The sequence below is a fragment of the Scyliorhinus canicula genome, chromosome 13 (assembly GCF_902713615.1).
Source record: "Scyliorhinus canicula chromosome 13, sScyCan1.1, whole genome shotgun sequence".
Lineage (NCBI taxonomy): Eukaryota > Metazoa > Chordata > Chondrichthyes > Carcharhiniformes > Scyliorhinidae > Scyliorhinus > Scyliorhinus canicula.
The window spans coordinates 1,214,496-1,276,395 of NC_052158.1; the positions used below are offsets into that span (position 1 = coordinate 1,214,496).

General features: G+C 51.6%; 2 protein-coding genes across 6 annotated transcripts; one reads left to right on the plus strand and one right to left on the minus strand.

The window, feature by feature from the left end:
- The first annotated feature begins 12,296 nt into the window (after positions 1-12,296).
- LOC119975875 (uncharacterized protein C11orf98 homolog) lies at positions 12,297-45,686 on the plus strand. Of its 3 annotated transcripts, none has more exons than XM_038815770.1 (5): positions 12,297-12,468; positions 16,497-16,621; positions 17,998-18,095; positions 37,045-37,102; positions 45,505-45,686. In XM_038815770.1, the coding sequence occupies exons 1-5, from the start codon at positions 12,433-12,435 to the stop codon at positions 45,506-45,508; spliced, it is 321 nt and encodes a 106-aa protein (XP_038671698.1). In that variant the 5' UTR covers positions 12,297-12,432; the 3' UTR covers positions 45,509-45,686. The 3 variants fall into 3 exon arrangements, with proteins under 3 accessions (XP_038671698.1, XP_038671697.1, XP_038671696.1); XM_038815769.1 differs by lacking the exon at positions 45,505-45,686 and adding an exon at positions 40,299-40,685; XM_038815768.1 differs by lacking the exons at positions 37,045-37,102; positions 45,505-45,686 and adding an exon at positions 23,616-23,927 and having other exon boundaries at positions 12,298-12,468.
- On the minus strand, positions 32,244-60,630 carry kifc1 (kinesin family member C1). 3 transcript variants are annotated; one of them, XM_038815765.1, is made up of 18 exons: positions 60,596-60,630; positions 58,704-58,827; positions 57,082-57,216; positions 56,045-56,129; positions 54,899-54,973; positions 52,577-52,633; positions 51,650-51,863; positions 48,844-48,928; positions 46,302-46,469; positions 45,486-45,614; positions 44,890-45,006; positions 43,818-43,991; positions 42,078-42,245; positions 40,679-40,817; positions 37,182-37,321; positions 35,090-35,163; positions 34,199-34,274; positions 32,244-33,194 (listed from the first exon to the last, which is right to left on the minus strand). In XM_038815765.1, exons 1-18 carry the CDS (start codon positions 60,613-60,615, stop codon positions 33,150-33,152), a joined length of 2,025 nt encoding a protein of 674 aa, XP_038671693.1. In that variant the 5' UTR covers positions 60,616-60,630; the 3' UTR covers positions 32,244-33,149. The 3 variants fall into 3 exon arrangements, with proteins under 3 accessions (XP_038671693.1, XP_038671692.1, XP_038671695.1); XM_038815764.1 differs by having other exon boundaries at positions 48,730-48,928; XM_038815767.1 differs by lacking the exon at positions 57,082-57,216 and having other exon boundaries at positions 48,730-48,928.
- Between the last annotated feature and the right edge of the window lie 1,270 nt (positions 60,631-61,900).

Consider the following 61,900-nt stretch of genomic DNA (forward strand, 5'->3'; position numbering starts at 1 on the left):
TAGATAGGATGCAGAGCTGGGCTGAGAAGTAGCAGATGGAGTTTAACCCTGACAAGTGTGAGGTTGTCCATTTTGGAAGGACAAATATGAATGCGGAATACAGGGTTAACGGTAGGGTTCTTGGCAATGTAGAGGAGCAGAGAGATCTTGGGTCTATGTTCATAGATCTTTGAAAGTTGCCACTCAAGTGGATAGAGCTGTGAAGAAGGCCTATGGTGTGCTAGCATTCATTCGCAGAGGGATTGAATTTAAGAGCCGTGAGGTAATGATGCAGCTGTACAAAACCTTGGTAAGGCCACATTTGGAGTGCAGTTCTGGTCACCTCATTTTAGGAAGGATGTGGAAGCTTTGGAAAAGGTGCAAAGGAGATTTACCAAGATGTTGCCTGGAATGGAGAGTAGGTCTTACGAGGAAAGGTTGAGGGTGTTGGCCTTTTCTCATTAGAACGGAGAAGGATGAGGGGCGACTTGATCGAGGTTTATAAGATGATCAGGGGAATAGATAGACACTCAGAGACTTTTTCCCCAGGTGGAACAAACCATTACAAGGGGACATAAATTTAAGGTAAATGGTGGAAGATATAGGGGGGATGTCAGAGGTCGGTTCTTTACCCAGATAGTGGGGGCATGGAATGCACTGCCTGTGGAAGTAGTTGAGTCGGGAACATTAGGGACCTTCAAGCGACTATTGGATAGGTACATGGGTTAGGGTAGAATAATGGAGTGTAGATTAATTTGTTCTTAAGGGCAGCACGGTAGCATTGTGGATAGCACAATTGCTTCACAGCTCCAGGGTCCCAGGTTCAATTCCGGCTTGGGTCACTGTCTGTGTGGAGTCTGCACATCCTCCCCGTGTGTGCGTGGGTTTCCTCCGGGTGCTCCGGTTTCCTCCCACATTCCAAAGATGTGCAGGTTGGGTGGATTGGCCATGATAAATTGCCCTTAGTGTCCAAAATTCTATGATCTATGATTAACCAAGGACAAAAGTTCGGCACAACATCGTGGGCCGAAGTGCCTGTTCTGTGCTGTATTTCTCTATTTTCTATGTTCTCTATGATACATTGATGACTATTTTGGTGCTGCTTCATGCTCTCGCCCGGACCTGGAAAAATTCACCAACTTCGCTTCCAGTTTCCACCCCTCCATCACTTTCACCTGGACTATCTCAGACCCTTCCTTGATCTTTCTGTCTCCATTTCCGGGAATATCTACGAATATCCACTCCAAGCCCACTGACTCCCACAGCTATCAAGACTAAAGCTCTTCCCACCCTACACCCTGTAAGGACTCCATCCCTTTCTTTCGCCTCCATCGCATTTGTTCCGATGATGTCACTTTCCAAAATGGTGCTTCGAAAATGTGTTCCTTCTTCCTCAACTGTGTGCGGTCCATCTCCTGCGTCACTGGTGGCATCCAGCGTGATGCCACCACCAAACACATCTTTCCTTGACTCCCTCTGTCAGCATTCCGCAGAGACCGTTCCCTCTGAGACAATCTAGTCCACTCCTCCACCATACCCAGTACCTCTCCCATTACCATGGCACCTTCCCATGCAATCACAGAAGGTGTAACACCCGCCCCTTTTACTCTTCCATGCTTAACATCCCAGCCCAAAACACTCATTCCAGGTTAAGCAGCGTTTCACTTGCATCTCTTCCAATTTGGTCTACTGTATTCGCTGCTCCCAATGTGGTTTCTTCTATATCGGAGAAACCAAACACAGACTGGGTGATCGCTTTGCTGAGCATCTTCGGTCTGTGCGCATTCAGAACCCTGACCTTCCCGTTACTTGCCATTTTAACACAAGACCCTGCACCCATGCCCACGTGTCTGTCCTTGTCCTGCTGCAATGTTCCAGTGAAGCTCAACGCAAACTGGAGGAACATCCCATCTTCCGGTTAGGCACGCTACAGCCTTCCGGTCTCAACATCTAATTCAACAACTTCAGATGATTAGCTCTACCCCACCTTGACCCATTTATTTTCATCCCATTTCATTTTAACCGTTTTTTTACCATTTCTCGCTTTCTTGTTTTTTTTAATGTATATTAAACCCGCCCCATCTTATCCACCTTTCCTTCCCCTTTCTCTCCTTTGCTTCCCCCTTCCCCTCCCCCCACATCTACATCTGTCACAGTTCACCCTTTGATGTTAGTTTCTCTGCTGTTTGACCTTTCACACCTTTTGTCCTCTCTGGGGACTGCCAGTAGCACTCTTTCCCCTTGGTATCTGTGGCCATTAATACCCGGTTTCACTGGGCTTCTGTGGCTATGATTCATCTTTCATTCTCACTCCACAATATAAATATTTCCCACTTTCTCTGTTAGTTTTGACAAAGAGTCATCGGACTCGAAACGCTAGCTCTTTTCTCTCCCTACAGATGCTGTCAGACCTGCTGACATTTTCCAGCATTTTCTCTTTGGATCCAGAACCCACTAACTGGTCCAGTTTAAATATCTAGAACCCGCGAACCGATCCGGTTTAAATATCTAGAACCCGCTAACCGGTCCGGTTTCCACATCCAGAACCCTCTAACTGGTGCGGTTTCCACATCCAGAACCCGCTAACCTGTCCGGTTTCCACATCTAGAACCCGCTGACCAGTCCGTTCCCACATCTAGAACTCGCTAACCGGTCCAGTTTCCACATCTAGAATCCAGTAGCCGGTCTGGTTTCCACATCCAGAACCCGCTAACCAGTCCGGTTTCCACATCCAGAACCCACTATCCGGTCCCGTTCTAAAATCTAGAACCCACTAACCGGTCCGTTTTCCAGGTCCAGAACGTTCTTACCAGTCCGATTTAAACATCCAGAACCTGCTAATCGGTCCAGATTCCGGGTCCAGAACGCACTAACCGGTCCGATTTAAACATCCAGAACCCGCTGACCGGCCCGGTTTAAAAATCCAGAACGCACTAACAGGTCTGGTTTAATAATACAGAACCCACTAACCCGTCCAGTTTCCAGGTCCAGAACCCGCTAACCGGTCCGATATAAACGTCCAGAAACCGCTAACCGGCCCGGTTTAAACGTCCAGAAACCGCTAACCAGCCCGGTTTTCGCATCTAGGACCTGCTAACCAGTCCGGCTTCCACATCTAGAACCCACTAACTGGTCCGGTTTCCACATCTACAACCCGCTAACCGGTTTGGTTACCACATCCAGAACCCGCTAACCGGTCCAGGTTCCACATAGACGGGGAAATGCTGAGGAAATCAGAAGCACAAAGGGACTTGGGAGTCCTTGTTCACGATTCTCTGAAGGTTAACGTGCAGGTTCAGTCGGAAGTTAGGAAGGCAAATGCAATGTTAGCATTCATGTCGAGAGGGCTAGAATACAAGACCAGGGATGTACTTCTGAGGCTGTATAAGGCTCTGGTCAGACCCCATTTGGAGTACTGTGAGCAATTTTGGGCCCCGTATCTAAGGAAGGATGTGCTGGCCTTGGAAAGGGTCCACAGGGGATTCACAACAATGATCCCTGGAATGAAGAGCTTGTCGCATGAGGAACGGTTGGGACTCTGGGTCTGTACTCGTTGGAGTTTAGAAGGATGAGGGAGGATCTTATTGAAACGTACAGGATACTGTGAGGCCTGGATAGAGTGGATGTGGAGAGGATGTTTCCACTTGTAGGAAAAACTAGAAACAGAGGACACAATCTCAGACTAAAGGGACGATCCTTTAAAACAGAGATGAGGAGGAATTTCCTCAGCCAGAGGGTGGTGAATCTGTGGAACTCTTTGCCGCAGAAGGCTGTGGAGGCCAAATCACTGAGTGTCTTTAAGACAGAGACAGATAGGTTCCTGATTAATAAGGGGATCAGGGGTTATGGGGAGAAGGCAGGAGAATAGGGATGAGAAAATATCAGCCGTGATTGAATGGCGGAGCACACTCGATTGGCTGAGTGGCTTAATTCTGCTCCTATGTTTCTGGTCTTATCTAGAACCAGTTGAATGCTCCGGTTTCCACATCCAGAACCTGCTAATCGGTCCGGTTTCCACACACAGAAGCCGCTAACCGGTCCGGTTGAATCAGCCAGAACCCGCTAACTGGTTCCGGTTCCACAACTAGAACCCACAAACCGGTCCGGTTTCCACATCTAGAACCCGCAAACCTGTAGAGTTTCCACATTTAGGTCCTGCTAACGGGGCAGCACGGTAGCACAATGGTTAGAACTGTTGCTTCACAGCTCCAGGGTCCCTGGTTCGATTCCCCGCTGGGTCACTGTCTGCACGAGTAGCCGCTGACCGGTCCGGTATCCACTTAGAGGAGCCACCGACCGGTCCGGTTTCCACATTGAAGACCCGCTGACCGGTCTGGTTTCCACATTGATGAGCTACTGACCGGTCCGGTTTCCACATCGAAGGACCCGCTGACCGGTCGTTTCCACATCGAGGAGCCGCTAACCGGTCCGGTTTCCACATCCAGGAGCCGCTGACCGGTCCAGTTTCCACATCGGAGTCGCTGACCGGTCCAGTTTCCACATTGGAGTCGCTGACCGGTCCGGTTTCCACATCGGAGTCGCTGACCGGTCCGGTTTCCACATCGAGAAGCCGCTGACCGATCTTGTTTCCACGTCCAGGAGCCGCTAACCGGTCCGGTTCCCACATCGAGGACCCGCTGACCGGTCCGGTTTCCACATCGAGGAGCCGCTGACCGGTCCGGTTTCCACATCGAGGAGCCGCTGACCGGTCCGGTTTCCACATCCAGGAGCCGCTGAACGGTCCAATTTCCACATCGAGGAGCCGCTGACCGGTCCGGTTTCCACATCGAGGAGCCGCTGACCGGTCCGGTTTCCACATCGAGGAGCCGCTGACCAGTCCGGTTTCCACATCCAGGAGCCGCTGACAGGTCCAGTTTCCACATCGAGGAGCCGCTGACCAGTCCGGTTTCCACATCGGAGTCGCTGACCGGTCCGGTTTCCACATCGAGAAGCCGCTGACCGATCTTGTTTCCACGTCCAGGAGCCGCTAACCGGTCCGGTTCCCACGTCGAGGACCCGCTGACCGGTCCGGTTTCCACATCGGAGTCGCTGACCGGTCCGGTTTCCACATCGAGAAGCCGCTGACCGATCTTGTTTCCACGTCCAGGAGCCGCTAACCGGTCCGGTTCCCACATCGAGGACCCGCTGACCGGTCCGGTTTCCACATCGAGGAGCCGCTGACCGGTCCGGTTTCCACATCGAGGAGCCGCTGACCGGTCCGGTTTCCACATCCAGGAGCCGCTGACCGGTCCGGTTTCCACATCGAGGAGCCGCTGACCGGTCCGGTTTCCACATCGAGGAGCCGCTGACCGGTCCGGTTTCCACATCGAGGAGCCGCTGACCAGTCCGGTTTCCACATCCAGGAGCCGCTGACCAGTCCAGTTTCCACATCCAGGAGCCACTGACGGGTCCAGTTTCCACATCGAGGAGCCGCTGACCAGTCCGGTTTCCACATGGGAGTCGCTGACCGGTCCGGTTTCCACATCGAGAAGCCACTGACCGATCTTGTTTCCACGTCCAGGAGCCGCTAACCGGTCCGGTTTCAACATCGAGGAGCCGCTGACCGGTCCGGTTTCCACATCGAGGAGCCGCTGAATGGCCGGGTTTCCACGTCCAGGAGCCGCTAACCGGTCCGGTTTCAACATCGAGGAGCCGCTGACCGGTCCGGTTTCCACATCGAGGAGCCGCTGACCGGTCCGGTTTCCACATCCAGGAGCCGCTGACCGGTCCGGTTTCCACATCCAGGTGCCGCTGACCAGTCCGGTTTCCATTTCGAGGACCCGCTGACCGGTCCTGTATCCACATCGAGGAGCCGCTGAACGGTCCTGTATCCACATCGAGGAGCCACTGACCGGACCGGTTTCCACATCGACGACGAGCTGACGGGTCCGGTTTCAACATCGAAGAGCCACTGACCGGTCCAGTTTCCACATCGAGGACCCGCTGACCGTTCCGGTTTCCACATCGAGGAGCCGCTGACGGGTCCAGTTTCAACATCGAAGAGCCACTGACCGGTCCGGTTTCCACATCGAGGACCCGCTGACCGGTCCGGTTTCCACATCGAGGAGCCGCTGACCGGTCCGGTTTCCACATCGAGGAGCCACTGACCGGTCCGGTTTCCACATCGAGGACCCGCTGACCGGTCCTGTTTCCACATCGAGGAGCCGCTGACCGGTCCGGTTTCCACATCGAGGACCCGCTGACCGGTCCGGTTTCCACATCGAGGACCCGCTGACCGGTCCAGTTTCCACATCGAGGACCCGCTGACTGGTACGGTTTCCACATCGAGGACCCGCTGACCGGTCCAGTTTCCACATCGAGGACCCGCTGACCAGTACGTTTTCCACATCGAGGACCCGCTGACCGTTCCGGTTCCCACATCGAGGACCCGCTGACCGTTCCGGTTCCCACATCGAGGACCCGCTGACCGGTACGGTTTCCACATCGAGGACCCGCTGACCAGTCCGGATTCCACTTCGACGACCCGCTGACCAGTCGGGTTTACACAGAGGACCCGCTGACCGGTCCGGTTTACACATTGAGGACCCGCTGACCGGTCCGGTTTCCACATCAAGGACCCGCTGACCGGTCCGGTTTACACATTGAGGATCCGCTGACCGGTCCGGTTTCCACATAGAGCCGCTGACCGGTCCGGTTTCCACATCAAGGACCTGCTGACCGGTCCGGTTTCCACATCAAGGACCTGCTGACCGGTCCGGTTTCCACATAGAGGAGCCGCTAACCGGTCCGGTTTCCACATCAAGGACCCGCTGACCGGTCCAGTTTCCACATCAAGGACCTGCTGACCGGTCCGGTTTCCACATAGAGGAGCCGCTGACCGGTCCTGTATCCACATCGAGGAGCCGCTGACCGGTCCGGTTTCCACATCGAGGAGCCGCTGACCAGTCCGGTTTCCACATCCAGGAGCCGCTGACAGGTCCAGTTTCCACATCGAGGAGCCGCTGACCAGTCCGGTTTCCACATCGGAGTCGCTGACCGGTCCGGTTTCCACATCGAGAAGCCGCTGACCGATCTTGTTTCCACGTCCAGGAGCCGCTAACCGGTCCGGTTCCCACATCGAGGACCCGCTGACCGGTCCGGTTTCCACATCGGAGTCGCTGACCGGTCCGGTTTCCACATCGAGAAGCCGCTGACCGATCTTGTTTCCACGTCCAGGAGCCGCTAACCGGTCCGGTTCCCACATCGAGGAGCCGCTGACCGGTCCGGTTTCCACATCGAGGAGCCGCTGACCGGTCCGGTTTCCACATCGAGGAGCCGCTGACCGGTCCGGTTTCCACATGCAGGAGCCGCTGAACGGTCCGATTTCCACATCGAGGAGCCGCTGACCGGTCCGGTTTCCACATCGAGGAGCCGCTGACCGGTCCGGTTTCCACATCGAGGAGCCGCTGACCAGTCCGGTTTCCACATCCAGGAGCCGCTGACCAGTCCAGTTTCCACATCCAGGAGCCACTGACGGGTCCAGTTTCCACATCGAGGAGCCGCTGACCAGTCCGGTTTCCACATGGGAGTCGCTGACCGGTCCGGTTTCCACATCGAGAAGCCACTGACCGATCTTGTTTCCACGTCCAGGAGCCGCTAACCGGTCCGGTTTCAACATCGAGGAGCCGCTGACCGGTCCGGTTTCCACATCGAGGAGCCGCTGAATGGCCGGGTTTCCACGTCCAGGAGCCGCTAACCGGTCCGGTTTCAACATCGAGGAGCCGCTGACCGGTCCGGTTTCCACATCGAGGAGCCGCTGACCGGTCCGGTTTCCACATCCAGGAGCCGCTGACCGGTCCGGTTTCCACATCCAGGTGCCGCTGACCAGTCCGGTTTCCATTTCGAGGACCCGCTGACCGGTCCTGTATCCACATCGAGGAGCCGCTGAACGGTCCTGTATCCACATCGAGGAGCCACTGACCGGACCGGTTTCCACATCGACGACGAGCTGACGGGTCCGGTTTCAACATCGAAGAGCCACTGACCGGTCCAGTTTCCACATCGAGGACCCGCTGACCGTTCCGGTTTCCACATCGAGGAGCCGCTGACGGGTCCAGTTTCAACATCGAAGAGCCACTGACCGGTCCGGTTTCCACATCGAGGACCCGCTGACCGGTCCGGTTTCCACATCGAGGAGCCGCTGACCGGTCCGGTTTCCACATCGAGGAGCCACTGACCGGTCCGGTTTCCACATCGAGGACCCGCTGACCGGTCCTGTTTCCACATCGAGGACCCGCTGACTGGTACGGTTTCCACATCGAGGACCCGCTGACCGGTCCAGTTTCCACATCGAGGACCCGCTGACCAGTACGTTTTCCACATCGAGGACCCGCTGACCGTTCCGGTTCCCACATCGAGGACCCGCTGACCGTTCCGGTTCCCACATCGAGGACCCGCTGACCGGTACGGTTTCCACATCGAGGACCCGCTGACCAGTCCGGATTCCACTTCGACGACCCGCTGACCAGTCGGGTTTACACAGAGGACCCGCTGACCGGTCCGGTTTACACATTGAGGACCCGCTGACCGGTCCGGTTTCCACATCAAGGACCCGCTGACCGGTCCGGTTTACACATTGAGGATCCGCTGACCGGTCCGGTTTCCACATAGAGCCGCTGACCGGTCCGGTTTCCACATCAAGGACCTGCTGACCGGTCCGGTTTCCACATCAAGGACCTGCTGACCGGTCCGGTTTCCACATAGAGGAGCCGCTAACCGGTCCGGTTTCCACATCAAGGACCCGCTGACCGGTCCAGTTTCCACATCAAGGACCTGCTGACCGGTCCGGTTTCCACATAGAGGAGCCGCTGACCGGTCCTGTATCCACATCGAGGAGCCGCTGAATGGCCGGGTTTCCATTTCGAGGACCTGCTGACCGGTCCGGTTTCCACATCGAGGAGCCGCTGAACGGTCCGGTTTCCACATCGAGGAGCCGCTGACCAGTCCGGTTTTCACATCGAGGAGCCGCTGAACGGTCCAGTTTCCACATCGAGGAGCCGCTGACCAGTCCGGTTTTCACATCTGACAACCCGCTCACCGATCCAGATTTCACATCAAGGAGCCACTGACCGGACCGGTTTCCACATCGAGGACCCGCTGACCGGTCCGGTTTCCACATCGAGGACCCGCTGACCGGTCCGGTTTCCACATCGAGGACCCGCTGACCGGTCCGGTTTCCACATCGAGGACCCGCTGACCGGTCCGGTTTCCACATCGAGGAGCCGCTGACCGGTCCGATTTCCACATAGAGGAGCCGCTGACCGGTCCCGATTCCACTTCGACGACCCGCTGACCGGTCCGGATTCCACTTCGACGACCCGCTGAGCAGTCGGGTTTACACAGAGGAGCCGCTGACCGGTTCAAATTCCACATCGAGGAGCCGCTGACCAGGCCGGAGCCGCTGACTGGACCGGTTTCCACTTCAAGGAGCCGCTGACCAGTCTGAAGCCGCTGACCGTTCTGAAGCTGCTGACCGGTCCGGTTTCTGCTTCAAGGAGTCGCTGACCGGTCCGGAGTCACTGACCGGTGCGGTTTCCGCTTCAAGGAGTCGCTGACCGGTCCGGTTTCCGCTTCAATGAGTCGCTGACCGGTCCGGTTTCTGCTTCAAGGAGTCGCTGACCGGTCCGGAGTCGCTGACCGGTCCGGAGTTGCTGACCAGTCCAGAGTCGTTGACCGCTCCGGAGTCGTTGACCGCTCCAGAGTCTTTGACCGATCTGGAGTCGCTGACCAGTCCAGAGTCGCTGACCGATCTGGAGTGACTGACCGATCCCGGAGTCGCTGACCAGTCCGGAGTTGCTGACCAGTCCAGAGTCGCTGACCGATCCGTAGTCGCTGACCGGTCCGGAGTTGCTGACCAGTCCGGAGTCAGGGACCGATCCGGAGTCGTTGACCGGTCCAGAGTCACTGACCGATCCAGAGTCGCTGACCGGTCCGGAGTCGCTGATCGGTCCGGAGCTGCTGACCGGTCAGGAGTCTCCGGAGTCACTGACCGATCCAGAGTCGCTGACCGATCCGGAGTCGCTGACCGGTCCGGAGTTGCTGACCAGTCCGGAGTCACTGACCGATCCACAGTCGTTGACCGGTCCAGAGTCACTGACCGATCCAGAGTCGCTGACCGATCCAGAGTCGCTGACCAGTCCTGAGTCGCTGAAACGGTCTGGAGCTGCTGACTGGTCCGGAGTCACTGACCAGTCCAGAGTCGCTGACCAGTCCAGAGTCGCTGACCGGTCCGGAGTCACTGACCGGTCCAGAGTCACTGACCAGTCCAGAGTCGCTGACCGATCCAGAGTCGCTGACCGGTCCAGAGTCGCTGACCGGTCCGGAGTCGCTGACCGGTCCGGAGTCACTGACCGATCCAGAGTCGCTGACCGGTCCAGAGTCGCTGACCGGTCCAGAGTCGCTGACCGGTCCAGAGTCGCTGACCGGTCCATAGCTGCTGACCGGTCCTGAGTCGCTGACCGGTCCTGAGTCGCTGACCGGTCCTGAGTCGCTGACCGGTCCAGAGCTGCTGACCGGTCCTGAGTCGCTGACCGGTCCGGGCTCTGGGGCTGACCGGTCCGGGCTCTGGGGCTGACCGGTCCGGGCTCTGGGGCTGACCGGTCCGGGCTCTGGGGCTGACCGGTCCGGGCTCTGGGGCTGACCGGTCCGGGCTCTGGGGCTGACCGGTCCGGGCTCTGGGGCTGACCGGTCCGGGCTCTGGGGCTGACCGGTCCGGGCTCTGGGACATCCCCCCCCTCCCTGTTGAGGTGTGAGTGGGGCAGGGTTGGGCTCTGGGACCTCCTTACCTGGCAGGCTGAGCAGACAGAGGGAACTGAGCACCTGAAGCACCAAGTCAGGCGGCGCCATTGGGGAGGCTGAGCAGCAAGATGGCGCCCAACCGTCACCTCCCTCCGGCCGGCCGCGTGCCCGTAACGTCACTGCGCCCTCCGCGTGCCCGCAACGTCACCGCGCCGGCACGACACCCCGCCGGCACTCAGCCCGCCCTCCGTGTGTCCGCAACGTCACCACGCCGGCACGACACCCCGCCGGCACTCAGCCCGCCCTCCGTGTGCCCGCAACGTCACCACGCCGGCACGACACCCCGCCGGCACTCAGCCCGCCCTCCGTGTGCCCGCAACGTCACCGCGCTGGCACGGCACCGAGCCCCCCCCCTCCATGTGCCCGCAACGTCACCACGCCGGTACGGCACACCGCCGGCACTCAGCCCGCACTTCGCGTGCCCGCAACTTCACCGCGCCGGCACGACACCACGCCCTCCGCGTGACCAGAACGTCACCGCGCCGGCACGACACCCCGCCCTCCGCGTGCCCGTAACGTGACCGCGCCCTCCGTGTATCCGCAACGTCACCGCGCCGGCACGACACCCCGCCGGCACTCAGCCCCACCTCCGCGTGCCGGCAACGTCACCCCGCCCTCCGTGTGCCCGCAACGTCACCGCGCCAGCACGGCACCCAGCCGGCACTCAGCCCCACCTCCGCGTGCCAGCACGACACCCCGCCTTCCGCGTGCCCAGAACGTCACCGCGCCGGCATTCAGCCCGCCCTCCGCGTGCCCGTAACGTCACCGCGCCCTCCGCGTGCCCGGAACGTCACCACGCCGGCACTCAGCCCGCCCTCCGCGTGCCCGCAACGTCACCGCGCCCGCACGGCACCCAGCCAGCCCTCAGCCCCCCCCCCCCTCCGCGTGCCCGCAACGTCACCGCGCCCTCTGCGTGCCCCTAACGTCACCGCGCCTGCGCGCCCTCCAGTTCCCACGCCAATCCACCTAACCTGTACATTTAAATAGTGGGCAATGTCCCTTTAAATAGTGGGCGATGTCCCTTTAAATAGTGGGCAATGTCAATTTAAATAGTGGGCGATGTCCAAGTTTAAATAGTGGGCGATGTCACTTTAAATAGTGGGCAATGTCCCTTTAAATAGTGGGCGATTTCCCTTTAAATAGTGGGCGATGTCCCTTTAAATAGTGGGCAATGTCCCTTTAAATAGTGGGCGATGTCACTTTAAATAGTAGGCGATGTCCCTTTAAATAGTGGGCAATGTCCCTTTAAATAGTGGGCAATGTCCCTTTAAATAGTGGGCGATGTCACTTTAAATAGTGGGCAATGTCCCATTAAATGGAGGACAATTTCTCCCTAAATGGAGGGTAATGTCACTTTAAAATGTCAATTTAAATTCACCTGAGGAAGGAGCTGCGCTCCGAAAGCTGGTGTTTGAAACAAACCTGTTGGACTTTAACCTGGTGTTGTAAGGCTTCTTACTGTCCTCACCCCAGTCCAACGCCGGCATCTCCACATCATGACTTTAAATAGGGACACGATCACTTCAAATGTTGGGTGCTGTGACTTTAATTGGAGTTGGAGGGCCCGCCCCCATCCCCCCATTGGCTGCTGGACCGTGATTGACAGGCCGCTGATGTATCCATTTCCAGATCCGTGCGGAACAACGTGGAGGAGAAATGGTTCATGGAGGGCAGAGCAATCCACCCAAATCAGTGAGGACAGCAGGGCAGAGAGGGGCAGAGTGGCCAGGGGGGCCGGAGCCCGGGTCAGGGGGGCCGGAGCCCGGGTCAGGGGGGCCGGAGCGCCGGGTCAGGGGGGGCCGGAGCGCCGGGTCAGGGGGGGCCGGAGCGCCGGGTCAGGGGGGGCCGGAGCCCGGGTCAGGGGGGCCGGAGCGCCGGGTCAGGGGGGGCCGGAGCGCCGGGTCAGGGGGGGCCGGAGCGCCGGGTCAGGGGGGGCCGGAGCGCCGGGTCAGGGGGGGCCGGAGCGCCGGGTCAGGGGGGGCCGGAGCGCCGGTCAGGGGGGCCGGAGCGCCGGAGCCGCCGGGGTCAGGGGGGGGCCGGAGCGCCGGGTCAGGGGGGGCCGGAGCGCCGGGTCAGGGGGGGCCGGAGCGCCGGGTCAGGGGGGGCCGGAGCGCCGGGTCAGGGGGGGCCGGAGCGCCGGGTCAGGGGGGGCCGGAGCGCCGGGTCAGGGGGGGCCGGAGCGCCGGGTCAGGGGGGGCCGGAGCGCCGGGTCAGGGGGGGCCGGAGCGCCGGGTCAGGGGGGCCGGAGCGCCGGGTCAGGGGGGGCCGGAGCGCCGGGTTCAGGGGGGGCCGGAGCGCCGGGTCAGGGGGGGCCGGAGCGCCGGGTCAGGGGGGGCCGGAGCGCCGGGTCAGGGGGGGCCGGAGCGCCGGGTCAGGGGGGGGCCGGAGCGCCGGGTCAGGGGGGCCGGAGGGCCGGGTCAGGGGGCCCGGAGGGCCGGGTCAGGAGGGCCGGGTCAGGGGGGCCGGAGCGCCGGGTCAGAGGGGGCCGGGTCAGAGGGGCCCGGGTCAGGGTCAGAGGGGCCGGAGCCCGGGGCAGAGGGGGGCCGGAGCCCGGGGCAGAGGGGCCAGGGCCCGGGTCAGGGGGGCCGGAGCCCGGGTCAGGGGGGCCGGAGCCTGGGTCAGGGGGGCCGGAGCCCGGGTCAAGAGGGGGCCGGAGCCCGGGTCAGGGGGGCCGGAGCCGCGGGAGCACGGGGCAGAGAGGCCGGGTCAGCGGGGCCGGAGCCCGGGTCAGCGGGGCCGGAGCCCGCTCGGGTCAGGGGGGGCCGGAGCCCGGGTCAGGGGGGCCGGAGCGCCGGGTCAGGGGGGGCCGGAGCCTGGGTCAGGGGGGCCGGAGCGCCGGGTCAGGGGGGCCGGAGCGCCGGGTCAGGGGGGCCGGAGCCCGGGTCAGGGGGGCCGGAGGGCCGGGTCAGGGGGGCCGGAGCGCCGGGTCAGGGGGGCCGGAGTCCGGGGCAGGGGGGCCGGAGGGCCGGGTCAGGGGGGCCGGAGGGCCGGGTCAGGGGGGCAGGGGGGCCGGAGCGCCGGGTCAGAGGGGGCCGGGTCAGAGGGGCCCGGGTCAGGGTCAGAGGGGCCGGAGCCCGGGGCAGAGGGGGGCCGGAGCCCGGGGCAGAGGGGGGCCGGAGCCCGGGTCAGAGGGGCCAGGGCCCGGGTCAGGGGGGCCGGAGCCCGGGTCAGGGGGGCCGGAGCCCGGGTCAGGGGGGCCGGAGCCCGGGTCAAGAGGGGGCCGGAGCCCGGGTCAGGGGGGCCGGAGCCGCGGGAGCACGGGGCAGAGAGGCCGGGTCAGCGGGGCCGGAGCCCGGGTCAGCGGGGCCGGAGCCCGGGTCAGGGGGGCCGGAGCCCGGGTCAGGGGGGCCGGAGCCCGGGTCAAGAGGGGCCGGAGCCCAGTTGGAATGGTCAAAGGGGATCAGCCCAGTTGGAATGGTCAGAGGGGCCTGAGCCCAGTTACAATGGTCAGAGGGGCCGGAGCCCGGGTCAGAGGGGCCGGAGCCCGGGTCAGAGGGGCCGGAGCCCGGGTCAGAGGGGCCGGAGCCCGGGTCAGGAGGGCCTGAGCCCAGTTGGAATGGTCAGAGGGGCCTGAGCCCAGTTACAATGGTCAGAGGGGCCGGAGCCTGGATCAGAGGGGCCGGAGCCCGGGTCAGGGGGGCCTGAGCCCAGTTGGAATGGTCAGAGTGGCCTGAGCCCGGGTCAGGGGGGCCTGAGCCCAGTTGGAATGGTCAGAGGGCCTGAGCCCAGTTGGAATGGTCAGAGGGGCCTGAGCCCAGTTGGAATGGTCAGAGGGGCCTGAGCCCAGTTACAATGGTCAGAGGGGCCTGAGCCCAGTTACAATGGTCAGAGGGGCCTGAGCCCAGTTACAATGGTCAGAGGGGCCTGAGCCCAGTTACAATGGTCAGAGGGGCCTGAGCCCAGTTACAATGGTCAGAGGGGCCTGAGCCCAGTTACAATGGTCAGAGGGGCCTGAGCCCAGTTACAATGGTCAGAGGGGTTGCAGCGAAGGGTCGGTCCTGAGTGGGATTAGACTGGGTGGGATATTAAAGGGTCTGGGGAGTCAGTGGGATTAGACTGGGTGGGATATTAAAGGGTTTGGGGAGTGAGTGGGATTAGACTGGGTGGGATATTAAAGGATTTGGGGAGTGAGTTGGATTAGACTGGGTGGGATATTAAAGGGTTTGGGGAGTGAGTGGGATTAGACTGGGTGGGATATTAAAGGATTTGGGAAGTGAGTGGGATTAGACTGGGTGGGATATTAAAGGGTTTGGGGAGTTAGTGGGATTAGACTGGGTGGGATATTAAAGGGTTTGGGGAGTGAGTGGGATTAGACTGGGTGGGATATTAAAGGGTTTGGGGAGTGAGTGGGATTAGACTGGGTGGGATATTAAAGGGTTTGGGGAGTGAGTGGGATTAGACTGGGTGGGATATTAAAGGGTTTGGGGAGTGAGTGGGATTAGACTGGGTGGGATATTAAAGGGTTTGGGGAGTGAGTGGGATTAGACTGGGTGGGATATTAAAGGGTTTGGGGTGTGAGTGGGATTAGTCTGGGTGGAATATTAAAAGGCTTGGGGAGTGAGTGGGATTAGACTGGGTGGGATATTAAAGGGTCTGGGGAGTGAGTGGGATTAGACTGGGTGGGATATTCAAGGGTTTGGGGAGTGAGTGGGATTAGACTGGGTGGGATATTAAAGGGTTTGGGGAGTGAGTGGGATTCGACTGGGTGGGATATTAAAGGGTTTGGGGAGTGAGTGGGATTAGACTGGGTGGGATATTAAAGGGTTTGAGGAATGAGTGGGATTAGACTGGGTGGGATATTAAAGGGTTTGGGGAGTGAGTGGGATTAGTCTGGGTGGAATATTAAAAGGCTTGGGGAGTGAGGGGAATTAGACTGGGTGGGATATTAAAGGGTTTGGGGAGTGAGTGGGATTAGACTGGGTGGGATATTAAAGGGTTTGGGGAGTGAGTGGGATTAGACTGGGTGGGATATTAAAGGGTTTGGGGAGTGAGTGGGATTAGACTGGGTGGGATATTAAAGGGTTTGGGGAGTGAGTGGGATTAGACTGGGTGGGATATTAAAGGATTTGGGGAGTGAGTGGGATTAGACTGGGTGGGATATTAAAGGGTTTGGGGAGTGAGTGGGATTAGACTGGGTGGGATATTAAAGGGTTTGGGGAGTGAGTGGGATTAGACTGGGTGGGATATTAAAGGGTTTGGGGAGTGAGTGGGATTAGTCTGGGTGGGATATTAAAGGATTTGGGGAGTGAGTGGGATTAGACTGGGTGGGATATTAAAGGGTTTGGGGAGTGAGTGGGATTAGACTGGGTGTGATATTAAAGGGTTTGGGGAGTGAGTGGGATTAGTCTGGGTGGGATATTAAAGGATTTGGGGAGTGAGTGGGATTAGACTGGGTGGGATATTAAAGGGTTTGGGGAGTGAGTGGGATTAGACTGGGTGTGATATTAAAGGGTTTGGGGAGTGAGTGGGATTAGTCTGGGTGGGATATTAAAGGATTTGGGGAGTGAGTGGGATTAGACTGGGTGGGATATTAAAGGGTCTGGGGAGTGAGTGGGATTAGACTGGGTGGGATATTAAAGGGTTTGGGGAGTGAGTGGGATTAGACTGGGTGGGATATTAAAGGGTTTGGGGAGTGCCAGATGGACATTAAACCATTCGGCTGTTGTAGATTTGAACTTTGTTCCTTTTTAACCACCGTTCATTCCCCACCTTGTTTTTAGGAATCACGGGGAAACGTTTTGAAAGGACGGAGGGTTTCGAGGAAGGAGAAGAGAAAGAAGCCCCTCATTGTGGGCGCGGTGGTTGACCAGGGACTGACCACCATCCATCACTTGAAGAAGAGATGGTGAGAATATACAGCTACCTGCACCCAGCCTCTGGCCAGCCGCCTGATCGGCTCCCTTGATGGAGGAGGGTGGGGTACCAGGGGGCCAACATTGTCGGGGTTTCATCGGGGACGATGGTCAATCTGTGATTCTGGCTGTCAAATCACCGTTGCACCTTTCCATAACCAGATCAGGTGATAATGTTAACCAGAGCACCTTCTGAGATCTGCGTTGGAGATGCTGTTGATGTTCCTCTTAGTCAGGGCCATAGACAAGCAAATCCGCCATCAATTTGCAGGTGTTTGGGGGGGGGGGGGGTGACGAGGGGGAGATGGGGGCAAAGGAGTTAACTTTCAGATCAATGACCTTTCAGTTGAGGATTTCTAGCACTTTTTGCGTGGATTTCCAGTCTGCGCAATATTTAGCTTTTTGTAATAATGGCCAAATCATTTATCTTTTGGGATGGGGGAATGTTGACAAGAGGGGTGAGTATTGGCCCAGGGCAGTGGGGGAAACTCTCCAGCTCCTCCTTGTAAAAGAACCACTGCATCTCTCACTGGCAAGATTGTTGATCTTATGGAGAGGTAACACTGCCAACAGTGCAGCACACTGCAGAGGGACTGTCAGACCAGCTTTTTGTACTCTAGTCCTGGAGTGAGATGTAAACAGCAACTCTGTGTCTCCAATTCGAGTGTGCGAATAACGGTGTCATGTATAAACACTAATGGTTTCATCTTTGGAGATGACGATTTTGCCTGATTCCTCTCGTATGACGGTTTGTTTTGGTATGTTAAGGGTAGACAGTAAACCTCCCGCAAGTCCCGAAAGACGTGCAGGTTAGGTGAATTGGACATTCTGAATTCTCCCTCGGTGTACCCGAACAGGTGCCGGAATGTGGCGACTAGGGGATTTCCACAATAACTTCATTGCAGTGTTAATGTAAGCCTACTTGTGACACCAATAAACATTATTATTATATCCAACTACCAACAAATTCAGCTAAACTCCAAACAGAAAACCTTCCTAACTTAAAGGGGCGTCCAGTTGCTTAGCAACGACCATATGTGTATGCCTTTTATTTATTCTTCACGCCGTAACCCTCTCTAAGCACAATAGAATCACATTTGGAATGAAACCAACCCCCACACATACATCTTTGTCCACCATGAATCTAACTCTCTATTTTACCCTTCCTGCCACAGAAACATTAAATTAAACCCACGTAAACTATATCTTATTTCTAACGTTGACCAATAAAAATTAAAATCCCTTAAAGGTACTTTTGTTTCTCTAACAAACACAAGGCGTTGTTGCTGTGTCTCCACTCTGTGCATGCCCTGCCTGCCCGTTTTGATTCTTGCCCGCTCAGTAATGCTGTGTTTCTTGTTGTTTGTAGCTCGAGTAAGAGAGCGAATATCACACTGTCCGGGAAGAAGAAGAGGAAGTTGCAGAAACAGATTCGGCACAGTCAGAGGGAGCGATCCGCCATGGATGGTAAGGCTACAATATCACCGTGGTTCCCCTTCCACCTCACAACCCTCCAGTGCTCATCACCTAATTGCCCCGCAACTGAGGCCATTTCAGAGGGTGGTCTCACAGTGCCAGGGACCCGGGTTAACACTGCTGTCTCACAGTGCCAGGGACCCGGGTTAACACTGCTGTCTCACAGTGCCAGGGACCCGGGTTAACACTGCTGTCTCACAGTGCCAGGGACCCGGGTTAACACTGCTGTCTCACAGTGCCAGGGACCCGGGTTAACACTGCTGTCTCACAGTGCCAGGGACCCGGGTTAACACTGCTGTCTCACAGTACCAGGGACCCGGGTTAACACTGCTGTCTCACAGCGCCAGGGACCCGGGTTAACACTGCTGTCTCACAGTGCCAGGGACACGGGTTAACACTGCTGTCTCACAGTGCCAGGGACCCGGGTTAGCACTGCTGTCTCACAGTGCCAGGGACCCGGGTTAACACTGCTGTCTCACAGTGCCAGGGACCCGGGTTAACACTGCTGTCTCACAGTGCCAGGGACCCGGGTTAACACTGCTGTCTCACAGCGCCAGGGACCCGAGTTAACACTGCTGTCTCACAGTGCCAGGGACACGGGTTAACACTGCTGTCTCACAGTGCCAGGGACCCGGGTTAGCACTGCTGTCTCACAGTGCCAGGGACCCGGGTTAACACTGCTGTCTCACAGTGCCAGGGACCCGGGTTAACACTGCTGTCTCACAGTGCCAGGGACCCGGGTTAACACTGCTGCCTCACAGTGCCAGGGACCCGGGTTAACACTGCTGTCTCACAGTGCCAGGCACCCGGGTTAACACTGCTGTCTCACAGTGCCAGGGACCCGGATTAACACTGCTGCCTCACAGTGCCAGGGACCCGGGTTAACACTGCTGTCTCACAGTGCCAGGGACCCGGGTTAACACTGCTGCCTCACAGTGCCAGGGACCCGGGTTAACACTGCTGCCTCACAGTGCGAAGGACCCGGGTTAACACTGCTGTCTCACATTGCCAAGGACCCGGGTTAACACTGCTGTCTCACAGTGCCAGGGACCCAGGTTAACACTGCTGCCTCACAGTGCCAGGGACCCGGGTTAACACTGCTATCTCATAGTGCCAGGGACCCGGGCTAACACTGCTGTCTCACAGTGCCAGGCACCCGGGTTAACACTGCTGTCTCACAGTGCCAGGGACCCGGATTAACACTGCTGCCTCACAGTGCCAGGGACCCGGGTTAACACTGCTGTCTCACAGTGCCAGGGACCCGGGTTAACACTGCTGTCTCACAGTGCCAGGGACCCGGGTTAACACTGCTGTCTCACAGTGCCAGGGACCCGGGTTAACACTGCTGCCTCACAGTGCCAGGGATCCGGGTTAACATTGCTGTCTCACAGTGCGAAGGACCCGGGTTAACACTGCTGTCTCACATTGCCAAGGACCCGGGTTAACACTGCTGTCTCACAGTGCCAGGGACCCAGGTTAACACTGCTGCCTCACAGTGCCAGGGACCCGGGTTAACACTGCTATCTCACAGTGCCAGGGACCCGGGCTAACACTGCTGTCTCAGTGCCAGGGACCCGGGTTAACACTGCTGTCACACAGTGCCAGGGACCCGGGTTAACACTGCTGTCTCACAGTCCCAGGGTGCGATTTTTCGGCTTGGGTAACTGTCTGTGTGGAGTCAGCACGTTCTCCCCGTGTGTGCGTGGGTTTCCTCCGGGTGCTCCGCTTTCCTCCCACAGTCCAAAGATGTGCAGGTTTGTTGGATTGGCCACGCTGAATTGCCCCTTAGTGACCAGGGATGTGTACGTTAAGATAATGGGATTACGGGAATAGGGCTCAATCGAAAGGTCGGTGCAGACTCGATGGGCCAAATGGCCTCCTGGACTGTAGGGATTGCATGGTAATCCCGCAAATATTTGGGGAGCAACTGCGGAGAGACACTGAGCCTTCCCAGGTTTAAGAACTGGAAGATGAGCTGGAAAATTAATCCTTTAGGGTGCAGGAACCGGCAAGGTGGGGGGATATATGCCTCGATCACTGAAGGTGCCAGAACAGGTTGAGAGTCTGGTTAATAAATCATGCAGTTTAAGATCGAGATGAGGAGAATATTTTCCCTCAAAGGGTTGTCGGTCTGCGTAGTTCCCGTTAGGTGGCATTGTAGACAGCCTAGATGGCAGCAGCATATAATTGCAAGGAGATATTGAGTAATTCCCGTCCCCGGGGGAGACCGGATTGGAGAGGGAGTGGAGGGAAGATTGACAGGAATGGTTCCAGGGGCAGAGGAGCTCCAGAACAGACTGGAGAAACTGCCGCCTGTTTACCTTGGAGAGGGGAATGTTAAGAGGAGATTCGAGAGAGATGTTCAGAACCATCAAGAGACAGGACAGAGGTGGAGAAACTTGCCTTTGGGGAACGAACCAAGTACGAGCGAGGACGGATTTACCGGGATGGGCACGAGGCGCATGAGCAACGTGAAGTGCGTCACGCGTCGAGGGGTTAGGATCGACTGGGCTTACTGCCTTGGGAGTGTGATGGAGGCAGCTTCACTCCAGGCATTCGAGAGGGAATCTGCAACGGAGGAACGTGCAGGGTTATGGGGGAGAAGGCAGGGGAGCGGAACTGGGCAGACACAATGCGCCGAATGGCCTCAGAGGTTCTGGGGTGTTGCCTGACCAACTGTGCGTTATTCAGTGTGTGTCGTGTGAGGTAACGCATTTAGGAGAGCTAACAAGACAACAGATTCCACTATGAATGGGAGGACCCTGGAAACAAGGTGCATATCCACAGACACCCGAAGGTGGTAGGAGAGGTGGGTAAGGTGGTTACAAAGGTGTTTGTGTATTGTGAGTCACTTTTGGCGTTGTTAAGAGACTTCAGAGTTTATTAGGGATAAGAAGGTATTTATTAATAAAAAGTAACAGGAAATTTTGGAGCACTAAACTGCCTCGGAGCACATGCTTACGACATGACTGCTAGATGTATTCTGCACAAAAGGGGACTCCGCCCTCTCGAGGGTGATCATCGCTCTCGGTTCCCATTGGTCCCTCAAGTCAGGTGACCCTTTTCGGCTGTATTGTTTTAGAGACCGCACAAACATTACATTCCTCCCCTTTTAACTTTTTTATACAACGTTCAAAATCGATTTACCAAGCCCACATTCTAATAAAACATTATGCGCACAAGTTAGACATTTGCAAATTTAAGTAGTAATGAAAAGTCATCAACATAGACAGAGGGCGAAGAGTATATAGTGCTACAAAAGTTGAAAAGATGTGTAGAGAGATCAGTTCAGACCCTAAGAGGGCCCTTTAGGAGTCTGGTGACAGTGGGGAAGAAGCTGTTTTTGAGTCTGTTTGTGCGTGTTCTCAGACTTCTGTATCTCCTGCCCGATGGAAGAAGTTGGAAGAGTGAGTAAGCCGGGTGGTGGAAGGGGTCTTTGATTATGCTGCCCGCTTTCCCCCAGCAGCGGGAGGTGTAGATGGAGTCAGTGACATAGACATAGAACATTACAGCGCAGTACAGGCCCTTCGGCCCTCGATGTTGCGCCGACCTGTGAAACCCCTCTGAAGCCCATCTACACTATTCCCTTATCGTCCATATGTCTATCCAGTGACCATTTGAATGCGTTTAGTTTAGTGTGTGGGATGGGAGGCAGGTTGGTGTGATGGACTGGGCGGTGTTCACGATTCTCTGAAGTTACTTACGGTCCTGGGCCGAGCAGTTGCCATTCCAGGCTGTGATGCAACCAGATAGGATGCTTTCTATGTAAAAATTGAATTTCCTTAGTTTCCTGAGGAAGTATAGGCGCCGTTGTGCTTTCTTGGGGCGTAGTGTCGACGTGGGTGGACCAGGACAGATTGCTGGTGATGTGCACACCTAGGAATTTGAAGCTGTCAACCATCTCCACCTCGGCCCCATTGATGCTGTTAGGGGTGTGTACAGCACTTTGCTTCCTGAAATTGGTTGAGTGCAGGCAACAGAGAGTGGGGATAGTGGGTAATTACTCAAATTGGCCGGAGGTGGCTAGTGGTGTACCACACAGATCTGTGCTGGGGCCTCAATTATTCACATTATTCATTAATGACTTGGATGATGGCATAGAAAGTCATATCCAAATTTGCTGATGATACAAAGTTAGGTGGCATTGTAGACAGCATTGTAGATATTGACCGGCTGGGTGAATGGGCAAAATTGTGTCAGATGGAATTCAATGTGAGCAAGTGTGATGTTATCCATCTTGGATCAAGGAAGGTTTGAGCAGAGCACTTTCTCAATGGAAAGAGGTTGGGTACAGTGGATGTCCAAAAAGACTTTGGGGTTCAGGTGCATAGATCCTGAAAATGCCTGGAACAAGTGAAGAAAATAATCAGAAAGGCTAATGGAATGCAAGCCTTTATATCTCTAGGATTGGAATATATAGACACGGGGGTTACGCTGCAGCTTTACAAAACCCTGGTTAGACCCCACTCCGAGTCACTGGGAGCAGTTCTGGGCACCACACCTGAACATAGAACAGTACAGCACAGAACAGGCCCTTCGGCCCTCAATGTTGTGCCGAGCCATGATCACCCTACTCAAACCCACGTATCCACCCTATACCCGTAACCCAACAACCCCCCCCTTAACCTTACTTTTATTAGGACACTACAGGCAATTTAGCATGGCCAATCCACCTAACCCGCACATCTTTGGACTGTGGGAGGAAACCGGAGCACCCGGAGGAAACCCACGCACACAGGGGGAGGACGTGCAGACTCCACACAGACAGTGACCCAGCCGGGAATCGAACCTGGGACCCTGGAGCTGTGAAGCATTTATGCTAACCACCATGCTACCCTGCTGCCCAGGAAGGATATTTTGGCCTTGGAGGGAGAGCAACACAGGTTTACAAAAATGATACCTGGACTACAGGGGTTGAGTTACGATTAGAGATTCCTCAAATTAGACCTGTTTTCACTAGAATTTAGAAGGTTAAGGAGTGTGCTGTACTTTTCTTTGTTCTTTGATCAAAGTATTTACGATCTTAACAGGGAAAGACAGGGTAGATTCTAGGGGACAGAGTCTAAAAATTAGGGTTAGACCGTTCAGGAGAAATGTTCGGAAAAACTTCTTCATTCAAAGGGTGGTAGAGGTTTGGAACTCTCTCCCACAAACAACAGGTGAAGCAACAGCAGTTGTTAATTTTAAATCTGAGATGGATTTTTGTTAAGCAAAGATATTGAGAGATTTGGGTCAAAAGGCAGGTACATGGAGTTAGGTCACAGGTCAGTCATGATCTCATTGAATGGTGGGACAGGCTCGGGGGGGGCTGAATGGCCTACTCCCTGTTCCATCGTTGTTGCCCAACTCCTGCATGCATCCGAAGGCTACTAATCACGGACTTCCCGACGATCTCTCCCTGGGAACGGAATCTCCTCTTTGGCTCCACATGTGTTCCTCCAATTGGGAGTCGTTTACAGACATCCATTTTGAATTGGCCAACATGACCTCTTTTCTCTTTTGGGTCTCCAGTCAAAGCTGCCCCGTCAAGGACAAAGCCAGCAGACAGCGTGGAACTGGAGAGAGGAGGTGTCAGGGCGACCGCGGGAGAGAAGGCGGTGAACGTAGAAATGAAAGATGAAGAAATGCTGGAGCAGTCTGGATGAGAATGAGGACGCTTTGAAGGCAGTTGCCCGGGCAGGTTCTGGGGGATGGTGATCCCAAAGGATCCTTCAGGTCTACTGCCACTGAACAGCCTGGCTGCACGAAAGATTTCCTTGTCTCATTCTCCTGAATTTGTGGACCACCATTTAAGATGGAAATAAAGAGGTGATTAATTTATAATATTGATTGTGCTGCCTCATTCCTCTTGAAGTGGCGTGCTGGTACAGAACCTAAACGTTCCTGAAGCTTTTCGCATTGCACTCATCACGGCAAACACAAGAACACCAAATTTTAAACTCGCAACAATTTATACGACTGGATTGGTAAATCGTTTCTGATTGGCTGAGGCAATGTCTTGGGGGAAACTGGGCCCCCAATGACCGTAAGATATTGAAAAGAGGCGCATTTACCTTCAAATGAAAGCAAAATGTAGCAGAAGCTGGAAACCTGAATTATAAACAGAAAATGCTGGATAATCTCAGCAGGTCAGACAGCACCTGCGGAGAGGAAAGAGTTAACGTTTTGGATCTAAATCATTTAGTTCCTGGAAACAATGCTGCCTTAGATTCAGTTCCCTTTCAGTGTAGGTGCGGTAAAGTCGTCACAGTCCCAGATAACCATAGGCTGCTTTCCCCTTTGAAAAGGGGGAGGGAGGAGCGGGCTGGTGGTGATTTAACCTGAGGATCACCACACCTCAGGGGAAGGAGCAAGGTTGGGAAGGTGGTATAACCTCAGCCGGTACGGGGATTGAACCGCGCTGCTGACCTTGTTCTGCGTCACGAACAGCAGTCTAGCCCACTGAGCTAAACTGACCTCAGTATTTTTTCCAATTAAGGGGCAATTTAGCGTGGCCAATCCACCTACCCTGCACATCTTTGGGTTGTGGGGGCTAAACCCACGCAGACACGGGGAGAATGTGCAAACTCCACACGGACAGTGACCCAGAGCCGGGATCGAACCTGGGACCTCGGCGCCGTGAAGCAGCTGTGCTAACCACTGCACCACCGTGCTGCCTAGCCCCAGTATTTTTAATAGAATCCCTACCCTGCAGGAGGCCATCGGCCCATTGAGTCTGCAACGACCCTCTGAAAGAGCACCCTACCTAGGCCCGATCCTCCACCCTATCCCCGTAACCCCACCGAGGCTCAATTTAACACAGACAATCCACCTAACCTGCACATATTTGGACTGTGGGAGCACCCGGAGGAAACCCACACAGACACTGGGAGAACGAAATATCCACACAGACAGTATAATCGAACGTTAGGTAGCAACTCACTTGGACAAGTCAAAGGCTGTCCTTTGAGTGTGGACTCACCCTGTTCTTCAGATGTAGCAATGGGATCTGTGGATAGAATAATCTTTCTGGGTTATGGAGGGGTGGGGATGTTGCTGAGCAGGTGGTGGTCAGCTGCCTTCTCGAACCGCTATCATTGTGGTGCATCTGGTGTTTCTGGGATAATGTTATGGGCCAGGGTTTAGAGAACCCCAAAGTGTATCATGGAGTTCACCTGACCCACAACTTTTACTAGATTGTGGTTATGGGGAGCACAAGGGCCCACCTTACAGGTTTAATGCAACAGAGAGTTAAAGTACTTTTAAATTAAAACAATGTTTATTTATGAAACCAGTTACCACTTTATAAACTCACCGTTAACAACTATCAACACCAATAAATCCCCAAAGAATACAGTACTCTGTAAGTAACTCATAATCTTTCCTTGCAACATCCATAAGACAAAATAGAACCCTTTTTACAGAAAGACATCAGGTTTAACTTCTCCACAGAAACAGGTATAATTTTTAAATCACCAAATGATCTGGAGACAGTCTTTAGTTTGCAGAGAGAGATCCTTATATAGCTGCTTGCTTTGCCTGCAGCTATCCAGCTCTGAAACGAAACACAGCCTGTAGCACAGTGTTCTTTAACCTTTTTTTTGGGGGGGGGGGTCCATTTTGACCAATTTCTCTTACCATTTTCTCTTACCTTGTTTGCTGCTGACAAAAATGGAGGAAATGGTTTTGGGTCCCTTTGGCCCTCGTACACGCTCCTCCAATGGAACCTGGTGGATGAAGGTGAAGCCTTCCCGTGTCAGAAAGTATGGAGTCTCCATCTGTCCAAAGTTCTGATTTTTTGCCCTGTAAAATGTTATCAAATAAACCCCCTCTTCCCCCCCCCCCCCCCACGCCCCCACCCACCCTCCCTAAAAAAAAATGAGTAAAATAAATGAAAAAAAGTGAATAAACCGCCCCCCCACCAAACTTGTAAAAAAAAATAAAATGAATTAAAAAAAGGAAAATTAAATGAATAAAATAAATGAATATAAACCACCACAGAACTCATAAAACAAAAAGCTGCAACCGTTTAAAAAAATAGGGGCCGCAACGCGCATGCGTGTCCGTGTATCATGCGTGTCCGTGTATCGGCGTCGATCATCCGGCACTCGTGCAATGCAGCTGAATTTTTTTACATGTTCACTGAACACGCATGCGTGCCAATCATCATGCGTGCATGCGCAATGCGGCCAAGTGTTTTTTTTTACATGTTTGCGGCCGCTTGCAGTCGCTGTTCTGAAAAGCCGGCTGCTGCTCGGGGATTTGCGCGATCGGGAGTGCCGCGGACGACGGCTCCGTGACCCTACCGCGATCCACCCGCAGGTCGCGTCCCCGAATTTGAAGAACACTGCTGTCGGAGACAGCCTAAACCGAAAGTAGACAGCCCAGCTCCACCCACACTCTGACATCACTCAAACACCCATTTCTTAAAGGTACACCCACTACAGCTATTTTATAAAAAAATACCCATTTCTTAAAGGTACTCTCACTTGACAATAGGGAGCTTTATCCAATGTTTTTGCAAACCGGAATGGGGTGGGGCTGCTGTCAAGTCCAGTTGGTGTTACTGGAGAGCACCTCCTGGAGGCAGCCTAGCCGCCAGGCTGACACGGTGCTGAAATGAGAGAGTGTTCACCATGGAGCCGCCAACACGTTTGATGCTGTTGACATTCCACCGCAGGTGAAAGATATTCCTTGCTCGGAAGGCCAAGGTCCTCGGGATGTTGCCACGGGATACCCAGCCTCTGTCCTGCTCTTGTGCCCAGCTTTGTGGTCGTTTCAGTTCAACACTGACCGCCCCACCTTCACCCCGCATGTTGACTGGAATTCCGCAGGGGTAATCTCATCGTATGTCCGGGGGGGGGGGGGGGGACAGATTCATTTGGAAATTGTCATTGAAATTGTCATTGTCTGGCGCGAAGATGGTGTGAGTTACTTATTACTTCAGATCTTAACCGCATAAGGGAGGGAGGGTCGCGGTGATGTAGTGGTACAACCCAGAGTAATGCTCTGGGGACCCAGGTTCAAATCCCGCCAAGGATGATGGTGAAATTTGAATTCAATGAAAATCTGGAATTAAATGTCTAAAGGTGACCATGAAACCATTGCCGAAATAACCCACCTGGTTCACTAATGTCCTTCAGGGAAGGAAATCTGCCGTCCTGACCCGGTCTGGCCTACATGTGACTCCAGACCCACAGCAATGTGGTTAATTGCCCTCGGGGATGGACAAGAAATGCTGGCACAGTCAGTGATGCCCACATCCCGTCAACAAATAAAGACAGAAAAATACAGCGCAAGATTGGGCTTGGGGGAGCTGTTATGTATGTTGGGTTTTTTGGTATTGGATATGTGAGGGGAGGAGTTCTGGCAGGGGACACTCGCTATCAGAGGCAGGTTGGCTAGTGAACGGGAGTGAGGAGCCTGTGCGGACAGGTTTCGATGGGTCTGGGAGGTGTGGGGGAGGGGGGAGGGGAGGGGGATGAGGAGAATGCAGAGAGGAGTGGTTTCGAGGGGATATGGCCGGGGGAGGGGGTTTCTGGGAAAGGGGGGAGGGATAGCTGGCTGATGGCGACTAGGCGCAGGGTTGGGTGCCTCTCGCTGGGCAGGGGCACTGAACATGACAGACAGGGGGGGAGGGGGGCGGGGGGGAGAGAGAGACCCCTGGTCCGAATGGCAATGTGGAACGTGCCGAGTTTGGGTGGACCGGTGAAGCGGGCGAGTGTCTTCTCGCATTTGAAGAACTTGAGAGCCGACGTAATGCTGATGCAGGAGACCCACTTGAGGCCGAAGGACTAGGTTAGGCTTCGGAAGGGTTGGGTGAATCAGGTGTTCCACTGGGGCTTTGATAGCTGGGCCCGGGGGGGGGGGGGGGGGGGGGGTTGGGGATAGCGGTTCTGGTGGGTAAGAGAGTTAGGTTTCAGATAGAGACAGTGGTTGCAGATTGGGGGGGGGGGGGGGGGGGGCAGATACATTACGGTAACAGGCCTTTGGAGGTGAGGTTGGAGATGCTCGTTAACGTGGATGCCGCAAATTGGGATGACATAGGGTTTATGAAGAGGCTAGAGGGATGGAGTTTAAGACTAGGGAGGTTATGTTAGTGAGGCCACACCTGGAGTATTGTGTTCAGTTTTGGTCTCCTTACCTGAGAAAGGACGTACTGGCACTGGAGGGTGTGCAGAGGAGATTCACTAGGTTAATCCCAGAGCTGAAGGGGTTGGATTATGAGGAGAGGTTGAGTAGACTGGGACTGTACTCGTTGGAATTTAGGAGGATGAGGGGGGATCTTATAGAAACATAAAAAATTATGAAGGGAATAGATAGGATAGATGCGGGCAGGTTGTTTCCACTGGCGGGTGAAAGCAGAACTAGGGGACATAGTCTCAAAATAAGGGGAAGTGGATTTAGGACTGAGTTTAGGAGGAACTTCTTCACCCAAAGGGTTGTGAATCTATGGAATTCCTTGCCCAGTGAAGCAGTTGAGGCTCCTTCATTAAATGTTTTTAAGGTAAAGATAGATAGTTTTTTGAAGAATAAAGGGATTAAGGGTTATGGTGTTCGGGCCGGAAAGTGGAGCTGAGTCCACAAAAGATCAGCCATGATCTAATTGAATGGCGAAGCAGGCTCGAGGGGCCAGATGGCCTACTCCTGCTCCTCGTTCTTATGGTGGCTGCCATACCGAATCTGGAACCCAGTTAATTCTGGGTGGGGACTTAGTGTTGAATCCAACAGTGGATTGGTCACAGCCACGCTCGCTGTCCCCTCGAGGTTGGGGGGAGGGGGGGGGGGGCAAACCTGTTGGTTGCTTTTATTTATTTATTTTAATTTTTAAAAATGTTTTTTATTGAGTTTTCATATTTTATATCCAACAAATTACAAATTATTAGAAAAAAAACACGCAAAAATTAACATGTATATTTACAGGTAAGCATCTTCATAATCACAACTGTGGCCGCCCCCTTTAGCCGGCATACATATTTTACATTCCCCAATATGGCCGAGGCACATGTTTATAGGCATTTATTTACAGTTTGGTTTTGGGCCTTAGCTAGCCATCAAACCCCCATAACGAACCTGTAGCCCCCCCCCCCCCCCCCCCCCGGCCACCTTCCCCCGATTCCCGTCCATTTTCCCCTGATTCTTGGCCACCCGACTATTCTTCCTCTTGTTCGTTGGCCACAAACAGGTCCCGGAACAATTGCATGAATGGCTCCCACGTTCTGTGGAAGCTGTCGTCTGACCCTCGGATGGCGAATTTGATTTTCTCCATTTGGAGAGATTCCGAGAGGTCGGACAGCCAGTCTGCAGCTCTGGGCGGTGCTGCTGACCGCCAGCCAAACAGGATTCTACAGCGGGCAATCAGGGAGGCAAAGGCAAGGGCGTCCGCCCTCCTCTCCAGGAATAGATCTGGCTGGTCTGAAACCCCGAAGACCGCCACTATCGGGCATGGCTCCACCCTCACCCCCACTACTTTGGACATAGCCTCGAAAAAGGCTGTCCAGTACTCCACAAGTCTGGGGAAAGACCAGAACATGTGGGCATGGTTGGCCGGGCCTCTTTGGCACCGTTCACATCTGTCCTCCACCTCCGGGAAGAACCTACTCATACGGTTTCTTGTTAAGTGGGCTCTTTGTACCACTTTTAGTTGCGTCAGGCTGAGCCTTGCGCACGTGGAGGTGGAGTTGGCCCTATGCAGTGCTTCGCTCCAGAGTCCCCACCCTATCTCAATCCCCAGGTCGTCCTCCCATTTCATTCTTGTTGCGTCCAGTACGGTGTCGTCCCTTTCTACCAGTCGATCATACATGTCGCTACAGTTCCCTTTCTCTAGGATACTTGCGTCCAGTAGGTCTTCCAGTAGTGTCTGTCGTGGTGGTTGTGGGTACGTCCTTGTCTCCTTTCGTAGGAAGTTTTTAAGCTGCAGGTTCCGTAGCTCGTTCCCCCCGGCTAGCCGAAATTTCTCTGTCAGTTCGTCCAGTGTTGCGATCCTGTCGTCCGTGTATAGGTCCCTGACTGTCAGTGTCCCCCGTCCTGCCTCCACCTTTTGAAGGTGGCGTCAGTCAGTGCTGGTGTGAACTTATGGTTGTTGCAGATGGGAGCCTTGTCCGACATTTTAGTCAGGCCAAATTGCTGCCGCAGTTGGTTCCAGGATTGGAGGGTGGCTGTCACCACTGGGCTGCTGGAGTGTTTTTTGGGTGGGGATGGGAGTGCTGCCGTGGCGAGGGCCCGGAGGGAGGTCCCCATGCAGGAGGCCTCCTCCGCACGCACCCACTCGGCTTCTGGATCCATCCCCTTACTCGCTCGGCTGTTGCCGCCCAGTGGTAGAATTGTAGATTCGGGAGGGCTAGATTTTGTTTTTTGTAGGACCTTCTTTGGGATCCTAGCATTTTTACCCCCCCCCCCCCCCCCCCCCCCCCCCACCCCACCCCACCATACGAACGCCATGATAAGTTTGTCCAGCACTTTGAAAAAGGCCTTGGGGATGTAGATCGGAATGGATCTAAACAGGAAGAGGAACCTGGGCAGTACGTTCATTTTGATCGTCTGGACTCTCCCCGCGAGGGAGAGTGGGAGTGTGTTCCATCTTTGCAGGTCCTTTTTTACTTCCTCCGTCAGGCTGGTGAGGTTCCATTTGTGGATCCCTTTCCAGTCATGGGCTATTTGGATCCCCAGGTAGCGGAATTTGTGTCGGGCTTGTTTGAACGGCTGCCCCCCACCCCCCCTTGCGGGTGTACTGGGAAGATCTCGCTTTTGCTCATGTTGAGTTTGTAGCCCGAGAAGGCTCGAAACTTTCAGGAGTGCGATGATTCCGTCCATGCTGCTTTGTGGGTCCGAGATATAGAGGAGCAGATCATCTGCATAAGAGTGAGACTCTGTGCTCTCTGCCTCCCCTTCGGATCCCCCTCCAATTTTTTGCTGCCCTGAGCACAATTGCTAGCGGTTCGATTGCTAGTGCGAACAGCAGCGGGGACAGTGGGCATCCTTGTCTGGTGCCCCTGTGCAGCTGGAAGTATTGGGAGTTGGTATTGTTGGTCCGTACACTCGCCATGTGAGCGTTGTATAGGAGCTTTACCCAAGCGGTGAACCCTGTTCCAAGCCCTGTCCCCCATGCCGGAATCGCGTTCGGCGCGGGGGCGGAGAATGGTCGTCATCCCAGAAATCGGGACATGCGCCGCTCCCTTGATTCTCGGGTCCCTGGAGAATCGCTCGGGAGTCTCTCTCTCCGGGTTTCCGACAACGTGGTTCTAATCACCTATCGGCCGTTAGGAACGTCGGGTGGCGACTGTGGACTCAGTCCGTGGCTGTCCTGGTTTGGGGGGGGGGGGGCCTCATGGAGGGCCAGGCAAGTGATCGGACGGCACCGATCCGCGGTGCGCGCGATCCTGGGTGGGGGGGCCCTACATTTATGGTGCTGCTCCGCGGTGAGAGTCTGCCATGTCCCACAGGGCGGCCGCCGCAGTACAAAGGCGAGGATTCCCGACCGGAAGTGCGAGGCCACGTATCGGCAGGCAGAGGTGCGTGGGGCACTCTGGGGCCCTGCAAGCCCCCTTCAGGTAAGAGAATCGCTCAGACGCTGCCAAACTTGCTGAGATTTTCCAGCATTTTCTCTTTAAGAGAATCGCTCAGGACTTTCTAAGGAAAGTCCAGAGTGAAACCCTAGCGTTTTTACGCTGGAGTGGGCACATAGCCCCATTATTGGAGAATCCAGCCCCCACCGAGTAGAAAGGAATTGCAGGCACGTTTTGACCTTCTGTCCACAGGGAAAGCCAGTTGAGGATGGTAGTATGAATATGGGGAGAAGGCCAGTCGCTTGTTGGTGGGTCAGCTCCCCCGGCAGGTGGCCGCATGAGAGATTGTTCGGGTCCGGGATGGGGAACATCTACTGTCTTTGGCCTTCTGGGTGGGAACGGTCACAGGTGAGGAAGAGCCATGGGCAGTATCAGAGGAGATACACACATCGAGACAAGAGAGCATTCCATCACACTCCTGCCTTGTATCTATACCATGGAGATGATGGGCCAAAGTTTGGCAAGATACTTGCCCCAGAATTCCCTGCCTCTGGCTTGTGCAGCCTGTGGCTGGCTATATTTCCCTGGATTCGAGGCGATGATGTTTGGTCAGCAGTTGTGACAGTGAAGGGTGTGCGTGGCGAGACGATCCAAGTAAATTTAGCAATAGGACAACTTTATTGGCATGTTAAAATGTATTTGTTCAATACAGCGTTTACACAATAGTTAGTTAAGATTTTCCTCTTGCACTGATTATTTTCCCCAGTGACATTTCATGCCATGAAGCGAGGGCCTTTCAGACATACACAGCTCTGTACAGTACAGCTAGGCGTTGAAGAGTATGAAGTGAGGGCCTTTCAGACATACACAGCTCTGTACAGTACAGCTAGGCGTTGAAGAGTATGAAGCGAGGGCCTTTCAGACATACACAGCTCTGTACAGTGCAGCTAGGCATTGAAGAGTATGAAGTGAGGGCCTTTCAGACATACACAGCTCTGTACAGTGTAGCTAGGCATTGAAGAGTATGAAGTGAGGGCCTTTCAGACATACACAGCTCTGTACAGTGTAGCTAGGCGTTGAAGAGTATGAAGTGAGGGCCTTTCAGACGTACACAGCTCTGTACAGTGTAGCGAGGCGTTGAAGAGTATGAAGTGAGGGCCTTTCAGACGTACACAGCTCTGTACAGTACAGCTAGGCGTTGAAGAGTATGAAGTGAGGGCCTTTCAGACATACACAGCTCTGTACAGTACAGCTAGGCGTTGAAGAGTATGAACATGAAAAATAATTGCTGCCTCTTTTTTATAAAAAAGAATTTACCGTTGATGAATACAAAGAACAAGATGTGTTAAAATCAAGAACATACACAAACAGGATCTCAAAAAGGTGGAGCGGAGCTGAACACGCGAGTGAACACACATCAGGTCTTTTTGGGGGTTTAAAAAATAAAATGAAAATGCACCCTGTGGATGAGAAGCAGCAAATCCTTCAGGCCTATAGGGAATTGTCCTTCTCATCCGTCAATAATGGTTTTTGGTTGACAAGGCCGTACAGCGGTGGACAACTATTTGCGGTTTAGCTGCGCCGTCCCAATCACACACTCATTCACCTGAAAGAGAAACATTCAGCTTTAGCAAGTTGTACCGAGTTCATGGAATCTCTACAGTGCAGGAGGCCATTCGGCCCATTGAGTTGGTCAAGAAGTGACTAGTAACCACCACACTTCCTCCCCAGTTCGAGCCAGATCCAAGTTCTCCTTAAAGAAGACAGGTCACTGATCAGAAAGGATGCAAGATTCAATTGCACGGTCTGACGTGCAGAGCTGCTGTGGGACATTCCTGTTATTTAGTTGACCCCCGTATGGGTCAGAGGGGGCTGCGTAAAGGTGTTGTGCTGTGGCCTGTGAATAGCATTGGGATCACAAAACAGCCTGCGTGCTGTCAAACCTCAGAAAGCAGACATTTTGCTCTGTGAAGTAGTGGATATTCATTGCTTGATAAACTCCAGCATTAACCATGGGCTGGATTCTCCAGTAGCAGACACTGAAATTGCATTCAGCCGGAGAATCCCCGTTTATGAGCAAATTGCCTGGGGCTGGGGGGGCACTGTGGGAGGGTGGTCTGGGGCGCACGAACTGGCCAAATGGGGACACTATTTCGCAGGCCAGGCCCTCGAATGGCCGGCGCCGTGTTGCACGCGCAGCCACGGACACGACAATTCTCCGGGCTGTATCGGCAGCTAGAGCTGGGTGCTCTTACACTGCCGGCATGCTAGCCCCCAGCTAAACGGGGGAATCTGTGGCAGTTTTGCATTGGATTTACGAGCCTAGAACGTCACCGTTCCCACGCTGGTATGAGGACATAGCCTCACAATCGGAGAATCCAGTTCTGTGGCTCTTTGGTGGTCAAGCGTTTCTGACCTCAGGGACAGACTCTTCAGATATTCTACAAAAGACGATCATAAAATAGGAGACCCATCAGATATGGAATTAAGACGTCTTCCGTCACAGCCAGCTCCTCCTGAATTCTCGCAGTAATCTCAATGTCCGTCTGGATTTGAAACACTAGCTACCAGTTTTGCAACAAGTATCAAACCACCAAATTCTTAACATACCTTATTGGCAAACCGCAAGGAATTGAGAGACTCATTGAAGTTCTCCTCCAATGGAGATAGATTCACAAACATCAGCCTGTAAAGGAAAAGGTTTTCAATTACAACACCTACAAGGTGGATTCAATGGAATGCCTTTGTGCAGACGAGCGAGGGAGCAAGAGCAGGTCATTGAGCTGATCAAGGCTGCGGCCCTATTCAATAAGATCCAATGTGGCCTTCAATTTACTGCCCTGCCTCCCCTCCCCAAAACCTTAAGCTCCCAAGCAGATCCAAATACCGCCCACCCCCATTGAGAATACATTCGGGTAACCCTGCTCTCTGGAGAAGAGGATGTGCAAGAACATACCTCCTTTAATTAAGATGATATTCCCTATACGCAGTACTCGAAGGGCAGTCTCACCAAATGTCTTGTACATTTGAAGCAAGGCTTCAGTTTCTCCCAGATATTCCATTTCCCTTTCCAATCACTTGCTGCAGTTGCATACTAACTTTGTTATGTTTGCACCAGGAAACCCCTCTAGACTACTCCATTTTGTTTTAGTCTCGCTGCCAAAATGGACAAGCCAATTTTCCCACATTATCCATTTGCCCACTCACTGAACCTATCTATATTCCCTTGCAAAACGAACCCTCTTCCCAACTCGGAACTTATTGAGTGCCTTTTGCAAATCTAAATGTACAATGCTAACTGGTTCCCCTGTTTGTCACATCCTCAAAAGAACTTGAATACATTTGTCAAACAAGATTTTTCCTTCCGGGGGAAAGCAAATTTGAACTCTAGCCACTATTGCTGCCTTGATAATGAATTCTTAACATTTTCCCGTGCACGGAAATAACTGGCCCATAGTTTCCTGTCTCACGCCTTTCTTAAATAGTGGTGTTGCAACTTACGCCTTTGAATTGCCTCCAAGATTATTCTGGAGTAGGTAAGTTAGCTTGCTGTTCCGGTAGGGAATGTGCGATTCCTAGAAAATACAAAAACTTTTCAGTAATAGATTTCGGAAAATAACCTCAACCAATTTAGCTCGCTCTCACTTCAGGGAGGAGACTATCAAAATCCAGGCCTAGACTCCAGTGTAGTAGTGAGGGAATGCTACAGTGTTAAGAGGCGATTTCTTTCAGAATCCTTAAAAAGGGGCCCATTCTTCCTGGGGTGGACGCAAAAGGTAGCATTGGTGCTATTCTAGAAGCCATGATGTGGAGATGCCGGCGTTGGACTGGGGTGAGCACAGTAAGAATAGTATAGTCCAGAATAGTAAGAAGTCTTACAACGCCAGGTTAAAGTCCAATACATTTGTTTCAAACACTAGCTTTCGGAACACTGCTCCTTCATCACCTGAGGAAGGAGCAGTGCTCCGAAAGCTAGTGTTTGAAACAAAGCCGTTGGACTTTAACCTGGTGTTGTAAGGCTTCTTACTATTCTGGAAGGCAGGGGACCTTTCTGTCTCCCCAGAGACCTGAAATCAACATCATTAACAGATTTATTGCATTGCCGTTTGTGCAAATGACCTTCCTTCATTAATAACAATAACTATAATAATCTTTATTATTGTCACACGTAGGCTAACGGTTAGCCCTACATTAACACTGAAATGAAGATACTGTGAAAAGCCCCTAGTCACCACATTCCGCCGCCTGTTCGGGTAAACAGAAGGAGAATTAAGAATGTTTAATTCACCTAACCTGCACGTCTTTCGGGACTTGTGGGAAGAAACCGGAGCACCCGGAGGAAACCCACACAGGCACAGGGAGAATGTGCAGTCTCCGCACAAACGGTGACCCAAGCCGGGAATCGAACCTGGGAAGTGAAGCAACAGTGCTAACCACTGTGCCACGCATTATATTAGTGGCTGCACTTCATTGGCTGTAAAGCACCTCAAAATGTGACGGTTGTGAAAGGTGCTAAAGAAATGCAAGTCTTTTGAGTTTTCATACGTAGCTCTTATAAAATAGCACACCCTTTCCACTTACTGATAGGAATGCCAATCTTTGCAGGGAAGGGAATATGTTGTGTGAAAGCTAAGCTTTTACTCTTCACTGAATGTATGATTTAATTTGTAAACAGTCATTCAATTCCTGTTGTGCACACAAAACCCTAACCCAATCCGCTAAAGAAAAGCATATTTCTCAGAGATGATTTGAATGTGTTTTTGGGAATGGAGCTTGGAAACTCTCACAGCGCGACTATAGAATCCTTACAGTTTAGAAGGATGCCATTCGGCCCATCAAATCTGCACCAGCCCTCTGAAAGAGCACAATAGGCCCAATCCCCAGCTCTATCTCTCTAACCCCACCTAACCATTGGAAACTTAGAGGCAATTTATCATGGCCATTCCACCTAACCTGCACATCTTTGGACTGTGGAAGGAACCGGAGCACCCGGAGGAAACCCCCGCACACACGGGGAGAACGTGCAGACTCCGCACAGACAGTCACCCGAGGTCGGCCGAACACGGGTAACTGGCACTGTGAGGCAGCAGTGCTGACCACTGTATCACCGTGCTGTCCTGTTGGGGGATTCTGAGGAGGCAGCCACAAACATTCACTTGGGGTTCAGAGTGGAGAGTGTATTTGCCCACAGTTATCTTGTGTGCTTAAAAGTGACTGTGTTAATGAGACCCTTGTAGATTAATGCGTACTTTGTAATCAATGTTAGTCCTAAAACCTGTGTCCAATTGTTAAGCTAAGGCAAGAGTAAAGGCGTGTTGTATCATAATGCAATTCTTTCATATTTAATAATTATTTTTTCTGGTTTCTAAAACTAATTTGCAGTCCTGTGTCTGTTCCTCCACATTTTAGTCACGGTCTCTTAAGTCAGGGTTAAATTCTCGGATCTTCCCTTCCAGATATATCAACTGGGATTGTAACAAGTGGGACTGAAGCGTCACGTGAGGAGAGAGCAAGGTCCATAAATATTTGCTCCAATTTTAACTCTACTAAAATAGAGAATTTGTCCTATTTAAGATGCCACGCTGCATCTTACCTTGTTCGACAGTGACATGATGACGTGCCCAAGACAGGAAAGGCTGGTGTTGATTGCCTGCGCCTCTCTCAAACGATCACCCTTGGACTGAGATTTGTCCAGGCGCTCACTGCCCGCCAAGTCCACCAGACTTAAGGTGGCTGAGGAAAAACAAGCATTAGCAAACAGAAGGATGCACAGCACAGGACTGAAAGACATCAAAAAAGGACAGAGCTCATATTCCATGCTTAGACCATAAGACATAGGAGCAGAATTAGGTCACTCGGCCCATCGAGTCTGCTCCGTCATTCAATCATGGCTGATATTTTCTCATCCCCATTCTCCTGCCTTCTCCCCATAACCCCTGATCCCATTATTATTCAAGAACCTATCTGTCTCTGTCTTAAAGACACTCACTGATTTGGCCTCCACAGCCTTCTGCGGCAAAGAGTTCCACAGATTCACCACCCTCTGGCTGAAGAAATTCCTCCTCATCTCTGTTTTAAAGGATCGTCCCTTTAGTCTGAGATTGTGTCCTCTGGTTCTAGATATTCCTACAAGTGGAAACATCCTCTCCACTGTTATCGGAGCGGTGTTTTCAGAACCCAAAAATGTATCATGGAGTTCAACCAACCTCTCCCTTAATGTATTGTTGCTTTTGAAGCACACAGCTTGCTTTCCAGGTCTGGTATTACAATTATGGACACATGGGTTTTTAAACACAAAACAATGTTTATTCCATGAATTCAACTTAACCTTTTAAATAAACATTGGATCACTTAGCACTCCTTACTTCAAAGATAACCCCGAAAATAATACAACACTAAATAATCCCTCAAAATGTTCCTTCAAACCCCCAAAAGACTTCACCTTTAACAGAAACACATCAGGTTAAAGACATTACTATTATGAGTTTAAATCACCCAAATGATTCAGAGATATTCTTTCATGGCAGAGATCACAGCAGATCTAGCTCACTGCAAACACAGACACACCCAAGCCCTTTTCCTCAAAACTGAAACCAAAACACTGCAAACTGGCTGAGCTAAAAACCCAGCTCCCCCCACCCTGACATCACTTCAGTAATATGAGCTGCTCCATTTCTTAAAGCTACATTGCTTAAATATCCATTTCATGTGCTCTCACATGACACCACGTCCACTCTATCCAGGCCTCGCAGTATCCTGCAAGTTTAAATAAGATCCCCGCTCATCCTTCTAAACTCCCAATGAGTACAGACCCAGAGTCCTCAACCGTTCCTCATACGACAAGCTCTTCATTCCAGGGATCATTCTTGTGAAGCTCCTCTGGACCCTCTCCAAGGCCTCAGCACATCCTTCCTTAGATACAGGCCCCAAAACTGCTCACAATACTCCAAATGGGGTCTGACCAGAGCCTTGTATAGCCTCAGAAGTACATCCCTGGTCTTGTATTCTAGCCCTCTCAACACAAATGCTAACATTGCATTTGCCTTCTTAACTGCCGACTGAACCTGTACATTAACCTTAAGAGAATTGTGAACAAGAATTCCCAAGTCCCTTTGTGCTTCCGCTTTCCAAAGCATTTCTTCATTTAGAAAATAGTCTGTGTCTAAATTCCTCTTTCCAAAGTGCATAACCTCACACTTTTCCACATTGTATTTCATCTGCCACTTCATTGCCCACTCTCCTAGCTTGTCCAAGTCCTTCTGCAGCCCCCTTGCTTTATCAATACTACCTGTCCGTCTACAGATCTGTGTATCATCTGCAAACTTAGCAACAGTGCCTTCAGTACCTTCTTCCAAATCATTTATGTATATTGTAAAAGTTGTGATCCCAGCACAGACCCCTGAGGCACATCACTAGTCACCGGCTGCCATCCTGAAAAAGACTCATCCCCACTCTCTGCCTTCTGTCAGTCAGCCAATCTTCTATCCATGCCAGGATCTTACCCCGAACATGAAAATGAAATGAAATGAAAATCGCTTATTGTCACGAGTAGGCTTCAATGAAGTTACTGTGAAAAGCCCCTAGTCGCCACTTTCCGGCACCTGTCCGGGGAGGCTGGTACGGGAATCGAACCGTGCTGCTGGCCTGCTTGGTCTGCTTTAAAAGCCAGCGATTTAGCCCAGTGAGCTAAAACACCATGAGCTCTTAACTTATTTAACAGTATCCTATAAAGCACCTTGTCAAAGGCCTTCTGGAAATCTAAATAAATCACGTCCACTGGTTCTCCTTTGTCTAACTTCCTTGTTGCCTCCTTAAAGAACTCTAACAGGTTTGTCAGACACAACCGTCCTTTGACAGTTTTGGTCTCCTTATCCAGCCAGAGAGGCAGTGCAACAAAGGTTCATCAGACTGCTTCCTGGAATGGCAGGCGTGTTTTATGGGGAGATCGGGCTGCATTCACTGGAGTTTAAAAGTCTCAGACACCAGCTGGGGTAAAGGCAGCCAGTGAATGTTCAGCAATCTGTAACCATGCCAGCCCACGCCTTGGGGTCAAAATAGCAAAATGGTGGCAAATCTTCCCGGGGGTTCTGTGTCTCAAAGTGTGTTGTGGGATAGAAGTGATGGTTTGAGTTTGAATCATTTTCCTGGATTTGTATGGCAATCTTTCTTTTTTTTGAAATTTAGAGCACCCAATTATTTGGTTCCAATTAAGGGGCAATTTAGCGTGTCCAATTCACCTACCCTGCACATCTTTGGGTTTGTAGGGCATGGTGATCTTTCCAACGTGTTTGTTGGTGTAACATATTAATTGGGCAGCATAGTAGCACAGTGGTTAGCACTGCTGCCTCACAGCTCCAGGGTCCCAGGTTCGATTCCCGGATTGGGTCACCGTCTGTGCGGAGTCTGCACGTTCTCCCCATGTCTCCATGGGTTTCCGCTGGGTGCTCCAGTTTCTTCCCACAAGTCCCGAAAGTTAGGTGAATTGGACATTCTGAATTCTCCCTCAGTACCCGAACAGGTGTTGGAGTGTGGTGACTAGGGGATTTTCAAAGTAACTTTATTGCAGTGTTAATGTAAGCCTACTGGTGAAAATAAAGATTAATATTATTAAGATTATAAGATTAATTAAGTAAGAAAAAAAAAAACTTGCACTCTATGCGGAAAGTTAATCAGTAAATGGCCATGAATTTGTTCCGTACCTTTCCCCCAGTTTGTTGTATCCAACCTGATATATGGAGATGAACACAGAGACGTGTCTACCACAAGAAATCCCGCCAGCATAAAAGCCGTTTTGGTATTCCCAGGACCAACAAAAAAAGGATTGGAAAGATCCACCACCACCACCAATAGCACAGTTAAAGAATGGAGAGACAGAAGCATCTGCTGTATCAATCTTTCAAGTTGCCGTGGCTTACTGAAAAGAGTTAGCACATGGCACCCTGGCTTCAGAAGTATAGGTATCTGTACAAAAAAGGAGGGACGTTTGCTGCACCATTACAAAGCTCTGGCTCACCCACAACTAGGAAGGGTGTAAAGATTCACAGATGAGGAGATTTCAGTTACAAGGTGAATTTGGGCACAGATACGCACATGTACACTGGAGATCACGGCCAGAGTTGCTCCCTTCAATTTTCAGTTGGAAGACACTGTGGCTCCGTGAGGAATGGTCATTCGCTGCCGTTTTTGCCACCGACCGATTGGCTTTTGCCAGTGCAATCAAGTTGTGAACCTGCAATGGTAGAGAGGAGAGGATCAGAGAAAACATTTAACTGCAGGTAACTCTGCTTCCTGACTCGTATGTCTCTTTCGAAATACCAACGGTGCTGAACACAGCAATTCCAACTGGGTGAGTTGAGAGAACTGTAAAAGAAGCCAGAAGGCCCACTGGAAGAGGAATAGCCCCAAGCCTATTCAATCATTCAGCAGGATCATCGGTGATCCAACTCCATTTGCTTTCTACTGATGGCAAGTTGCTGGTGCACCAGGAACAATTAAATAAACGCAAAATCTGAAGAACAAAAGCTTAATGACAAGCGATCTGCCCGGTGTTGGGTACAGAGCACGCGCAGTCCTGCTCAGTTTCATGGTGAAGTACTTCCATGTCTCTTTGCAACTTTTCACATCAAAGCCAACAGCCAACTGTGGAGATCCAGCAAGTGGTTGCTGAAGTAGTTGCTGCTGGGTTGAATTAATAGTGCACCTTACAATAGTGCGCCGGTATTTCTTTCAGGAGGACGTCTCGAGATGGTCGAGAGCTTTACGTTCCTGGGGGGGTCACCATCACCAACAGTCTGTCCTGGTCCACTCACGTTGATGCAACAGTCAAGAAAGCCCAACAACGTCTCTACTTCCTACAGAAGCTAATGAAATTTGGCATATCTGCATCGACTCACAAACTTCTACAGATGCGCGATAGAGAGCATCCTATCCAGCTGCATCACAGCTCAGTATGGCAACTGCTCGGCCCAAGATCGCAAGAAACTCAGCCCAATGCGTCACACAAGCTTGCCACCCCCACATTGATTCTGTCTACACCTCTCGCTGCCTCAGGAAGGCAGACAGCATTATCAGAGACCCCTCCCACCCGGGCATTGCCTTCTTCCAGATCCTTCCATCAGGCAGAAGGTACAGAAGTCTGAAGACTCGCACATCCAGACATAGGAACAGCTTCTTCCCCACACCTACAAGACTCCTCAACGACTCCCCCTCAGACTGATCTGCTCCCTGTAAGAACACTATTCACGACGCCCTATGCTGCTCTTGCTCACGTATTTGCTTTGTTTGGCCCCTTGTTCCACACTGTAACCAAACACTGTTTTGTTGATGTACCATTTGTCAATGTTCTCTGTTGATTATTCTTTTGTCTACTATGTACGCACTGTGTACGTTCCCTCAGCCGCAGAAAAATACTTTTCACTGTATTTCGGTACATGTGACAATAAATCAAATCAATCAATCGTTCTAAACACAGATCCACAATGTTACACACCTGATCCCTCATAGTGACAATGACATATTTGAGGTTTGTGATGTGCAGCTGTTTGCTCTTGTTGCTGAGGAGCTTGATCTCGTACTCAGTATTTTTTTCTGGCTTTGTCACAAGTAGGTCACGGATTGTCTCGTTGTAAATCTCCAAAAAGCTGGCCGTGAATTTATACTGAAACAGATAAGGCGCAGGTGGAATGAACTGACTCAAAGTGGTGAACACGAGGTGTTCAGAAAGTAAAGTGCAAATCAATAGCCATATTCAGCTTTAAAAAAAAGTCACACCAAATCATGCTTCGTGAAATACAATAGTGAGGAAACACCAAGCTCCGTTTTCTGTGTCTTTGAAGCACTTCACTAATCTAATGATTACAAATTCTGGAAAGAGTACAGAATCCATTCCCATTTTCCTCATTTAACATTTTGTCCATGTCCTGGTTTTACACCCTGGATTTTGTGGTCACGTGTGTTGAATACAGCAAACAGGTCGAAGAAAACCCCGACCCGGGCCCCCACACCGCACCATAACAAACTGATTTCCTCCATTAGTTCAAGTACTTTCAGAGGGACCCGCAGGTCAGAGAAGGAGTTACAGAAATGAAAATTCTTTCTTATGACAATTGTAATATTGAAAGACATTATCTGGAATGGATTGATGCCTGCGGAGTTGGCCGATATACAGGCGTTACGACTGGGCTCTCTGCACTGCTGGGTCAGAGGAAACAGAAAAAACTATTGGGATAACATACAAACGGGTGTGGTTCCAGAGGGCAGCAGACGTGTCGGTCTGGTCACTTTTTTTTATATACAGACTAAGGTCTGCTTTGAACATAATACCCGTTCTACTACACAAATTGCTTTTTTTCCCAATCAATCAACAAGACACAAATCTCACTGTCAGTCCTAATCCCTGGTTACCGTCAGTACTGACTGATTCCAGGGATGGCGGGACTGTCATACGAGGAGTGATTGACTAGGTTGGGATTGTTCTCGCTGGAGTTCAGAAGAATATGGGGGGATCTCAGAGACGTATAACATTCTAACTGGATAGGGTAGATGCAGGGAAGATGTTACCAATGATGGGTGTGTCTAGAACAGGGGTCACAGCCTGAGGATTCTGGGTAAACCATTTCAGACAGAGATGAGGAGACATTTCTTCACACAGAGTGGTGAGCCTGTGGAATTCATTACCACAGGAAGTAGTTGATGCTAAAATTTTGAATGTATTAAAGAGGCGGATGGATATAGCACTTGGGGAGAATGGGATCAAAGGCTCTGGGGAGAAAGCAGGATTAGGCTACTGAGTTGGATGATCAGCCATGATCGTGATGAATGGCGGAGCAGGCTCGAAGGGCCAAAAGGCCTCCTTCTGCTCATATCTTCTATGTATCAATATCAATCGGAAGCTTGTCAAATTGATGATTAGTGGTTCATCTTCTCTAACAGAAAATCCAAATCAGACTCCGGGGGAGGTTTAAATTACAGGATCCTCCGTCACATCCTAGTAGGGGCTGGTTTAGCACAGGGCTAAATAACTGGCTTTTAAAGCAGGCCGTACCAGCCTTCCCGAACGGGCGCTGTAATGTGGTGACTAGGGGTTTTTCACAGTAATTTCATTTGAAGCCTTTGTGACAATAAGCGATTTTCATATCCTGGGTAAGTGTAGAAGATTCTAGGGAAGGATTATCTGTAACTTTGTACTTCCAGAGCAGTAAGATGGTGCACACTCTCTGCAGTAACTCACTGTCCATCCCATGGTCTTCAGTTCCTCTGCTGTCGAGAAGATCTGGTCAACAGCTTGCGGAATCATCCCTTTGGTTTCAGACGTCATAACATCAGGTCCTTCCATAGTAAAGGTCTTCCCACTGCCCGTTTGCCCGTAAGCAAAGATACACACATTGTATCCATCCAAGGCAGACTAGAAACAAACAGGGGCAAGAGAGAGAGGCAGAATTACTCCACGTTTAGTGCCGCTTTCAACTCTTCCCAGTAGCACAACTGTCTGTCTTGTCCTTCAGTGAAGCACTAATTCCCTGCATATAGAACCAGAGGTGCAATGGGCACCATCCATTGCCAGAGTGGTTGAAACACTGGAAGTAATCGGGCAGGGGCACAGGGAAAGCAACACTAAGCCCAAAGTACCACGGTCAATCCTTAATGCACAACCTAGCCAGGCAGCAACCGAGCACTCTCATCCTGTACAATGTGATCCACAAATTGATGCCTTTACCATGTTGAACACAACAAAAAGACTCAATAGGGTAGATGTGGAGTAACTCTGTCCTCAGGTGGACAAGTCCCGGTCACAGGAATGCTTATCCACACAAAGGCTAATAGAGAGTCAGAACAATGTCCCTAAAAGATTGTGCGTGAAGGGGGAGTTAGAACAATGTCCCTAAAAGATTGTGCGTGTATGGGGGAGTTAGAACAATCTTTTAGGGACATTGTTCTAGCTCCCCCTTCACACACAATCTTTTAGAGACATTGTTCTAGCTCCAGCAGCGCGCACAATGTCCCTAAAAGATTGTTCTAACTCCCCCATACACGCACAATCTTTTAGGGACATTGTGTGCGATGGGGAGCTAGAACAATGTTCCTAAAAGATAGTGTGTGAAGGCGGAGTTAGAACAATGTCCCTAAAAGATTGTGCATGTATGGGGAGTCTCATATCCTCAAACTACCATGGCGACCCCACCTGCCCCCTACCCTCACAGACTACCATAGTCACCCCACCTGCACACCTCCTCAACTCACTACCTGGACTATCCAAACCCACCATTGCCTGGGATAACCTACACCCTTCCCCACCTGATTACCTGGACTAGCTGGGAGATATCTTCAAAGACATCCTTCTGTGTTGCTATCGGCTGGAACACACGGTCAAAATTGAAGTCATATTTCAACTCCTCTTTCCGATCGTGGCCAGTGTGAGACTGTGGAGAGGGTCAGAGGGGGCAAGGGAAGAAAGGTCAAGTTTGTAAAGAAGCAAAAAGAACAAAAGAACCAGACAGACATTCGAGATTCCTTACTCAGACCTGCTGCGTGTATTCAGGATGATTTCTTGCTGAGCCAGTATAGAATGCAGGGAAAGGCAATCTTAAATCACAGGGATGTAAATTCCCTGCTGCTTTATTCTACCCAAGAAATAATTACACTGCCACAAGATGGCATCTCTCAGCATCCGGTAAGCACTGGAAACAGAGAGCAAGCAGCAGCAGTGGTAGTGCAGCTACCGCTTACCACTGGCCCAAGTAAATGCCATTGGATAACTCTTCCATTTTCTGCTTTGTTGAAAGATTAGACTGACCTACTTGGTGCCCCAATGCAGTTGTCGGCAGCATTGTTGCCATTGGCTTGGGGGTGGTTTGAAGGATCTGATATATCACGTAGGCCCTCCACAAGACAATCTTACCTCTTCCCTCTTTGTCAAGGTGATCACCTTTTCATCACTGGCAGAGAACTGAACATGTTCAATTTCAGAGCAACCTGCCGCCTCCGAGTCAAGAAGGGGACGAACACGGCAGATCACACGGATGTTACCCTGCAAAGGAAGAGGAGAGAAACATAGTTCATTCAATCTTTTACTGTTTAATAAAGAAATTATTAATTGGCAGTCCAGTGATTCTGTTCATCCGTATCTCTAAAACAAAAGGTAACAGGCCAGCACGGTAGCATAGTGGTTGGCACTATGGCTTCACAGCGCCAGGGTCCCGGGTTCGATTCCCGGCTTCGGTCACTGTCTGTGCAGAGTCTGCATGTTCTCCCCATGTCTGCGTGGGTTTCCTCCGGGTGCTCCGGTTTCCTCCCATAGTCCAAAGATGTGCAGGTTAGGTGGATTGGCCACGCTAAGTTGCCCTTAAGTTAGATGGGGCTGCTGGGTTACAGGGATAGGGTGGAGGTGTGGGCTTAAGTAGAGTGCTCTTTCCAAGAACCAGTGCAGACTCGATGGGCCGAATGGCCTCCTTCTACACTATAAATTCTATGAAATAAAAGTTACGATCCAGGGATCCTCTCTGGGATCTTACTGTCCAGAAGCAACATAAACTGGGATCCTAAAACCACCTCCTCCCACTTTAACACTGGCTGTATTTGCCATGTACTGCCCATTCCATTTGTCTTCAATAACCCATTTGCAATGCCCTCAGTCACACTTTGCCATGTCCAAATCCCGATTATCTGGAGAATAAAAGGGTGCCTGCGCAGGGTGCCAGCAATGGCCCTCACGTACCTTCAGCTCTTGCACGGTGTTGTGTAGCCGGCGCCTCTCCTGTTCTGCACAATGTAGCCTTTCGTCCCGCTCCATGATCATTTCACGCTGTTGTTCAATTGTGGACTGCTGCTCTTCCATGCACGCAACCTTTTGTGACAGCTCCGTCTCTTTAGTCTTCAGCTTGTTCTAGCCAAAGTGGAAAATGGACAATGTTATTCATTTCAGCCCTATCCAAAAGGGACACATTGAGAAACGGTACACAACCAACCCCAAAATATTTGCTCCTAGTAACTAGATATTTTTATTCTATTCAAAGAACAAGGCAGAGTACAGCACAGGAACAGGCCTCAGGGATCAATGCTGGGTCCACTGTTATTTGTTATTTATTTAATGATTTGGCTGAAAATTTAGGAGACATGGTCAGTAAGCTTGCAGATGACACCAAGATTGGTGGCATGGTGGACAATGAAGAAGGTTTGCAACCTAGGATTGCAACGGGATCTTTTTTTTCTATAAATTTAGAGAACCCAATTACTTTTTCCCAATTAAGGGGCAATTTTGTGTGGCCTATCCACCTCGCCTGCACATCTTTGGGTTGTGGGGGTGAAACCCAGGCAGACACAGACAGTGACCCAAGGCTGGGATCCAAATCCAGGTCCTCTACGCTGTAGTCAGAGTGCTAACCACTGTGCCATGTGCCTCCCTTGCAAAGGGATCTTGGATCAATTGGGCCAGTGACTGGCAGTTGCAGTTTAATTTAGATAAATGTACGGTGATGTACTTTGGGAGAATTAATCAGGACAGGACCTACTCAGTTATTGGTAGCGAGTTGGAGAGAGTTACAGAACAAAGATCTCGGGGTACAGGTTCATAGCTCCTTGAAGGTGGAGTCGCAGGTGGGCAGGGTGGTGAAGAAGGCATTCCGCATGCTCGGTTTCATTGGTCAGAATATTGAATACAGGATTTGTGACGTCTTGCTGAAGTTGTGCAAGACATTAGTAAGGCCACACTTAGTGTGTGCAGTTCTGGTCATCGTATTATAGAAAGGATATTATTCAACTAGAAGAGTGCAGAAAATATTTACTTGGATGCTGCCGTAATGGTTTGAGTTATAAGGAGAGGCTGGATAGACTGGGACTTTTTTCACTGGAGCGTCAAAAACTTAGGGGTGATCTTAGAGGTCTATAAAATAATGAATGGCATAGATGAGGTAAATAGTCAACATCTTTTCCCAAAGGTAGTCTAATAACTAGAGGGCATAGGTTTAAGATGGGAGGTACAAAAGGATCCAGAGGCATAATATTTTCACAAGAGGGTGGAACGAGCTGCCAGAGGCAGTAGTAGAGGTGGGTACAATGTTGTATTTTTAAAAAGCATTTAGACAGTTATATGGGTAAGATGGGTATAGAGGGATATGGGGCAAATGTGGGCAATTGGAACTACCTTAGTGGTAAAAACTGGGCGGCATGGACAAGCTGGGCCTGTTTAAATGCTGTAAACCTCTATGACTCAGTGAAGCACGTGGTTGTTTTTTCATGATCACTATTACGGAGACTAGTTTTCAATTCAGATTCTATTCATGGAATTTAAATACCATCAGCTGCCATGGTGGGATTTGAACCCACGTCCCCAGAGCATCAGCCTGGGCCTCTGGTTGCACTAAAGCACCGTCTCCCCATAAGAATAATGGATCAGTTTAGTCAGCCAGCATCATCCACTGGACTACAGTGATATGTCCCTCATAGCACGTCATCCAAGAGTAGGATTAAAGATGACACTAACCCAAATCCACCTTCATAAAGACAGCAAAGCTTACTAATACTGACCCGTGAAAATCAGTCTCACTTGATCCAGTACTGGAACCCAGAGAAATACTCAACACACCACAGATCTGATCTTTTGGTGACCATATCCCTCCAATTTCATATTATCAGCTGCAGCTTCGAGCATGTGTTTCAGTGCCTATTTGGTACAGACAGAATCCCTATGGTGGAGAAGGAGGCCATTTGGCCCATCAAGTCTGCATGGACTCTCTGAAAGAGCACCAAAACTAGGCCCACTTCCCTCCCTATCACCATAACCCCACCTAACCTGCACATCTTTGGACTGTGGGAGGAATCCCATGCAGACACTGGGAGAATGTGCAGACTCCACATACAGACATCAGAGGCCCCAATTGAACCTAGCTCCCTGGCGCTTTAGGCAGCAGTGCTAACCACTGTGTTGACATAATGAAACATGGGGTGGAGTTAGTGAAAGGTACCATTTGGACTAGCATCTCTGCGCTGGTTTGCCAGGAAGGAATTTGCCTGCTGCTATTCCCCCACGTGCTCCTGAGCATTACACTTTTTCAGAATGCCTCAATCACATACCCAAGGTGTACCCTTCAAAACAGACTTTGATGCTTTTGTGTAACAGGGACAAACACCCAGAAAGGTCACACTACCTCAGTATCCTCAACCACAGTGGAGAGGGTCAGATAGTTGCTCTGGAGCAGACTCCTACTGGTCTTCAGTTCTTTAACCTCACCAGTTAAGCATTGTATTTCAGTTCCCCGTACCTCCAACACTCGCTGCATGGCTGCACTTTCATCTCGACACTTGTCCAGCTCCACTTCTCGCTCTTTCAATAGGAGCTCCACGGCACTAAGCAGAAATGGTGAATAGTCGCACTTTAGGAGCTGGAACAGGAGTGGCCACACAAACTACAACAACCTGCATTGAAATAGCACCTTTGTCTGACAGCACTTCACAGTCGGGCCATCAGAAAATAACTGAGCCACGTGGGATATTAGAATCTTGGGAAAATAGGGACATTCTGGCCTGTATCTTCATGGTCGAGAGGGGTGGAGACATGGGGACAATTAAGCAGGGAATTCTGGAGTTGAGATCTTGGGAGGGCTGCAGGAGGTTGGAGATCAGGAAGGGTGAGGGCAATCACTGGGCGCCAACATTTTAAACTCATCTCAGGATTAAGTATTATAGGGGCTGGTTTAGCACAAGTGCACTAAACAGCTGGCTTGTAATGCAGAACAAGGCCAGCAGCGCGGGCTCAATTCCTCCCCGAACAGGTGGCGGAATGTGGCGACTAGGGGCTTTTCACAGTAACTTCATTGAAGCCGACTGGTGACAATAAGCGATTATTATTATTTATTACCGCTGGGTTTACAATGGAGCTCACATGACATTCCAGACTTTCGGACCCTCTCCACCCGCCAAAGCTCCCCAGGGGGTTCTCCACGGGTGTGGCCGGGGTGGGGGGGCTATGCAAATGGCCCATCGACTTCCAGCAGGACTTGATGGTCCCATCAGGGGAGTTACCTCTGCTACCAGGAGGGATCCCACCCGTCTCATATTTATTGAGATGTTGAGACCCATCCTCTGCAGGGAAAAGGAAGATATACAGACACGGTGCCCTATCCGCATACAGACACGGTGCCCTTTCCGCATACAGACACGGTGCCCTTTCCGCATACAGACACGGTGCCCTTTCCGCATACAGACACGGTGCCCTTTCCGCATACAGACACGGTGCCCTTTCCGCATACAGACACGGTGCCCTTTCCGCATACAGACACGGTGCCCTTTCCGCATACAGACACGGTGCCCTTTCCGCATACAGACACGGTGCCCTTTCCGCATACAGACACGGTGCCCTTTCCGCATACAGACACGGTGCCCTTTCCGCATACAGACCACGGTGCCCTTTCCGCATACAGACACGGTGCCCTTTCCGCATACAGACACGGTGCCCTTTCCGCATACAGACACGGTGCCCTTTCCGCTCCGCATACAGACACGGTGCCCTTTCCGCATACAGACACGGTGCCCTTTCCGCATACAGACACGGTGCCCTTTCCGCATACAGACACGGTGCCCTTTCCGCATACAGACACGGTGCCCTGTCCGCATACAGACACGGTGCCCTGTCCGCATACAGACACGGTGCCCTGTCCGCATACAGACACGGTGCCCTTTCCGCATACAGACACGGTGCCCTTTCCGCATACAGACACGGTGCCCTTTCCACATACAGACACGGTGCCCTTTCCACATACAGACACGGTGCCCTTTCCGCATACAGACACGGTGCCCTTTCCGCATACAGACACGGTGCCCTTTCCGCATACAGACACGGTGCCCTTTCCGCATACAGACACGGTGCCCTTTCCACATACAGACACGGTGCCCTTTCCACATACAGACACGGTGCCCTTTCCACATACAGACACGGTGCCCTTTCCACATACAGACACGGTGCCCTTTCCACATACAGACACGGTGCCCTTTCCACATACAGACACGGTGCCCTTTCCACATACAGACACGGTGCCCTTTTCTGAAGTAAAAGCGTGGAGCACAAATCACAAGTCCATCAGGCAGTGGTCTACATGTAACATTCCCAAGGCCCTTTAGGAAAAGGAGATGGTGGATCCCAGCAGGTGGTTCCCTCATCAGAACTTTCAAACAAGCACCAAAACCTATCTTGGTTGGTGATGGGAAAGTCCCACCCTGTTCGACCCATACTACACACCCAGAGTCTCAGCCTATCTACATGTTAACCTTGAGGTAACTGTGGTGGTGTTGGCAGGGGTGAGGAGGGGGGGGGGTTGTCCATCTCCTCGTGGAATGTCCCTTTGGCCTGGAGAGAGTCACGGTGGTTTTTGTTGGGGTTTATCCCGAGCAGCTCCGTGACGCAAGACTCTCGTGCTCCCTTGGATGTTCCCAGGGATGCACACCGAGACAAACATCAATGGCTGCTGGAGGTGCAAGGTGCTCATTGGGCAGCGCAAATAATTTCTAAACATAAATTTAGAGTACCCAATTCATTTTTTCCAATTAAGGGGCAATTTAGCGTGGCCAATCCACCTACCCTGCACATCTTTGGGTTGTGGGGGCAAAACCCACACAAACACAGGGAAAATGTGAAAACTCCACACGGACAGTGACCCAGAGCCGGGATCAAACCTGGGACCTCGAAGCCGTAGACAGCAGTGCTAACCACTGCGCCACGTGCTGCCCCCAGCACAAAGAGTTTTGCCTGATCGAGTGCTGCAGAGTGGCACATTCCAAAGCCCCCGGACCACGTACTGAGGGACACACAAAGCTTGGGGCAGCTGCCTCAAGAGGGGCGCTGGAGAAAGCACGCAGTCTAAGACCTTTCAGCCATAGTGCACAGAGGGGAGGGGAATTGTAGAGAAACTCTTGGGCTCACACAGAATGCAGACGGTGAATGTTACATGCATCGCAGTTTTATTGCAGCACTTCAGAGGGCAACGTGATCTATGCAGACAACTTGAACATCACTGTACTTTGTGACGGCCATTTTGTAATGTTTGTAATACACAAACACACGCCAATACTTACTTTAGGTTGCTTTGCAGCTCACTTATCTGCAATGTGGCAGCATCGAGCTGTTTGTCTCTTAGTCCCATATTCTCATGAAGCTGCCTGCTGTGCAGTTCAGAGACCTCCAGCTTGCCTGTGTACTCAGACATCCGTGTCTTCATGTTACCCAGTTGCACCTTCATGTCACTAAGCTGCCCCTTCAAATCCCACGCTGGGCGTTTCTTCGAGCAAACTGTTGGTAGATGTTGAAATAAAACAGTTCACTGATATTTTTTTTAATGTTTATTTCAGCAACACAATCTGTACTTGTGCGCTGGACATGAAGCGACAAAACAAAGTTCACAAAAAGTTAAAAGAAAAGTTTTTGCTGGAATAAAAAGTAAAATAACTTCAAATTAATTATTGCATTAAATGTGGCGCTGAAGTTCATGAAACGGGAAGAGGAAACTGTAGCAAGTGGGTCGGAATTAAAAATCGAATTTGGTTAAGACTACCCGAACCATAGAACTAGCAAACACGGTACTACACTACGTCAAAACACGTGGGGCAGCACAGCAGTTAGAATCCGGGTTCAATCCTGGCCTCAGGTGACTGTGTGGAATTTGCATGTGTCTGCGTGGGTTTCCTCCGGGTGCTCCAGTTTCCTCCCACAGTCCAAAGATGTGCAGGTTAGGTGGGTTGGCCATGATAAATTGCCCCTTATAGAGTCCAGGTTAGGTGGGGTTACAGGGATATGACAGAGGGCCAGTGTCGGCTCAATGGGACGAATGGCCTCCGTCTGCATTGTAGGGATTCAATATTCAAATAGTTTGTCTTCCCAACAATGGTTAGAGTTAATATCTTGGTCCAATATGAATCGTCTCCAAATAGGTCTTTGAATGACATTAGGACCAGTCTCTGTCCTGAGATTCCAGTGTTGGCTGTATGGGATATCAAGTACTTTACCTGCTGTCTGGCCAGAGGAGGGTGCAGCCACTGCTACTCTTGGCTTCTTCCCTATAACTATAAAATAAAAAGAGGAATGAATAGCTCCCTGGCAGCAAAGAAAACATGCAGCAGGTCTGTAGAGAGAGATGATCCCCCATGCAAATCATAAAACCCGCCATCAGCCTGCAGTTTGAAAGATTCGAATGATCAATCATTAGTTGCAGGGCACCAAAATTTACTTCCATATTTTCCTGTGGTTTTGGTTTTCATTCCTTTCAACTCCCTTTCACCCCAAACACTCGAAGCTACAATAGCACGCAGCTTGCAGCACTGAATGGTCCAGACATAAAGCCCAAGTGTTAAAGCACCATCACCCTTCCAGAAGCATAGAAAACATGAGGAGTAGGTTCAAGGCTGTTTCAGCATTCAATGTGGTCATAGCTGATCCTCACTCTCAACGTCATAGGCCATATTCTCCTTGATGTCTTTAATGTCTCGAAATGAGGCTGCGACTACAGCACAGTACTGAGGGAGTGCAGCACAGCTGGAGGCGCCCTCTTCTTTTAATGGGACTGGTTTAGCTCAGTGGGCTAAACAGCTGGCTTGTAATGCAGAACAAAGCCAGCAGCGCGGGTTCAATTCCCATACCGGCCTCCCCGAACAGGCGCCGGAACGTGGTGACTAGGGGCTTTTCACAGTAACTTCATTGAAGCCTACTTGTGACAATAAGTGATTATTATGTATTTCCTTCTTAAATATATTCAGTAATTTGAGGAAAGTGGGTGGCACAGTAGTTAGCACTGCGGCCTCACAGCTCCAGGGTCCCAGGTTCAATTCTGGCCTTGGGTGACTGTGTGCGGAGTCTGCACGTTCTCCCCGTGTCTGCATGGATTTCCTCTGGGAGCTCCGGTTTCCTCCCACATGCTGTTAGGTGAATTGGACATTCTGAATTCTCCCTCTATGTACCTGAACAGGTACCTGAATGTGGCGACATGGGGCTTTTCGCAGTAACTTAATTGCAGTGTCGTAAGATGTACAGGTCAGGTGGACTGGCCATCATCAATTGACCCTTAGTGTCCAAAAGGTTAGGTGGGGTTACTGGGATAGGGTGCAGGTGTGCGTTTAAATAGGGTGCTCTTTCCAAGGGTCGGTGCAGACACGATGGGCCTCCTTCTACACTGTAAATTCTATGATAGATGGAAAAAGTCATAAATAAATACGGCGAGGTTATTAAAATTTCTTTTGACCAGAAACTGGGGGCAAAAGGGGTTAAGAACAATGGACTAGAACATGAAAGAGGCCAAAGAATACTTGAGGGGTTAGGAGTGACCAAGTTACATCGCCTGCGCAGTGTTGCTCTGCACTGGAAAAACAGCTGTGAAGAGGCAATGTGTGGCAGGTTACCAGCCAGAAGTGTCTGTTTTTCAGAAAGCAGGGTTCTGTTTTGAAGTTTCTTGCACTTCCACAACAGAGTGGAAGCCCTATGACATGCCTTCCACATCTCAAGAGGGGGTTTGCCTAGTGTTGGGGGAGGGCGGTTTGGAAGACTAATTTTCACGGTGTAAATGCAGGGCTGGATTCTTCGTTCCCCAGGCACATTTCTCGGCGGTGCGTCATCCGCTGGTGGTGGGAATCTCTACGCCCACCAATGGATTTCCCATTGACCACACCACAAGCCGCCGGGAAACCCCCAAGTGGGAGTGCTCTGCCAGAGAATTCCTGTCTATTTAAGTTTCATTTGTTAATAAAGGTTTAAAACTGGAAAAAAAAAATTAAATGTAACTTACAGGGTGTGCGCGTTGCTAGTTAGGCCAGCATTTATTCCCCATATCAACTTGCCCTCCAAAAGTTCCTGGTGTGTTGCCTTTTTGAACCCGCTGCAGTCCCTGACTGTGCTGTTAGGGAGGGAGCTCCAGGATTTTGACCCAGTGAGAGTGAAGAAAGGCCAATATATGGGGAGTGACTCGGAGGGGAACCCCACCAGATACCTGCTGCTCTTGTCCTTCTAGATGGTGGTAGCAAAGGGTTTGGAAGCTGCTGCCTGAGGAACCTCAGAGTTCCTGTGTTGAATAGGTACCACAGTGGGTACAGTGCTCCTATATCTGATGGTCTTATCTCAGTCGTAATGACTTACCTTCCCTGAGACTGCAAACTCTTGAAGAGAGCGAATTCTATCTTACCATAGGTAGATTAGACCACACTAGGCATCAGCCCTGCTGTAGGCGAAAATGTGTGCTAATTCATATGGGTTTGGTTGCATTGTTGGGTTACGTCAACTGGTTTATGCTGATTATTCCCTTCTCAGAGTGATGGGAAACTCGAGGCAGGAACCACACTTACCTCCAGCAACTGTGGCAGCACAGTTCACAGGCCGACTCCTAGCCTCCGCCCCTTGAGCAGCTTTCGTCAATCCAACTGTAGGAAATTAAATGGCGCAGGTTTTATATGAAACCTATGTGGAGGCATCCATTCATCGCAAAGCTACAAAATCTAGCAGAGCAAGTCATCGGGTCAGGGCCATGTTTGTGGTCGTATTAACTTTCCGCAAACAGCACTGGCCCGAATATGGCAAAGCTCATTACTTGCACACCATCAACTTTAGCTCCCCACCTCATTAACTGTTCACAGTTACATCAAACAAAATAGTCATTTAAATGCTGGATGACATTCCATTATGGACCAGCATAGATTGGAACCTATTCTCCAAGTCTGAGCCAGAGTCAAAGACGTCACCTAGACGGGAGTACGATCTTATAAGTATTTGGGTGGGTGATGAGAGGAAGGATAACGATGTGAGCGGTGGGATTCTGAATGCTGTCATATGGAGGTGTTGAGGAAGGAGGCGAGCGTGGAAAGCTAGCCATTAGCGGACCAGGTTTGCAACACGAAATATGCTCCCTAGCCGGTGCAGATAGCAAATGAATTGTGAACAGTAATTAACATGCACTTTCGCTAAGAGCAATGCTATGTTTCCGGGACAGCCTGAGCAGCCTGCACTGGCTTTATCACACCATCACTGCTCAAAAAGGGGGAAACTGTGCGGTACTAGGTTGCAACCACTGGACCATTTCATCTCAGTAAGGATTTGATCGGCCAACAGCATGCAACTAGACAGCGGCACGGTAGCACAGTGGTTAGCACAATTACTTCAAAGCGCCAGGATACCAGGTTCAATTTCCGGCTTGGGTCACTGTCTGTGCGGAGTCTGCACGTTCTCCCCATGTCTGCGTGGGTTTCCTCCGGGTGCTCCGGTTTCCTCCCACAAGTCCCAAAGATGTGCTGTTAGGTGAATTGGACATTCTGAATTCTCCCTGTGTACCCGAACAGGTGCCAGAAGGTGGCGACGAGGGGCTTTTCACATTAACTTAGTTGTAATGGAAGCCTATTTGTGACACTAATAAATATTATTATTAGCAGGGAATGCAAAGTGGATTTAAAAAAACACTGCAGTGATTGTCAAATCTGAAACAAGGTTCAGGTCCGTACCTCCATACTGGCTCCTCACCCCAATCGAGGGCCTGTTTGAAATCATTCTGCTGCTACAGCCAAATTTCTTCACAACAACGGCAGGCTGCATCAGGTAAGATAAATAACACTTCATTATTGTGCAAAGAAATACTCAACTGGCTTTATTGTCACTCGGCATTAGCAACACAAAAGCTAGAAAAACAAGCTCAGACAGGGCCCCCCCAGAATCATCCAGCAGCTCTACTCAAAAGATCTTTGATTCAAGAGCCTGTTCCGGTGACAGTTTTTCTTCAACACAACTTCAACTGTTTACTGATGGGTGGCGCGCTCAAGAGCTTTTCAACTGCCTACGAATCGGGTGGTGGAATCTTTACATTCACATGCAGGAGTCTTGGTTTAACAAGTCATCGGGCAGAAGCAACGAGCTGAGGTGTTAGTTTAAACGCACGGTAGCACAGTGGTTAGCACTGTAGCTTCACAGTGCCAGGGTCCCAGGATCGATTCCCGGCTTGGGTGACTGTCTGTGCGGAGTCTGCACGTTCTCCCAGTGTATGCGTGGGTTTTCTCCGGGTGCTCCGGTTTCTCCCACAAGTTCCGAAAGACATGCTGTTAGGCGAATTGGACATTCTGAATTCTCCCTCAGTGTACCCGAACAGGCGCCGGAGTGTGGCGACGAGGGGATTTTCACAGTAACTTCATTGCAGTGTTAATGTAAGATTAACTGCATCTCAGAAATGCAGCATGGGACCTGATCCTATAAACTCAACTCAAGCAGAAAATGCTGCTTTAAAGCAAACGCTTTCAGCCCTTCCCAAGGTGGGCTTACAGAGACACCAATGTGCAGTGACAGGCTGGACAATCGGTAGTGCGGAGACCGGGTTTCAGGATCAGTGGCGTCTGGAGAATGATTGCTGCAATCATTTTAGTGTCTGTTGCTGCCTTCAATACTGTTTTTTTTTTTTAAAAAGGCATTGACTCTCCCTCTCTCTCCCCCCCCCCGCAAATCACAGTTTATCCCCACGTCTATAACTACAGAGCCACTTTGGGAGACTCACATCAATGTTGTCCACTGCTGTATTCAGCTTCATTCTCTTCGCTGATGGTTGAGGAAGGCGTGAGCGCTGAGATGGGTTCCTGTTACTGTTAGCAACGGTCGCGATATTAACCTTCCGATCCATTAGAGGAGAGCGCTGTCAAAAGCGAGCAACTATTTCAGTGTCACCTGTATCCGCACGTTTACATTTGAACTATCACAAGTGGACATGCTAACCTGGCACCAAGGGCCTGGGAACACATCAACTAAAGTGGGTTTTCAGCAGAAGCACAATGAAAAAAAGACAATTTTTAAAAATTGTTCTGCAGAGATGTACTTTGCATAGCAATTACACAGCCTTATTTTAATGAGAATGGCATTTGTGGATTCCACTTCGAGTTAATCATATCACATATACCGAGTGCTACATCCAAGCATCAGCATGCTGTGATTGAACTGTGCAGGGCAATTTGGGCAAAAGCAGGTCAGTGCTTCACACATTATTTTACACCTGCAGTCGACTCAGCTCTGGGAGCATGCGTGGAGTCTGTACGCTCTCCCAGTGTTTGCGTGGGTTCCCTCCGGTTTCCTCCCACAAGTCCCGAATGACGTGCTGTTAGGTGAATTGGACATTCTGAATTCCCCCTCAGTGTACCCAAACAGGCGCCAGAATATGGCGACTACAGGCTTTTCACAGTAACTTAATTGCAGTGTTAATATAAGCCTACTTGTGACACTAATAAAGATTATCTGTGGAGAGAGAAATGATTCAGGATGGCGACATTCCATCAGGACAGGATAAAGTTCTTTTTACTCGAACACGCGACTTGATCAAACGCTGCAAAATCATGGCCAGTTACGTCTCATGGAGATTGGGTGTCAAGGACAGCAGCGACAGCTCTGGTCTGATCTAGTGATGACCATAAAATCTTTTAAATAAACAGGGGGAAAAAATACTTCAGATGCGGAACACAGGGTAGCCTTCAGCTTTCTTCTGCCTCAGTAGACTGTAGCATGGTGGTTAGCACTGTTGCTTCACAGTGCCAGGGTCCTGGGTACGATTCCCAGCTTGGGTCACCGTCTGTGTGGATTCTGCACATTCTCCCCGTGTCTGCGTGAGTTGCCTCCGGGTGCTCCGGTATCCTCCCACAAGTCCCGAAAGACGTGCTTGTTAGGCGAATCGGACATTCTGAATTCTCTCTCCGTGTACCCGAACAGGCGCCGGAGTGTGGCGACTAGGGGCTTTTCACAGTAACTTCATTGCAGTGTTAATGTAAGCCTACTTGATCAGACATAGACACTGCGGCAACGGTAGATTTCACCGAAAAACATCTCAACGAAGAGAGAAGTTAAAAGCTCAAGAGAAGCTTAAAAATATCAGCTCAAAAGACCCAGTTCCTTTACCACTGATGGCGTGGATTGAGATCAGGTATTGTAACTGGTTCTGCAGCGTCACTGTTGGACACCCGTGTCTCCAGTCATCTCCTTTCAACTCCAGCACCACCTCAGCCTTATCTCTTGCACTATTCAATCTTGCCGGATATTTGCTCCTTCGATACACACAATACACAGAGCAGCAGCAAACCTCCTGCAGCTTATTTAGAATCAGTGGTGGGATTTCTCCCCACTGAATGTGCCACTTACCTCTGCATTGTCATCTGTCACTTTGCGCTTCTTTGCAATGGTCTCTGCCGCCAGGTGTGGCTGCAATATTAAGCTGCGTTGGGTTGCAGCCATGATCACACCGGATTCTTCAAAAAGAGGAATGCTGCCAAAAGTGAGAACAGGGTCAACACCACCTTCACCCCACATGATACTTTAAAACAATGCCAGTATGTAGTAGAGAAACCAAGGAGCAGACCACCGGGCCCCTCGGGCCTGCTCCACTGGATCACAGCCGATCATCTACCACACCAGACTACCCTCAAATCCATCAGCAAGCTCTCAATAACAGAGCCTCCACCATCCTCTGCCCAATGCCCCCACACACACACCCTCTGAGAGGGCATACTCGGGGTAAGGGGGTTGTCCATTTGAGACAGAGATGAGGAGGAATTTCTTCTCTCAGAGGGGAATGAATCTGTGGAATTCTTTACCGCAGAGAGCTGTAGAGGCTGGGCCGTTAATTATGTTCAAGGCTAGATAGGCAGGTTTTTAATCAGTGAGAAAATAGAGGGATATGGGGCTAAGGCGGGAAAGTGTTGAGGATTATCACATCAGATCAGCCATTCTCTCATTGAATGGCGGAGCAGACTCGATGGGCCGAGTGGCCTGCCTCTGCTCCTACGTCTTATGGTCTTATTCTCTCCCCTGCCTCCAAATACCCACTCTTCTCTCTCCCCCTCCCACATTCCCCCCCTCTCCCCCTTACACATCTCCCCCCTCTGCCCATTCCAGCACTCCCACATTCCTCCCCCCCACCCCACAATCCAGTGCTCCCACATTCCCCCCCCCCCCACATTCCCCAAGCACCTCTTCTCTCTCTCTCCCTCCCCCAACCACACGGTTGGAAAGATCACCCGATCTAAGCCCACACGTCCACCATAACCCAGTAACCCCATCTAACCTTTTTTTGGACACGAAGGGTAATTTAGCATTTCCAATCCACTTTGGACTGTGGGAGGAAACCCACGCAGACATGGGGAGAACGTGCAGACTCTGCACAGACAGTGACCCAAACCGGAAATCGAACCTGGGACCCTGGCGCTGTGAAGCAACCATGCTAACCACTGTGCTGCCCTTTCTATACCGGTCTATAATTCCCAAGTTTTTCTTTGCAACCTTTATTAACAAGGGCACAACATTTGCTCCCCTCCAGTCTTCTGGTACCTCATCCGTGGCTAACAATGATGCAAATATCTCAGCCAGGGATCACCCAATTTCCTCTCTAGCCTCACGCAGTATTTTTGGATATAACTGGTCAGGACCAGGACATGTATCCACCTTTATATATTTTAATATGTCCATCACCTCCTCTACTGTAATGCGAACTGTCGCCAATTTGTCCCACACACATTCCCAGGTTCCCAAGTCTTCTGTCTTTCTCCACGGGAAACACAGAGGAGAAATATTCATCATGAACCTCACCCTTCTCCTGCGGGTCATACATACGGTTCCACCTTGGTCCTTGAGGGGTCCCATTCTCTCAGTTATTCTTTTTCCTTTAATATGCTTAAAGTATCCCTTTGGATTCACCTTAATCCTCTCAGCAAATATATATCATGCCCCCTTTTTGCCCTCCTAATTTCCTTCTCGAGTATACTCTTGTGTTTACTGTACACCTCCAGGGACTCCTGATCCCAGCTGCTGGTACCGGAGTCATGCCTCCTTCTTTTTCCTGGTAAAAACCTCAATACGTTTTCTCACTGTTCTCTACTCCTGCCAGCCTTGCCCTTCACCCTAACAGGAACATATAGACCCTGAACTCAGGCTAGATCACTTTTAAAGGGCTCCTATTTGCCGGTGGTCCCGTTGCCCTCAAACAAGTGACTCATATCAACCCTTGCAAGCTCCTGTCAAATTCCATCCACATTTACCATGCCACAATATACAACATGCACCTGTCGACCAGTTTTGTCCCATTCCAAAATTATTGTAAAATTAACAGAAGAATGGTCACTCCTGGTTTAAATTCACTTTCTCTCACACATTCCCCCTTTCACACACACACACACACATTCCCCCTTTCCCTCTCACACACACTCCCCCTCACACACACACATTCCCCCTCACACACACACACACACATACATTCCCCCTTACACACACACACATCCCCCTCACACACACACACACACACACATCCCCTCACACACACACACACACACACATCCCCTCACACACACACTCCCTCACACACACACTCCCTCACACACACACTCCCTCACACACACACTCCCTCACACACACACTCCCTCACACACACACTCCCTCACACACACACTCCCTCACACACACACTCCCTCACACACACACTCCCTCACACACACACTCCCTCACACACACACTCCCTCACACACACACACACATTCCCACACACACACATTCCCACGCACACACTGACACACATTCCCTCGCACACACACACATTCCCTCTCGCGCACACACACACTCCCTCTCGCGCACACACACACTCCCTCTCGCGCGCACACACATTCCCTCGCGCGCACACACACATTCCCTCGCGCGCACACACACATTCCCTCGCGCGCACACACACATTCCCGCTCGCGCACACACACATTCCCTCGCGCGCACACACACCATTCCGCGCGCACACACACATTCCCTCTCGCGCACACACACACATTCCCTCGCGCGCACACACACACTCCCTCGCGCGCACACACACATTCCCTCGCGCGCACACACTCCCTCTCGCGCGCACACACACTCCCTCTCGCGCGCACACACACTCCCTCTCGCGCGCGCACACACTCCCTCTCGCGCACACACACACTCCCTCTCGCGCACACACACACTCCCTCTCGCGCACACACACACTCCCTCTCGCGCACACACACACTCCCCTCTCGCGCACACACACTCCCTCTCGCGCACACACACACTCCCTCTCGCGCGCGCACACACTCCCTCTCGCGCCCACACACACTCCCTCTCGCGCCCGCACACACCCCTCTCGCGCCCACACACACTCCCTCTCCCCACACACACTCCCTCTCGCGCCCGCACACACTCCCTCTCGCGCCCACACACACTCCCTCTCGCGCCCACACACACTCCCTCTCGCGCCCACACACACTCCCTCTCGCGCCCGCACACACTCCCTCTCGCGCCCGCACACACTCCCTCGCGCCCGCACACACTCCTCTCGCCCCGCC

Excerpts from the sequence above, each read along its gene's own strand:
- LOC119975875 (XM_038815768.1), top strand. The coding sequence starts at position 12,433 with ATGGTTCATGGAGGGCAGAGCAATCCACCCAAATCA. Across the intron at positions 16,622-17,997 it reads CATCACTTGAAGAAGAGATG|CTCGAGTAAGAGAGCGAATA; the intron begins GTGAGAATATAC and ends TGTTGTTTGTAG. Across the intron at positions 18,096-23,615 it reads GGAGCGATCCGCCATGGATG|TCAAAGCTGCCCCGTCAAGG; the intron begins GTAAGGCTACAA and ends TTGGGTCTCCAG.
- kifc1 (XM_038815764.1), bottom strand. The coding sequence starts at position 60,615 with ATGTTGTATATTGTGGCATG. Across the intron at positions 57,217-58,703 it reads TGACAGATGACAATGCAGAG|CGCTCTCCTCTAATGGATCG; the intron begins GTAAGTGGCACA and ends CGCTTTTGACAG. Across the intron at positions 52,634-54,898 it reads TGCTGCCACAGTTGCTGGAG|TTATAGGGAAGAAGCCAAGA; the intron begins GTAAGTGTGGTT and ends TTTATTTTATAG.